General features: G+C 42.3%; 1 protein-coding gene and 1 long non-coding RNA gene across 2 annotated transcripts; both read left to right on the top strand.

Annotated features, from left to right (window-relative positions):
* The first annotated feature begins 3,848 nt into the window (after positions 1–3,848).
* On the top strand, positions 3,849–45,842 carry LOC311119460 (cytochrome P450 3A27-like). Its single transcript, XM_084194148.1, has 13 exons — positions 3,849–4,105; positions 5,026–5,188; positions 20,543–20,595; positions 20,794–20,893; positions 21,274–21,387; positions 23,694–23,782; positions 28,115–28,263; positions 28,385–28,512; positions 30,119–30,197; positions 32,741–32,901; positions 35,849–36,075; positions 40,255–40,417; positions 43,964–45,842. Exons 1-13 carry the CDS (start codon positions 3,903–3,905, stop codon positions 44,087–44,089), a joined length of 1,755 nt encoding a protein of 584 aa, XP_084050274.1. The 5' UTR covers positions 3,849–3,902; the 3' UTR covers positions 44,090–45,842.
* On the top strand, positions 7,730–9,360 carry LOC311119461. The gene is made up of 3 exons (XR_014611974.1): positions 7,730–8,651; positions 8,701–8,970; positions 9,020–9,360. It is a non-coding gene; the product is annotated as an uncharacterized lncRNA (long non-coding RNA).
* Positions 45,843–52,725: the final 6,883 nt, after the last annotated feature.

Here is a 52,725-nt window from a genome sequence, read left to right on the forward strand (position 1 = left end):
CACACCATGACCAAACTACAGGAGGAGATAGATACTGTGTTCCCCAACAAGGTAACCCCCACACCATGACCAAACTGCAGGAGGAGATAGATACTGTGTTCCCCAACAAGGTAACCCCCACACCATGACCAAACTGCAGGAGGAGATAGATACTGTGTTCCCCAACAAGGTAACCCCCACACCATGACCAAACTGCAGGAGGAGATAGATACTGTGTTCCCCAACAAGGTAACCCCCACACCATGACCAAACTGCAGGAGGAGATAGATACTGTGTTCCCCAACAAGGTAACCCCCACACCATGACTAAACTGCAGGAGGAGATAGATACTGTGTTCCCCAACAAGGTAACCCCCACACCATGACCAAACTGCAGGAGGAGTTAGATACTGTGTTCCCCAACAAGGTAACCCCCACACCATGACCAAACTGCAGGAGGAGATAGATACTGTGTTCCCCAACAAGGTAACCCCCACACCATGACCAAACTGCAGGAGGAGATAGATACTGTGTTCCCCAACAAGGTAACCCCCACACCATGACCAAACTGCAGGAGGAGTTAGATACTGTGTTCCCCAACAAGGTAACCCCCACAACATGACCAAAATGCAGGAGGAGTTAGATACTGTGTTCCCCAACAAGGTAACCCCCACACCATGACCAAACTGCAGGAGGAGATAGATACTGTGTTCCCCAACAAGGTAACCCCCACACCATGACCAAACTGCAGGAGGACATAGATACTGTGTTCCCCAACAAGGTAACCCCCACACCATGACCAAACTGCAGGAGGAGATAGATACTGTGTTCCCCAACAAGGTAACCCCCACACCATGACCAAACTGCAGGAGGAGATAGATACTGTGTTCCCCAACAAGGTAACCCCCACACCATGACCAAACTGCAGGAGGAGATAGATACTGTGTTCCCCAACAAGGTAACCCCCACACCATGACCAAACTGCAGGAGGAGTTAGATACTGTGTTCCCCAACAAGGTAACCCCCACACCATGACCAAACTGCAGGAGGAGATAGATACTGTGTTCCCCAACAAGGTAACCCCCACACCATGACCAAACTGCAGGAGGAGATAGATACTGTGTTCCCCAACAAGGTAACCCCCACACCATGACCAAACTGCAGGAGGAGATAGATACTGTGTTCCCCAACAAGGTAACCCCCACACCATGACCAAACTGCAGGAGGAGATAGATACTGTGTTCCCCAACAAGGTAACCCCCACACCATGACCAAACTGCAGGAGGAGTTAGATACTGTGTTCCCCAACAAGGTAACCCCCACAACATGACCAAACTGCAGGAGGAGTTAGATACTGTGTTCCCCAACAAGGTAACCCCCAAACCATGACCAAACTGCAGGAGGAGATAGATACTGTGTTCCCCAACAAGGTAACCCCCACACCATGACCAAACTGCAGGAGGAGTTAGATACTGTGTTCCCCAACAAGGTAACCCCCACACCATGACCAAACTGCAGGAGGAGATAGATACTGTGTTCCCCAACAAGGTAACCCCCACACCATGACCAAACTGCAGGAGGAGATAGATACTGTGTTCCCCAACAAGGTAACCCCCACACCATGACCAAACTGCAGGAGGAGATAGATACTGTGTTCCCCATCAAAGTAACCCCGGTGTCAGATGTGGTGAGGTACTGATGTACACTACCGGTCAAAAGTTTTAGAATACCTACTCATTCAAGGGTTTTTCTTTATTTTTACTATTTTCTACACTGTAAAATAATGGTGAAGACATCAAAACTATGAAATAACACATATGGAATCATGTAGTAACCAAAAAAGTGTTAAACAAATCCAAATATATTTTATATTTGAGATTCTTCAAATAGCCACCCTTTGCCTTGATGACAGCTTTGCACACTCTTGGCATTCTCTCAACCAGCTTCACCTGGAATGCTTTTCCAACAGTCTTGAAGGAGTTCCCACATATGCTGAGCACTTGTTGGCTGCTTGTCCTTCACTCTGCGGTCTGACTCATCCCAAACCATCTCAATTTGGTTGAAGTTGGGGGATTGTGGAGGCCAGGTCATCTGATGCAGCACTCCATCACTCTCCTTCTTGGAAAAATAGTCCTTACACAGCCTGGAGGTGTGTTGGGTCATTGTCCTATTGAGAAAACAAATGATAGTCCCACTAAGCACAAACCAGATGGGATGGCGTATCGCTGCAGAATGCTGAGGTAGCCATGCTGGTAAAGTGTTCCTTGAATTCTAAATAAATCACAGACAGTGTCACCAGCAAAGCACCCCCACACATCACACCTCCTCCTCCATGCTTTACGGTGGGAAATACACATCGCGTATCACAAAGACACAGCGTTTGGATCCAAAAATCTCCAATTTGGACTCCAGACCAAAGGACAAATTTCCTCCGGTCTAATGTCCATTGCTCGTGTTTCTTGGCCCATGCAAGTCTCTTCTTCTTATTGGTGTCCTTTAGTAGTGGTTTGAAGGCCTGATTCACACAGTCTCCTCTGAACTGTTGATGTTGAGATGTGTCTGTTACTTGAACTCTGTGAAGCATTTATTTAGGTTGCAATTTCTGAGGCTGGTAACTCTAATGAACTTATCCTCTGCAGCAGAGGTAACTCTGGGTCTTCCATTCCTGTGGCGGTCCTCATGAGAGCCAGTTTCATCATAGCGCTTGATGGGTTTTTGCAACTGCACTTAAAGAAACTTTCAATGTTCTTGAAATGTTCCATATTGACTGACCTTCATGTCTTAAAGTAATGATGGACTGTCATTTCTTTTTGCTTATTTGAGCTGTTCTTGCCATAATAGGGACTTGGTATTTTAGCAAACAGGGCTATCTTCTGTATACCCCCCTATCTTGTCACAACACAACTGATTGGCTTAAGAAGGAAAGAAATTCCACAAATTAACTTTTAAGAAGGCACACCTGTTAATTGAAATGCATTCCAGGTGACTACCTCATGAAGATGGTTGAGAGAATGCCAAGAGTGTGCAGTGCTGTCATCAAGGCAAAGGGTGGCTATTTGAAGAATCTCAAATATAAAATATATTTTGATTTGTTTAACACTTTTTTGGTTACTACATGATTCCATATGAGTTATTTCATAGTTTTGATGTCTTCACTATTATTCTACAATGTAGAAAATAGTAAAAAATAAACAAAAACCCTTGAATGAGTGGATGTTCTAAAACTTGTGACCGGTAGTGTAAGTATTCACATGTGTGTGTAACCCCGGTCCGGTGTCAGATGTGTTGAGGTACTGATGTGTTGAGGTACTGATGTGTGTGTAACCCCGGTGTCAGATGTGTTGAGGTACTGATGTGTGTGTAACCCCGGTGCCAGATGAGGTGAGGTACTGACGTGTGTGTAACCCCGGTGTCAGATGTGTTGAGGTACTGATGTGTGTGTAACCCCGGTGCCAGATGTGTTGAGGTACTGATGTGTGTGTAACCCCGGGGTCAGATGTGTTGAGGTACTGATGTGTGTGTAACCCCGGTGCCAGATGTGGTGAGGTACTGATGTATGTGTAACCCCGGTGCCAGATGTGTTGAGGTACTGATGTATGTGTAACCCCGGTGCCAGATGTGTTGAGGTACTGATGTGTGTGTAACCCCGGTGCCAGATGAGGTGAGGTACTGACGTGTGTGTAACCCCGGTGTCAGATGTGTTGAGGTACTGATGTGTGTGTAACCCCGGTGCCAGATGTGTTGAGGTACTGATGTGTGTGTAACCCCGGTCCGGTGTCAGATGTGGTGAGGTACTGATATATGTGTAACCCCGATGTCAGATGTGTTGAGGTACTGATGTGTGTGTAACCCCGGTGCCAGATGTGGTAAGGTACTGATGTGTGTGTAACCCCGGTTCAGGCTCCTATCCAGTACGAAGCTCTGATGCAGATGGACTATCTGGACAGTGTGTTGAACGAGTCTCTGAGACTGTATCCCATCTTCGGCCGACTGGAGAGGGTCGCCAAGAAGACGGTGGAGATCAACGGCATCGTCATCCCCAAAGACTGCGTTGTCATGGTTCCCACGTGGACCCTCCACCGCGACCCAGAGATCTGGTCCGACCCTGAGGAGTTCAAACCAGAGAGGTACTGGACCGCACCGTAACCACGGCACAACCACAATACAACCACATCACAACCACAATACAACCACATCACAACCACAGCACAACCACAATACAACCACATCACAACCACATCACAACCACAGCACAACCACATCACAACCACATCACAACCACAGCACAACCACAATACAACCACAATTCAACCACATCACAACCACAGCACAACCACAGCACAACCACAATACAATTTCAAAAGCACTACTTTACTACAACACAAGGATAAACACACTGCTGCAATGTAACCACAACCACAAATCAACTACAATACAATGTGTAATGTGACTCAACCACAACCACAAATCAACTACAATACAATGTGTAATGTGACTGAACCACAACCACAAATCAACTACAATACAATGTGTAATGTGACTGAACCACAACCACAAATCAACTACAATACAATGTGTAATGTGACTGAACCACAACCACAAATCAACTACAATGTAATGCGACAGAACCACAACCACAAATCAACTACAATACAATGTGTAATGTGACTGAACCACAACCACAAATCAACTACAATACAATGTGTAATGTGTTTGAACCACAACCACAAATCAACTACAATACAATGTGTAATGTGACAGAAATACAACCACAAATCAACTACAATACAATGTGTAATGTGACTGAACCACAACCACAAATCAACTACAATACAATGTGTAATGTGACTGAACCACAACCACAAATCAACTACAATACAATGTGTAATGTGACTGAACCACAACCACAAATCAACTACAATACAATGTGTAATGTGACTGAACCACAACCACAAATCAACTCCAATCCAATGTGTAATGTGACTGAACCCCAACCCCAAATCAACTCCAATCCAATGTGTAATGTGTCTGCCCTCTCCCTGTCCAGGTTCAGTAAGGAGAACAAGGAGTCTATTGACCCGTACACGTACATGCCGTTCGGGGCGGGGCCCAGGAACTGTATCGGGATGCGTTTCGCCCTGATCATGATCAAACTGGCCATGGTCGAGATCCTCCAGAGTTTCACATTCTCCGTCTGCGACGAGACCGAGGTGAGATGCTCACCTGAGCAGATGGAATATGACATCATCAAATATCAGTATCATTCATAGAGTTGGATAGAGGCTGCACTTACCGCAGCACTTGTTTTAACATGGTCAGCACCTGTTTTAACATGGACCTGTTTTAACATGGTAACCACCTGTTTTAACATGGACCTGTTTTAGCATGGTCACTATCTGTTCTAACATGGTCACTACCTGTTTTAACATGGTCACCACCTGTTTTAACATGGACCTGTTTTAGCATGGTCACCACCTGTTTTAACATGGACCTGTTTTAACATGGCCACCACCTGTTTTAACATGGTCACCACCTGTTTTAACATGTTCACCACCTGTTTTAGCATGGTCACCTCCTGTTTTAATATGGCCACCACCTCTTTTAAAAAGGTCACCACCTTTTTTTATCATGTACCTGTTTTAGCATGGTCACCACCTGTTTTAACATGGACCTGTTTTAACATGGACCTGTTTTAACATGGACCTGTTTTAAAATGGTCACCACCTGCTTTACATTGATAACCACTTGTTTTAGCATGGTCAACACTTGTTTCAGCATGGTCACTGCCTGTTTTAACATGGTCACTGCCTGTTTTAACATGGTACCACGTGTTTTAACATGGTCACCACCTGTTTTAACATGGACCTGTTTTAACATGATCACCACCTGTTTTGAAGAGAATAACATGACATGACAAAACATGATTGTGTCTCCCGAGTGGCACAGTGGTCTAAGGCACTGCGCCAACATTTTAAAACATGTTCACCACCTGTTTTAACATGGTCAGCGCCTGTTTTAGCATGGTCAGCGCCATCGTTGCAAATAAGGAAGAATCTCAATTGTCTTTCCTTGATTCCTCGCGGTTCTCTATCCACGCCTCCTCCTCAAAACCCATTGGATGAGAAGGAATGCGAGGAATCAAGGAAATGCAATTGATATTCTCCCTAGTCCTCTATTCAACTCTATGTTGACACTTCACACATAAAGACACTGGGGGGCGCTCTAGATCTGTGGTTAGGTTACTGTCTAATGGTTCAGGTTAGGACTATTCTTAGATCAGTGGTTAGGTTAGTGTCTAATGGTTCAGGTTAGTACTGGGTCAGGGGAATCTGGTCCTAGATCAGTGGTTAGGTTAGTGTCTAATGGTTCAGGTTAGTACTGGGGGCTCTGGGATCTATTTCTAGAATTGTGGTTAAGGCTGGGGAGGGTTATGTAACAGGAGTTATCAAGACGTCCAAAGATCACCCCAACACAACACACACAACGCCCACGCCCACACACACACACACACAGCATTGTCCAACCAGTGAGTTGGAGATCATGGACACATAATTATAAGATAATATAAATAACAATAATATATATCCCTTTAGCAGGATGCTTTTATCCAAAGTGACATATAGTCATGCATACATTTTAGGTATGGGTGGTCCCCGTTAACCTGGCGTTACAAGGCCCATGCTCTACCAACTGAGCTACAAAGGACCACAGTATTAAACCTTGTCCTGGACTAAAACACACTTTCAATGGACATTATCCCATAATGCAAGTTGTTGAATCCAAGGGCCCGTATTCACAAAGTGTCTCATAGTTGGAGATTGACGTACAGGGTTAAATAATTTATTACGTTTCTTTGGACAGGGACAAGGTGAAACAAAAGTCTCAGAAGTGATGCGTTGCACCAGATTTAGCTAACAGCTCATTTACATCTGCAGTCCCTGAAATAAATAGATATATGCTATGTTCTGTCATGTCATATCATGTTTTGTCATGTTCTGTTATATACCGGCTATTTGAGGTAGTTGAAGTAATATGTACATGTGGGTAGAGTTAAAGTGACTATGCATAAATAATTAACAGAGTAGCAGCAGTGTAAAAAGGATGGGGTGGGGGGGCAGTGCAAATAGTCCGGGTAGCCATGATTAGCTGTTCAGGAGTCTTATGGCTTGGGGGTAGAAGCTGTTGAGAAGTCTTTTGGACCTAGACTTGGCACTCCGGTACCGCTTGCCGTGCGGTAGCAGAGAGAACAGTCTATGACTAGGGTGGCTGGAGTCTTTGACAATTTTGAGGGCCTTCCTCTGACACCGCCTGGTATAGAGGTCCTGGATGGCAGGAAGCTTGGCCCCAGTGATGTACTGGGCCGTACTCACTACCCTCTGTAGTGCCTTGCGGTCGGAGGCCAAGCAGTTGCCATACCAGGCGGTGATGCAACCAGTCAGTATGCTCTCGATGGTGCAGCTGTATAATTTTTTGAGGATCTGAGGACCCATGCCAAATCTTTTCAGTCTCCTGAGGGGGAATAGGCTTTGTCGTGCCCTCTTCACGACTGTCTTGGTGTGTTTGGACCATGATAGTTTGTTGGTGATGTGGACACCAAGGAACTTGAAGCTCTCAACCTGTTCCACTACAGCCCCGTCGATGAGAATGGGGGTGTGCTCAGTCCTCTTTTTTTTCCTGTAGTCCACAATCATCTCCTTTGTCTTGGTCACGTTGAGGGAGAGGTTGTTGTCCTGGCACCACACGGCCAGGTCTCTGACCTCCTCCCTATAGGCTGTCTCATCGTTGTCGGTTATCAGGCCTACCACTGTTGTGTCGTCGGCAAACTTATTGATGGTGTTGGAGTCGTGCCTGGCCATGCAGTCATGGGTGAACAGAGAGTACAGGAGGGGACTGAGCACGCACCCCTGAGGAGCCCCCGTGTTGAGGATCAGTGTGGCAGATGTGTTGTTACCTACCCTTACCACCTGGGGGCGGCCCGTCAGGAAGTCCAGGATCCAGTTGCAGAGGGAGGTGTTTAGTCCCAGGATCCTTAGCTTAGTGATGACCTTAGAGGGCCCTAGGGTGTTGATAACCAGGGTTTGTTCTGTTCTGTTCTGTTATTCTCTATAGATCCTGTTGGAGATGGACAACCAGGGTTATGTTCTGTTCTGTTATTCTCTATAGACCCTGTTGGAGATGGACAACCAGGTTATGTTATGTTCTGTTATTCTCTATAGATCCTGTTGGAGATGGACAACCAAGGTTATGTTCTGTTCTGTTATTCTCTATAGATCCTGTTGGAGATGAACAACCAGGGTTCTGTTCTGTTATTCTCTATAGATGCTGTTGGAGATGGACAACCTGGGTTCTGTTCTGTTCTGTTATTCTCTATAGATCCTGTTGGATATGGACAACCAGGGTTATGTTATGTTCTGTTATTCTCTATAGATGCTGTTGGAGATGGACAACCAGGGTTATGTTCTGTTCTGTTATTCTCTATAGATCCTGTTGGAGATGGACAACCAGGGTTATGTTATGTTCTGTTATTCTCTATAGATCCTGTTGGAGATGGACAACCAGGGTTATGTTCTGTTCTGCTATTCTCTATAGATCCTGTTGGAGATGGACAACCAGGGTTATGTTCTGTTCTGTTATTCTCTATAGATCCTGTTGGAGATGGACAACCAGGGTTATGTTATGTTCTGTTATTCTCTATAGATCCTGTTGGAGATGGACAACCAAGGTTATGTTCTGTTCTGTTATTCTCTATAGATCCTGTTGGAGATGGACAACCAGGATTATGTTCTGTTCTGTTATTCTCTATAGATCCTGTTGGAGATGAACAACCAGGGTTCTGTTCTGTTATTCTCTATAGATGCTGTTGGAGATGGACAACCAGGGTTCTGTTCTGTTCTGTTATTCTCTATAGATCCTGTTGGATATGGACAACCAGGGTTATGTTATGTTCTGTTATTCTCTATAGATCCTGTTGGAGATGGACAACCAGGGTTATGTTCTGTTCTGTTATTCTCTATAGATCCTGTTGGAGATGGACAACCAAGGTTCTGTTATGTTCTGTTATTCTCTATAGATCCTGTTGGAGATGGACAACCAGGGTTATGTTCTGTTCTGTTATTCTCTATAGATCCTGTTGGAGATGGACAACCAGGGTTATGTTATGTTCTGTTATTCTCTATAGATCCTGTTGGAGATGGACAACCAGGGTTATGTTCTGTTCTGTTATTCTCTATAGATCCTGTTGGAGATGGACAACCAGGGTTATGTTCTGTTCTGTTATTCTCTATAGATCCTGTTGGAGATGGACAACCAGGGTTATGTTCTGTTATTCTCTATAGATCCTGTTGGTGATGGATAACCAGGGTTATGTTCTGTTATGTTATTCTCTGTAGATCCCGTTGGAGATGGACAACCAGGGTTATATTCTGTTCTGTTCTGTTATTCTCTATAGATCCTGTTGGAGATGCACAACCAGGGTTATGTTCTGTTCTGTTCTGTTATTCTCTATAGATCCTGTTGGAGATGGACAACCAGGGTTATGTTCTGTTCTGTTATTCTCTATAGATCCTGTTGGAGATGGACAACCAGGGTTATGTTCTGTTCTGTTATTCTCTATAGATCCTGTTGGATATGGACAACCAGGGTTATGTTCTGTTCTGTTATTCTCTATAGATCCTGTTGGAGATGGACAACCAGGGTTATGTTCTGTTATGTTATTCTCTGTAGATCCCGTTGGAGATGGACAACCAGGGTTATATTCTGTTCTGTTCTGTTATTCTCTATAGATCCTGTTGGAGATGCACTACCAGGGTTATGTTCTGTTCTGTTATTCTCTATAGATCCTGTTGGAGATGGACAACCAGGGTTATGTTCTGTTCTGTTCTGTTATTCTCTACAGATCCTGTTGGAGATGGACAACCAGGGTTATGTTCTGTTCTGTTATTCTCTATAGATCCTGTTGGAGATGGACAACCAGGGTTATGTTCTGTTCTGTTATTCTCTATAGATCCCGTTGGAGATGGACAACCAGGGTTATGTTCTGTTCTGTTATTCTCTATAGATCCTGTTGGAGATGGACAACCAGGGTTATGTTCTGTTCTGTTCTGTTATTCTCTATAGATCCTGTTGGAGATGGACAACCAGGGTTCTGTTCTGTTCTGTCATGTTATTCTCTATAGATCCTGTTGGATATAGACATCCAGGGTTATAGTCTGTTCTGTTTTTCTCTATAGATCCCGTTGGAGATGGATATCCAGGGTCTGCTGATGCCCAAAAGACCAATCAAACTGAGGCTGGAGCCTCGTAGCAACATCCCCTCCACCTCTCTGAAGAGTCCAAACACATGACCAAATGCAGGAGTACCCTACCAAACCCTACCATATATCTATCTATCTGTCTAACATATGAGTCTATCTATCTATCTAACATATGAGTATATCTATCTATCTATCTATCTATCTATCTATCTATCTATCTATCTATCTATCTATCTATCTATCTATCTATCTATCTATCTATCTATCTATCTATCTACAGTTGAAATACACCTTAGCCAAATACATTTAAACTCAGTTTTTCAAAATTCCTGACATTTAATCCTTGTAACAAATGCCCTGTCTTAGGTCAGTTAGGATCACCACATAATTTTAAGAATGTGAAATGTCAGATTGTTATTTTTTATTTTATTTTATTTAACCTTTATTTAACTAGACAAGTCAGTTAAGAACAAATTCTTACTTACAATGACGGCCTACACCGGCCAAAGCCGGACGAAGCTGGGCCAATTGTGCGCCGCCCTATGGGACTCCCAATCACGGCCGGTTGTGATACAGACTGGAATCGAACCAGGGGGTCTGTAGTGACACGTCAAGCACTGAGATGCAGTGCCTTAGACCGCTGCACCACTCGGGAGAATGATTTATTTCAGCTTTTATTTCTTTCATCACATTCCCAGTGAGACAGAAGTTTACATACACTCAATTTGTATTTGGTAGCATTGCCTTTCAATTGTTTAACTTGGGTCAAACGTTTCAGGTAGCCTTCCACAAGCTTCCCACAATAAGTTGGGTTTTGGCCCATTCCTCCTGACAGAGCAGGTGTAACTGAGTCAGGTTTGTAGGCCTCCTTGCTCGCAAACACTTTTTCAGTTCTGCCCACACATTTTCTATAGGCTTGAGGTCAGGGCTTTGTGATGGCCACTCCAATTCCTTGACTTTGTTGTCCTTAAGCCATTTTGCCACAACTTTGGAAGTATGCTTGGGGTCAATGTCCATTTGGAAGACCCATTTGCGACGAAGCTTTAACTTCCTTGCTGATGTCTTGAGATGTTGCTTCAATATATCCACATACTTTTCCTTCCTCATGATACCATCTATTTTGTGAAGTGCACAACTATCTATCTATCTATCTATCTATCTATCTATCTATCTATCTATCTATCTATCTATCTATCTATCTATCTATCTATCTATCTATCTATCTATCTATCTATCTATCTATCTATCTATCTATCTATCTATCTATCTATCTATCTATCTATCTATCTATCTATCTATCTATCTATCTATCTATCTATCTATCTATCTATCTATCTATCTATCTATCTATCTATCTATCTATCTATCTATCTATCTATCTATCTATCTATCTATCTATCTATCTATCTATCTATCTATCTATCTACTCTGAATATTCAGACCTTACCCTGCTATAGGCTAATGAATATTCAGGCTGGGATTCAATAGGCTACTGAATATAATATGACAATAAGACTGCATTCATGATAAATCTTGCATATGTCGGCTCAACCGGAAATTAACTTTAAATGGCGCATAGCTGACAAAGAGCTGGGATTGAATCCTGGTCTCAGTTTGAGTAGGGCTCAGAAACACATTTTCACCATATAAAAGAAAGATAGTAATACTATGGATGCATTAGGGGTACATGTCTTGTTAAAGTCAGACACCAGGGGTATTCAATCCATGGCAGATGTCATGTGTGGATCCTGTACACTACTGGCTGGAGGCTAGGATTCTCCTAGAATTTAGAACTCTAACTGGTGTTCTCTAGAACTCTACTCTCATTTTGTTCCTCTGGGTGTTCTGCTGTGCAGTCTTTCCAAAATAGAATCTTTACCGTCTGTTGAAATGATCGCTGCAGCTGCTTTGTTTTAAACTTTAATAATCACAAACCAATAAAAATCATTCCACTAAAGAACAAGGTCGTCTGTGTATTTATTAACCTTCATAAATCAAAACATAAGACACAAACACATAATCATGAGCACAATCAATATATATATTGGTTGATTGATGTTCTTTATCAATAAATATGTCTAATTTCACTCAGCTAGGCCTAATTGTAGTGTTTTGACTTGGTCATCCACACATTTTCTTTTCCGAACCCAATACTGCCGCCGTGTGGCCGTTGGATGTAAATACACAGCCCTGGTAGCTCGCCTGGTTCCATTCCGAACCCAATACTGCCGCCGTGTGGCCGTTGGATGTAAATACACAGCCCTGGTAGCTCGCCTGGTTCCATTCCGAACCCAATACTGCCGCCGTGTGGCCGTTGGATGTAAATACACAGCCCTGGTAGCTCGCCTGGTTCCATTCCATACTACTGATCCCCTCTCCACACTTTCCAGCTCTCTTGTACTTCCCGCATTTATAAACACAGTGCAGAGAATCTCTGGTCATGAAGTTCCCCTCCTTCACGCAGAGAACAGTTCACCTTCATTTCGCAATACAAAACAAACAGTCGGGGATAGCAGCGACCAAACAAGTGATCAGATCAATTTTTTTTTAAATTCTCAATTACGCCCAGAACCAATGCCATATGTCAAGCACTTGTTGTCGGTTCCTGGAACCGAGTATTAACCCTCTCCCTTACAAGGGCATACTCTGTTTAGTGTTTACCTTTAGGAAATAAAAAATTATGAAAAAAATCTAATTTTGAATCTGAAGATATTTTAGCTTATATTTAGTTGGAATCACATCTTAGATGATGCTTCCCTTTTTCACTACCGACAACCCTTCACGTTGCAGGGCCCTTTGTGTGTGAGAGTCGAGAGTGTGTTTTTATTTAGTTTGTTAGCTAAATTAGCAAGATACGAGCAAGCTAACTAGCTAGCTAACTGTCTGCTAAAGTGAACCCATTGCAAACATGACATAAGTATGTGGACACCCGCTCGTCGAACAAACATCTCACTCCAAAATCATGGGCATTAATATGGAGTTGTTCCCCCCTTTGCTGCTATAACAGCCTCCACTCTTCTGGGAAGGCTTTACACTAGATGTTGGAACATTGCTAAAGTCCTGCAGGAAGAGCTACGACGCTAATATTAGTGTAAATTCTTCACGTTTCATGGACCCAAGATCCAGAGGTAACACTGTACAGTGCAATAGAAGTTTGCCCCAATGCAATTCTGAAGTCTAATACAGCCACAGTGTGACTTTAACTATTATTTTTGGGTGTGTCAAATTAACTACTTATTGTCTTTTGTTTAATTAATATAACAACATTCCAACCTTGTTCAGCTTTACCTAGTCCAAATATGGCATTATTCCACTATTTGTATCCGTTTGCATCAGTTTCAATATGGGACTCTTATTCTGAAGGCGAACTGCAAATTCCATTGTGGCTAATCCTTATTGTGGCTAGCTTCACACAGGTGCTTTTCCGACGGGATACAACAATCACGCGCAAGTTGTACTGTCCCAAGCAGAATACTGAGAAGAGCAACAGTCGGTAGTCGATCCACACTAGAACCGGACAGAAAAAACAACTCAAAACCTGTCAGATCATTGGACAAGTGAACTCGAACCGAGCCTGAGAGAAAACGGGACCTTTGTTTTTAGAAGCAGCAGGGAGCCGAACCGGAGGAAAGATGAGTTTTCTGCCCTACTTCTCTGCTGAGACCTGGACACTCCTGGCCCTCCTCATCACCCTCATAGTGGTGTAAGAACTTCAAATGAAATTGTATTACATCAAATCAAATGTTATATGCCACATGCATGGTAGTTAACCGGTGTAGACTAACAGTGAAATGCTTACTTAGGGGTCATTTTCCAACAATGCAGAGTTAAAGATATGTTTTTATTTTTTGTAAATACTTCTCTAGAATATATTACTAGTTAATGTGTGTGTGTGTGTGTATAGGTATGGATACTGGCCCTATGGTGTATTCACTAAGATGGGGATCCCTGGACCCAAACCCCTACCTTACCTTGGCACAATGATGGAGTATAAAAAGGTTTGTAATAATATAATTATAATAATAATAATAATAATAATAATAATAATAATAATAATAATAATAATAATAATATGCCATTTAGCAGACGCTTTTATCCAAAGCCACTTACAGTCATGCCTGCATACATTATTTTGTGTATGGGTGGTCCCGGGGATCGAATCCACTACCTTGGCGTTACAAGCGCCGTGCTCTACCAGCTGAGCTACAGAGGACCACGTTGTCCACATTCATAGTAAACATCTCTTACATGTTTTACACAATAGTGTTTTTTCCCCCCATGTAAAATAATACAGAACAAACCCTCCTCAACCCTGACCTGTTTCAGGTGTTCAACACTCCTCAACCCTGACCTGTTTCAGGTGTTCAACACTCCTCAACCCTGACCTGTTTCAGGTGTTCAACACTCCTCAACCCTGACCTGTTTCAGGTGTTCATCCCTCCTCAACCCTGACCTGTTTCAGGTGTTCAACACTCCTCAACCCTGACCTGTTTCAGGTGTTCATCCCTCCTGAACCCTGACCTGTTTCAGGTGTTCATCCCTCCTGAACCCTGACCTGTTTCAGGTGTTCAACACTCCTCAACCCTGACCTGTTTCAGGTGTTCATCCCTCCTCAACCCTGACCTGTTTCAGGTGTTCATCCCTCCTCAACCCTGACCTGTTTCAGGTGTTCATCCCTCCTCAACCCTGACCTGTTTCAGGTGTTCAACACTCCTCAACCCTGACCTGTTTCAGGTGTTCATCCCTCCTGAACCCTGACCTGTTTCAGGTGTTCATCCCTCCTGAACCCTGACCTGTTTCAGGTGTTCAACACTCCTCAACCCTGACCTGTTTCAGGTGTTCATCCCTCCTCAACCCTGACCTGTTTCAGGTGTTCAACACTCCTCAACCCTGACCTGTTTCAGGTGTTCATCAATCATGAACCCTGACCTGTTTCAGGTGTTCATCCCTCCTAAACCCTGACCTGTTTCAGGTGTTCAACACTCCTCAACCCTGACCTGTTTCAGGTGTTCAACACTCCTCAACCCTGACCTGTTTCAGGTGTTCATCCCTCCTCAACCCTGACCTGTTTCAGTTGTTCAACACTCCTCAACCCTGACCTGTTTCAGGTGTTCAACACTCCTCAACCCTGACCTGTTTCAGGTGTTCAACACTCCTCAACCCTGACCTGTTTCAGGTGTTCATACCTCTTGAACCCTGACCTGTTTCAGGTGTTCATCCCTCCTGAACCCTGACCTGTTTCAGGTGTTCAACACTCCTCAACTCTGACCTGTTTCAGGTGTTCATCCCTCCTGAACCCTGACCTGTTTCAGGTGTTCATCCCTCCTCAACCCTGACCTGTTTCAGTTGTTCAACACTCCTCAACCCTGACCTGTTACAGGTGTTCAACACTCCTCAACCCTGACCTGTTTCAGGTGTTCATCCCTCCTCAACCCTGACCTGTTTCAGGTGTTCAACACTCCTCAACCCTGACCTGTTTCAGGTGTTCATCCCTCCTGAACCCTGACCTGTTTCAGGTGTTCAACACTCCTCAACCCTGACCTGTTTCAGGTGTTCAACACTCCTCAACCCTGACCTGTTTCAGGTGTTCATCCCTCCTCAACCCTGACCTGTTTCAGGTGTTCAACACTCCTCAACCCTGACCTGTTTCAGGTGTTCATCCCTCCTGAACCCTGACCTGTTTCAGGTGTTCATCCCTCCTCAACCCTGACCTGTTTCAGTTGTTCAACACTCATCAACCCTGACCTGTTTCAGGTGTTCAACACTCCTCAACCCTGACCTGTTTCAGGTGTTCAACACTCCTCAACCCTGACCTGTTTCAGGTGTTCATCCCTCCTCAACCCTGACCTGTTTCAGGTGTTCAACACTCCTCAACCCTGACCTGTTTCAGTTGTTCATCCCTCCTCAACCCTGACCTGTTTCAGTTGTTCAACACTCCTCAACCCTGACCTGTTTCAGGTGTTCAACACTCCTCAACCCTGACCTGTTTCAGGTGTTCAACACTCCTCAACCCTGACCTGTTTCAGGTGTTCATCCCTCTTGAACCCTGACCTGTTTCAGGTGTTCATCCCTCCTGAACCCTGACCTGTTTCAGGTGTTCATCCCTCCTGAACCCTGACCTGTTTCAGGTGTTCAACACTCCTCAACTCTGACCTGTTTCAGGTGTTCATCCCTCCTGAACCCTGACCTGTTTCAGGTGTTCATCCCTCCTCAACCCTGACCTGTTTCAGTTGTTCAACACTCCTCAACCCTGACCTGTTACAGGTGTTCAACACTCCTCAACCCTGACCTGTTTCAGGTGTTCATCCCTCCTCAACCCTGACCTGTTTCAGGTGTTCAACACTCCTCAACCCTGACCTGTTTCAGGTGTTCATCCCTCCTGAACCCTGACCTGTTTCAGGTGTTCAACACTCCTCAACCCTGACCTGTTTCAGGTGTTCAACACTCCTCAACCCTGACCTGTTTCAGGTGTTCATCCCTCCTCAACCCTGACCTGTTTCAGGTGTTCATCCCTCCTGAACCCTGACCTGTTTCAGGTGTTCATCCCTCCTCAACCCTGACCTGTTTCAGTTGTTCAACACTCCTCAACCCTGACCTGTTTCAGGTGTTCAACACTCCTCAACCCTGACCTGTTTCAGGTGTTCAACACTCCTCAACCCTGACCTGTTTCAGGTGTTCATCCCTCCTCAACCCTGACCTGTTTCAGGTGTTCAACACTCCTCAACCCTGACCTGTTTCAGGTGTTCATCCCTCCTGAACCCTGACCTGTTTCAGGTGTTCAACACTCCTCAACCCTGACCTGTTTCAGGTGTTCAACACTCCTCAACCCTGACCTGTTTCAGGTGTTCATCCCTCCTCAACCCTGACCTGTTTCAGGTGTTCAACACTCCTCAACCCTGACCTGTTTCAGGTGTTCATCCCTCCTGAACCCTGACCTGTTTCAGGTGTTCATCCCTCCTCAACCCTGACCTGTTTCTGTTGTTCAACACTCATCAACCCTGACCTGTTTCAGGTGTTCAACACTCCTCAACCCTGACCTGTTTCAGGTGTTCAACACTCCTCAACCCTGACCTGTTTCAGGTGTTCATCCCTCCTCAACCCTGACCTGTTTCAGGTGTTCAACACTCCTCAACCCTGACCTGTTTCAGTTGTTCATCCCTCCTCAACCCTGACCTGTTTCAGTTGTTCAACACTCCTCAACCCTGACCTGTTTCAGGTGTTCAACACTCCTCATCCCTGACCTGTTTCAGGTGTTCAACACTCCTCAACCCTGACCTGTTTCAGGTGTTCATCCCTCTTGAACCCTGACCTGTTTCAGGTGTTCATCCCTCCTGAACCCTGACCTGTTTCAGGTGTTCAACACTCCTCAACTCTGACCTGTTTCAGGTGTTCATCCCTCCTGAACCCTGACCTGTTTCAGGTGTTCATCCCTCCTCAACCCTGACCTGTTTCAGTTGTTCAACACTCCTCAACCCTGACCTGTTACAGGTGTTCAACACTCCTCAACCCTGACCTGTTTCAGGTGTTCATCCCTCCTCAACCCTGACCTGTTTCAGGTGTTCAACACTCCTCAACCCTGACCTGTTTCAGGTGTTCATCCCTCCTGAACCCTGACCTGTTTCAGGTGTTCAACACTCCTCAACCCTGACCTGTTTCAGGTGTTCAACACTCCTCAACCCTGACCTGTTTCAGGTGTTCATCCCTCCTCAACCCTGACCTGTTTCAGGTGTTCATCCCTCCTGAACCCTGACCTGTTTCAGGTGTTCATCCCTCCTCAACCCTGACCTGTTTCAGTTGTTCAACACTCCTCAACCCTGACCTGTTTCAGGTGTTCAACACTCCTCAACCCTGACCTGTTTCAGGTGTTCAACACTCCTCAACCCTGACCTGTTTCAGGTGTTCATCCCTCCTCAACCCTGACCTGTTTCAGGTGTTCAACACTCCTCAACCCTGACCTGTTTCAGGTGTTCATCCCTCCTCAACCCTGACCTGTTTCAGTTGTTCAACACTCCTCAACCCTGTCCTGTTTCAGGTGTTCAACACTCCTCAACCCTGACCTGTTACCGGTGTGTTCTCTGTTCAGGCATGAATCAGCTGTTTTTTCTCTCTCTCTCTCTCTCTCTCTCTCTCTCTCTCTCTCTCTCTCTCTCTCTCAATTCAATTCAATTTCAATTCAATTTAAGGGCTTTATTTGCATGGGAAACGTATGTTAACATTGCCAAAGCAAGTGAAGTAGATATTAAAGAAAAGTGAAATAAACAATAAATATTAACAGTAAACATTACACTCAGAAGTTCCAAAAGAATAAAGACATTTCAAATGTCATATTATGTCTATATACAGTGTTGTAACAATGTGCAAATAATTAAAGTACAAATGGGAAAATAAATAAACTGGGTTATAAATATGGGTTGTATTTACAATGGTGTTTTTTCTTCACTGGTTGCCCTTTTCTTGTGGCAACAGGTCACAAATCTTTCAGCTGTGATGGCACACTGGTTTTTCAACCAGTAGATAAGGGAGTTTATCAAAATTGGATTTGTTTTCGAATTCTTTGTGGATCTCTGTAATCTGAGGGAAATATGTGTCTCTAATATGGTCATACATTTGGCAGGAGGTTAGGAAGTGCAGCTCAGTTTCCACCTCATTTTGTGGGCAGTGTGCACATAGCTTGTCTTCTCTTGAGAGCCAGGTCTGCCTACGGCGGCCTTTCTCAATAGCAAGGCTATGCTCACTGAGTCTGTACATAGTCAAAGCTTTCCTTAAGTTTGGGTCAGTCACAGTGGTCAGATATTCTGCCACTGTGTACTCTCTGTTTAGAGCCAAATAGCATTCTAGTTTGCTCTGTTTTTTTGTTTGTTCTTTCCAATGTGTCAAATAATTATCTTTGTTTTCTCATGATTTGGTTGGGTCTAATTGTGTTGTTGTTGTTGTCCTGGGGCTCTGTGGGGTCTGTTTGTGTTTGTGAACAGAGCCCCAGGACCAGCTTGCTTAGGGGACTCTTCTCCAAGTTCATCTCTCTTTAGGTGATGGCTTTGTTATGGAAGGTTTGGGAATCGCTTCCTGTGTGGATTGTAGAATTTAACAGCTCTTTTCTGGATTTTGATCATTAGCGGGTATCGGCCTAATTCTGCTCTGCATGCATTATTTGGTGTTTTCCATTGTACACAGATGATATTTTTTGCAGAATTCTGCATGCAGAGTCTCAATTTGGTGTTTGTCCCATTTTGTGAATTCTTGGTTGGTGAGCGGACCCAGACCTCACAACCATAAAGGGCAATGGGTTCTATAACTGATTCAAGTATTTTTAGCCAGATCCTAATTGGTATGTCAAATTTGATGTTCCTTTTGATGGCATAGAAGGCCCTTCTTGCCTTGTATCTCAGATCGTTCACAGCTTTGTGGAAGTTACCTGTGGCGCTGATGTTTAGGCCGAGGTATGTGTAGTTTTTTGTGTGCTCTAGGGCAACAGTGTCTAGATGGAATTTGTATTTGTGGTCCTGGCAACTGGACCTTTTTTGGAAGACCATTATTTTTGTCTTACTGAGATTTACTGTCAGGGCCCAGGTCTGACAGAATCTGTGCAGAAGATCTAGGTGCTGCTGTAGGCCCTCCTTGGTTGGGGAAAGAAGCACCAGATCATCAGCAAACAGTAGACATTTGACTTCAGATTCTAGTAGGGTGAGGCCGGGTGCTGCAGACTGTTCTAGTGCCCTCGCCAATTCGTTGATACATATGTTGAAGAGGGTGGGGCTTAAACTGCATCCCTGTCTCACCCCACGGCCCTGTGGAAAAAAATGTGTGTTTTTTAACCATTTTAACCGCATTTTTTAATTTTAACTGGATTTTATAATGTCGTATGTTTTCCCCCCAACACCACTTTCCATCAATTTGTATAGCAGACCCTCATGCCAAATTGAGTCAAAAGCTTTTTTGAAATCAACAAAGCATGAGAAGACTTTGCCTTTGTTTTGGTTTGTTTGTTTGTCAATTAGGGTGTGCAGGGTGAATACGTGGTCTGTGGTACGGTAATTTGGTAAAAAGCCAATTTGACATTTGCTCAGTACATTGTCTTCACTGTGGAAATGAACTAGTCTGCTGTTAATGATGATGCAGAGGATTTTCCCAAGGTTGCTGTTGACGCATATCCCACGGTAGTTATTGGGGTCAAATGTGTCTCTCTCTCTCTCTCTCTCTCTCTTTCTCTCTCTCTCTTTCTCTCTCTCTTTCTCTCTCTCTCTCTCTCTCTCTCTCTCTCTCTCTCTCTCTCTCTCTCTCTCTCTCTCTCTCTCTCTCTCTCTCTCTCTCCAGGGTTTCACTAACTTTGACACAGAGTGCTTTCAGAAGTACGGGAGAATCTGGGGGTGAGTTCAGTTGGCTGTACCGTAATAGGAAGACTCACAACTGTACTATGCTCTTTCCTTACAATTCATCACCTGCTCAAGCTATCATGTGACCATGAATAATACTATTAATAATAATATCAACAACAAGAATGTTTTATATGTAGTTTTATATGAGGTGGTTTAAGCCAGGTGTCTGTGTGTTTCTCCTCTGTGAAGGATCTATGATGGGAGGCAGCCTGTTCTGTGTATCATGGACAAAAGCATGATCAAGACCATCCTGATTAAAGAGTGTTACAACATCTTCACCAACCGCAGGGTGAGACACACACACACACACACACACACACACACACACACACACACACACACACACACACACATATCCCCCTAATAATAATAATCCTAACATCATTATTTATATTATTAATACATTATCTGTGGAATTCATGTAAATATGAAAGACTTCTGTCTGAAAGGTGAGCTGTTTGATAATTATTACAACTGTCCTCCATGTTTTAGAACTTCCATCTGAACGGAGAGCTGTTTGATAATTATTACAACTGTCCTCCATGTTTTAGAACCTCCATCTGAACGGAGAGCTGTTTGATAATTATTACAACTGTCCTCCATGTTTTAGAACCTCCATCTGAACGGCGAGCTGTTTGATAATTATTACAACTGTCCTCCATGTTTTAGAACCTCCATCTGAACGGAGAGCTGTTTGATGCGTTGACCGTTGCAGAGGACGATACATGGAGACGGATCCGCAGTGTCCTCTCTCCTTCCTTTACCTCCGGACGACTAAAAGAGGTAGAACCATCCCTCCATCTCCCTCATCCTTTTATCATCTGTCAGTTCTACTCCTGTTTTATTAATATATTATAAACTCATTATAGCTTGTTATAAACTTTTTATAAACCCATTTTGAACGTGTTATAAACCTATTATCTGGACCCTTTCTTTCTAAAACTAGCCGCCGAAATTGTCGCAACCCCTATTACTAGCCTGTTCAACCTCTCTTTCGTAACGTCTGAGATCCCCAGAGATTGGAAAGCTGCCACGGTCATCCCCCTCTTCAAAGGGGGTGACACTCTAGATCCAAACTGTTACAGACCTATATCCATCCTGCCCTGCCTTTCGAAAGTTTTTGAAAGCCAAGTTAACAAACAGATCACTGACCATTTCGAATCCCACCGTATCTTCTCCGCTATGAAATCCGGTTTCCGAGCTGGTCATGGGTGCACTTAACCGTGATCGATAATAGACAGTACTGTGCAGCCGTCTTCATCGACCTGGCCAAGGCTTTCGACTCTGTCAACCACTGCATTCTTATTGGCAGACTAAATAGCCTTGGTTTCTCAAATGACTGCCTCGCCTGGTTCACCAACTACTTCTCAGATAGAGTTCAATGTGTCAAATCGGAGAGCCTGTTGTCTGGACCTATGGCAGTCTCTATGGGGGTGCCACAGGGTTCAATTCTTGGGCCGACACTTTTCTCCGTGTATATCAATGATGTCGCTCTTGCTGCTGGTGACTCTCAGATCCACCTCTACGCAGACGACACCATTTTGTATACATCTGGCCCTTCATTGGACACTGTGTTAACAAACCTCCAAACGAGCTTCAATGCCATACAACACTCCTTCCATGGCCTCCAACTGCTCTTAAACGCTAGTAAAACTAAATGCATGCTCTTCAATCGAACACTGCTGGCACCCGCCCACCCGACTAGAATCACTACTCTCGACGGGTCTGACCTAGAGTATGTGGACAACTACAAATACCTATGTGTCTGGTTAGACTGTAAACTCTCCTTCCAGACTCACATTAAGCATCTCCAATCCAAAGTTAAATCTAGAATCGGCTTCCTATTTCGCAACAAAGCCTCCTTCACTCATGCTGCCAAACATGCCCTCGTAAAACTGACTATCCTACCGATCCTTGACTTTGGCGATGTCATTTACAAAATAGCCTCCAACACTCTACTCAGCAAATTGGATGTAGTCTATCACAGTGCCATCCGTTTTGTCTCCAAAGCCCCATACACTACCCACCACTGTGACCTGTACGCTCTTGTTGGCTGGTCCTCACTACATATTCGTCGCCAAACCCACTGGCTCCAGGCCATCTATAAATCACTGCTAGGCAAATCCCCGCCTTATCTTAGCTCATTGGTCACCATAGCAACACCACCCGTAGTATGCGCTCCAGCAGGTATATCTCACTGGTCATCCCCAAAGCCAACACCTCCTTTGGCCGCCATTCCTTCCAGTTCTCTGCTGCCAATGACTGGAACGAATTGCAAAAATCTCTGAAGCTGGAGACTCTTAACTCCCTCACTAACTTTAAGCATCAGTTGTCAGAGCACCTTACCGATCACTGCACCTGTACACAGCCCATCTGAAATTAGCCCGCCCAACTACCTCATCCCTATATTGTTATTTATTTTGCTCATTTGAACCCCAGTATCTCTATTTGCACATCATCTCTTGCACATCTATCACTCCAGTGTTAATACTAAATTGTAATTATTTTGCACTATAGCCTATTTATTGCCTTATCTCCATAACTTGCTATATTTGCACACACTGTATATATATTTTCTGTTGTATTTTTGACTTTATGTTTTGTTTTATCCCATATGTAACTCTGTGTTGTTGTTTTTATCGCACTGCTTTGCTTTATCTTGGCCAGGTCGCAGTTGTAAATGAGAACTTGTTTTCAACTGGCTTACCTGGTTAAATAAAGGTGAAAAAAAAAATATATCAACGTGTTAATCTCTCTCTCTGCTAACCTGCTGCCCTCTCTCTCTCTCTCTCCACCCCTCTCTCTCTCTCTCATTCTCTCTCTCTCTCTCTCTCTCCCTCTCTCTCTCTCTCTCTCTCTCTCTCTCTCTCTCTCTCTCTCTCTCTCTCTCTCTCTCCCCCCCCTCTCTCTCTCTCTCATTCTCTCTCTCTCTCTCTCTGTCTCTCTCTCTCTCTCTCTCTCTCTCTCTCTCTCTCTCTCTCTCTCTCTCTCTCTCTCTCTCTCTCTCTCTCCCTCTCTCTCTCTGTCTCTGTCTCTCTCTCTCTCTCTCTCTCTCTCTCTCTCTCTCTCTCTCTCTCTCTCTCCTCTAGATGTTTGGTATCATGAAGCAGCACTCCTCTACCCTGCTGAATGGAATGAAGAAGCAGGCAGATAAAGACCAGGCCATCGAACTGAAGGAGTGAGTCCTGACCTCTGACCCCTAACCTCTGACTTTTCACCTTACACCTCTGTGTCTTTGATTGTAATACACACACACAGTACCTTCAGAAAGTATTCACACCCCTTGATTTATTCCACATTTTGTGTTACAGCCTGAATTCAAAATGGATAAAAAATAATAATAATCTCACCCGTCTACACACAATACCCCATTACCTTGGTAATGTAGTATACAGAGTAACGGTTACCTAGGTGATGTAGTATACAGAGTAACGGTTACCTTGGTGATGTAGTATAGAGAGTAACGGTTACCTAGGTGATGTAGTATACAGAGTAACGGATACCTAGGTGATGTAGTATACAGAGTAACGGTTACCTTGGTGATGTAGTATACAGAGTAACGGTTACCTTGGTAATGTAGTATACAGAGTAACGGTTACCTAGGTGATGTAGTATACAGAGTAACGGTTACCTTGGTGATGTAGTAAAGAGAGTAACGGTTACCTTGGTGATGTAGTATAGAGAGTAACGGTTACCTAGGTGATGTAGTATAGAGAGTAACGGTTACCTAGGTGATGTAGTATAGAGAGTAACGGTTACCTAGGTGATGTAGTATAGAGAGTAATGGTTACCTAAGTGATGTAGTATAGAGAGTAACTGTTACCTAGGTGATGTAGTATACAGAGTAACGGTTACCTAGGTGATGTAGTATACAGAGTAACGGTTACCTAGGTGATGTAGTATACAGAGTAACGGTTACCTAGGTGATGTAGTATAGAGAGTAACATTACCTAGGTAATGTAGTATACAGAGTAACGGTTACCTTGGTGATGTAGTATAGAGAGTAACAGTTACCTTGGTGATGTAGTATAGAGAGTAACGGTTACCTTGGTAATGTAGTATACAGAGTAACGATTACCTTGGTGATGTAGTATACAGAGTAACGGTTACCTTGGTAATGTAGTATACAGAGTAACGGTTACCTTGGTAATGTAGTATAGAGAGTAACGGTTACCTTGGTGATTTAGTATAGAGTAATGTTACCTAGGTGATATAGTATAGAGAGTAACGGTTACCTAGGTGATGTAGTATAGAGAGTAACGGTTACCTAGGTGATGTAGTATAGAGAGTAACGGTTACCTAGGTGATGTAGTATACAGAGTAACGGTTACCTAGGTGATGTAGTATACAGAGTAACGGTTACCTAGGTGATGTAGTATACAGAGTAACGGTTACCTTGGTGATGTAGTATAGAGAGTAACGGTTACCTAGGTGATGTAGTATACAGAGTAACGGTTACCTTGGTGATGTAGTATAGAGAGTAACGGTTACCTTGGTGATGTAGTATACAGAATAATGGTTACTTAGGTTATGTAGTATAGAGAGTAATGGTTACCTAGGTGATGTAGTATAGAGAGTAACGGTTACCTAGGTGATGAGTATACAGAGTAACGGTTACCTTGGTGATGTAGTATACAGAGTAACGGTTACCTTGGTGATGTAGTATAGAGAGTAATGTTACCTAGGTGATGTAGTATAGAGAGTAACGGTTACCTAGGTGATGTAGTATAGAGAGTAACGGTTACCTAGGTGATGTAGTATAGAGAGTAACGGTTACCTTGGTGATGTAGTATAGAAAGTAACGGTTACCTTGGTGATGTAGTATAGAGAGTAACGGTTACCTAGGTGATGTAGTATAGAGAGTAACGTTACCTAGGTGATGTAGTATAGAGAGTAACGGTTACCTAGGTGATGTAGTATAGAGAGTAACGGTTACCTAGGTGATGTAGTATAGAGAGTAACGGTTACCTAGGTGATGTAGTATAGAGAGTAACGGTTACCTAGGTGATGTAGTATAGAGAGTAACGGTTACCTAGGTGATGTATTATAGAGAGTAACGGTTACCTTGGTGATGTAGCATAGAGAGTAACGGTTACCTAGGTGATGTAGTATAGAGAGTAACGGTTACCTAGGTTATGTAGTATACAGAGTAACGGTTACCTAGGTGATGTAGTATACATAGTAACGGTTACCTTGTTGATGTAGTATAGAGAGTAACGGTTACCTAGGTGATGTAGTATAGAGAGTAACGGTTACCTAGGTGATGTAGTATACAGAGTAACGGTTACCTAGGTGATGTAGTATACATAGTAACGGTTACCTAGGTGATGTAGTATAGAGAGTAACGGTTACCTAGGTGATGTAGTATAGAGAGTAACGGTTACCTAGGTGATGTAGTATACAGAGTAACGGTTACCTAGGTGATGTAGTATACATAGTAACGGTTACCTAGGTGATGTAGTATAGAGAGTAATGGTTACCTTGGTAATGTAGTATACAGAGTAACAGTTACCTTGGTGATGTAGTATAGAGAGTAACGGTTACCTAGGTGATGTAGTATAGAGAGTAACGGTTACCTAGGTAATGTAGTATAGAGAATACAATACCCCATAATGACAAAGTGAAAACATGTTTTTAGGACATATATACAGAAATATCTCATTTACATAAGTATTTACACCCCTGAGTGAATACATGTTAGAATCACATTTGGCAGTGATTACAGCGGTGAGTCTTTCTGGGTAAGTCTCTAAGAGCTTTGTACACCTGGTTTGTACAATATTCGCACATTATTATTTTTAAAATTCGTTGTTGATCATTGCTAGACAGCCATTTCAAGTCTTGCCGTGGATTTTCAAGCCGATTTAAGTCAATACTGTAACTAGGCCACTCAGGAAACATTCAATGTCGTCTAAGTAAGCAACTCCTGTGTATATTTGGCCTTGTGTTTTAGGTTATTGTCCTGCTGAAAGGTGAATCTGTCTGGTTGAAAGCAGACTGAACCAGGTTTTTGTCTAGGATTTTGCCTGTGCTTAGCTCTATTCGTTTTATTTTTATCCTAAAAAACTCTCTAGTCCTTGCCGATGACAAGCATACCCATAACATGATGCAGCCACCACCATGCTTGAAAATAGGAAGAGTGGTACTCAGTGATGTGTTGCGCTGGATTTGCCCCAAACGTAACACTTTGTATTCAGGGCATAAAGTTAATTTCTTTGCCACATTTTTGGCAGTTTTATTTTAGTGCCTTATTGCAAACAGGATGCATGTTTTGGAATATTTTTTATTCTGTACAGGCTTCCTTCTTTTCTTATAACTGTTTTAAAGTCACCATTGGCTTCATGGTGAAATTCCTGAGCGGTTTCCTTCCTCTCCGGCAACTGTGTTAGGAAGGACGCCTGTATCTTTGTAGTGACTGGGTGTATTGATACACCATCCAAAGTGTAATTAATAACTTCACCATGCTCAAAGGGATATTCAATGTCTGCTTTGCGAGGCATTAGAAAACCTCCCTGGTCTTTGTGGTTGAATCTGTGTTTGAAATTCACTGCTCGACTGAGGGACCTGACAGATAATTGTATGTGTGGGGTACAGAGATGAGGTAGTCATAAAAATAATCATGCTAAACACTATCATTGCACACAGAGTGACTCCATGCAACTCATTATGTGACTTGTTGAGCACATTTTTACTCCTGACCTTATTTAGACTTTCCAGAACAAAGGGGTTGAAGACTTATTGACTCAAGATATTTCAGCTTTTCATTTTTAATTCCTTTGTAAAAGTTTCTAAAAACATAATTCCACTTTGACACACTTCACTTTGTGTGAAGGCCAGTGACACTAAATCTCTATTTAATCCATTTTAAATTCAGGCTGTAAAACAAGAAAATTTTGAAAAAGTCAAAGGGTGTGAATACTTTCTGAAGGGACTGTATATAATATGACACTTAACAGACGTTTGATGTTTTTGGGGGAAATACCTGTATGGTTGTGGTCATAGTTGTGGTCAGTAGTTGTTTTCAGTAGTTGTGTGGTCAGTATTTGTGGTCAGTAGTTGTGTGGTTGTGGTCAGCAGTTGTGTGGTTGTGGTCAGTATTTGTGTGGTTGTGGTCAGTAGTTGTGGTCAGTAGTTGTGTGGATGTAGTCAGTAGTTGTGGTCAGTCGTTGTGTGGTTGTGGTCAGTAGTTGTGTGGATGTGGTCAGTAGTTGTGGTCAGTAGTTGTGGTCAGTAGTTGTGGTCAGTAGTTGTGGTCAGTAGTTGTGGTCAGTAGTTGTGTGGTTGTGGTCAGTAGTTGTGGTCAGTAGTTGTGGTCAGTAGTTGTGTGGATATGGTCAGTAGTTGTGGTCAGTCGTTGTGTAATTGTGGTCAGTAGTTGTGTGGATTTGGTCAGTAGTTGTGGTCAGTAGTTGTGTAATTGTGGTCAGTAGTTGTGTGGTTGTGGTCAGTAGTTGTGTGGATGTGGTCAGTAGTTGTGGTCAGTCGTTGTGTAATTGTGGTTGTGTTGCAGGTTCTTTGGGCCCTACAGTATGGACGTGGTCACCAGCACAGCCTTCAGTGTGGACATTGACTCTCTGAACAACCCTTCAGACCCCTTCGTCTCCAACGTCAAGAAGATGCTCAAGTTTGACCTGTTCAACCCACTGTTCCTTCTAGTCTGTGAGACCACACACACACACACACACACACACACACACACACACACACACACAGAGGCAAAGTTGTACTTTGTAATCATATAAAGTGAAATACCTTTTTATGAAAGGTTTCTCTGTTCCAGTGTTGTTCCCCTTCACGGGTCCTATCTTGGAGAAGATGAAGTTTTCTTTCTTCCCGACTGCGGTGACGGACTTCTTTTACGCCTCGCTGGCTAAGATCAAATCTGGACGCGGCACTGGGAACACAACTGTAAATGTTTTATATTTGTATTTGTATTATAATATTCTGAATGTATATATTCAACAAAAATATAAACGCAACATGCAAAAATGTCAACGATTTACTGAGTTACAGTTCATATAAGGAAATCAGTCAATTGAAATAAATTAATTAGGCCCTAATCTATGGATTTCACATGACTGGGCAGGGGCGCAGCTATGGGTGGGCCTGGGAGGGCATAGGCCCACCCACTGGGGAGCCAGGCCCAGCCAATGAGAACGAGTTTTTCCCCACAAAAGGGCTTTATTACAGACAGAAATACTCCTCAGTTTCATCAGCTGTCCGGGTGGCTGGTCTCAGACGATCCCGCAGGTGGAGATCCTGGGCTTGTGTGGTTACATGTGGTCTGCGGTTGTAAGGCCAGTTGGACGTACTGTCAATGTCTCTAAAACAACGTTGGATGCGGTTTATGATAGAGAAATTAAAATTCAATTATCTGGCAACATCCCTGGTGGACATTCCTGCAGTCAGCATGCCAATTGCACGCTCCCTCAAAACTTGAGACATCTGTGGCATTGTGAGGTGTGACAAAACTGCAAAACTGCACATTTTAGAGTGGCCTTTTATTGTCCCCAGCACAAGGTGCACCTGTGTAATGATCATGCTGTTTAATCAGCTTATTGATATGCCACACATGTCATGTGGATGGATTATATTGGCAAAGGACAAATGCTCACTAACAGGGATGTAAACAATATTGTCAGCTTTTTGTGAGTATGGAACATTTCTGGGATCTTTTATTTCAGCTCATGAAACATGGGACCAACACTTCACATGTTGCATTTATATCTTTGTTTTGTATATATTATGTTTAGGAAACCTATGTCACTATTAGTAATGGGCACCAATAAGTCCATATCGATAGCAGTTGCATTATATTTTATTTGGTATACTTATTATATCGCAATGTAAAAACACTATTATTGGGACCCAAATATCTACATTCAGGACCAGGGGGAGAGTTGACAACATAGTGCACTACTTTCTCTAAGGACCAGGGGGAGAGTCGACAACATAGTGCACTACTTTCTCTAAGGACCAGGGGGAGAGTTGACAACATAGTGCACTACTTTCTCTAAGGACCAGGGGGAGAGTTGACAACATAGTGCACTACTTTCTCTAAGGACCAGGGGGAGAGTTGACAACATAGTGCACTACTTTCTCTGATGTTAGAAAATGATGGAGACCCCTGCAGTAGAATCTGTTTGTGTTTGTTGTGATTGGACCAGATCCAGTAGAATCTGTGTGTGTTGGCTGTGATTGGACCAGATCCAGTAGAATCTGGTTGTGTTGGTAGTGATTGGACCAGCTCCAGTAGAATCTGTTTGTGTTGGTTGTGATTGGACCAGTTCCAGTAGAATCTGTTTGTGTTGGCTGTGATTGGACCAGATCCAGTAGAATCTGTTTGTGTTGGCTGTGATTGGACCAGATGCAGTAGAATCTGTTTGTGTTGGTTGTGATTGGGCCAGATCCAGTAGAATCTGTTTGTGTTGGCTGTGATTGGACCAGATCCAGTAGAATATGTTTGTGTTGATTGTGATTGGATGGATTTTACATCATTTCTTTCTGCTTCCAGAGTCGGGTGGATTTCTTACAGCTGATGATCGACTCTCAGAAAGGCAGCGACACAAAGACAGGAGAGGAACAGACTAAAGGTACCTGCCAAACACACACATGTAAACTACTGTTACAAACACACACCTGGAAACTACTGTTACAAACACACACCTGGAAACTACTGCTACAAACACACACCTGGAAACTACTGTTACAAACACACACCTGTAAACTACTGTTACAAACACACACCTGTTAACTACTGTTACAAACACACACCTGTTAACTACTGTTACAAACACACACCTGTTAACTACTGTTACAAACACACACCTGTTAACTACTGTTACAAACACACACCTGGAAACTACTGTTACAAACACACACCTGTTAACTACTGCTACAAACACACACCTGTAAACTACTGTTACAAACACACAGCTGTAAAAAACTGTTACAAACACACACCTGTAAACTACTGTTACAAACACACACCTGGAAACTACTGTTACAAACACACACCTGTTAACTACTGTTACAAACACACACCTGTTAACTACTGTTACAAACACACACCTGTAAATTACTTTTACAAACACACACCTGTTAACTACTGTTACAAACACACACCTGTTAACTACTGTTACAAACACACACCTGTTAACTACTGTTACAAACACACACCTGTTAACTACTGTTACAAACACACACCTGTTAACTACTGTTACAAACACACACCTGTTAACTACTGTTACAAACACACACCTGTAAACTACTGTTACAAACACACACCTGTTAACTACTGTTACAAACACACACCTGTTAACTACTGTTACAAACACACACCTGTAAACTACTGTTACAAACACACACCTGTTAACTACTGTTACAAACACACACCTGTTAACTACTGTTACAAAAACACACACCTGTAAACTACTGTTACAAACACACACCTGTAAACTACTGTTACAAACACACCTGTAAACTACTGCTACAAACACACACCTGTAAACTACTGTTACAAACACACACCTGGAAACTACTGCTACAAACACACACCTGGAAACTACTGTTACAAACACACACCTGTAAACTACTGTTACAAACACACAGCTGTAAACTACTGCTAGAAACACACACCTGTAAACTACTGTTACAAACACACAGCTGTAAACTACTGCTAGAAACACACACCTGTAAACTACTGTTACAAACACACACCTGTAAACTACTGTTACAAACACACACCTGTTAACTACTGTTACAAACACACACCTGTTAACTACTGTTACAAACACACCTGTAAACTACTGTTACAAACACACACCTGTAAACTACTGCTACAAACACACACCTGGAAACTACTGCTACAAACACACACCTGGAAACTACTGTTACAAACACACACATGTTAACTACTGTTACAAACACACACCTGTAAACTACTGCTACAAACACACACCTGTTAACTACTGCTACAAACACACACCTGTTAACTACTGTTACAAACACACACCTGGAAACTACTGTTACAAACACACACATGTTAACTACTGCTACAAACACACACCTGTAAACTACTGTTACAAACACACACCTGTATACTACTGTTACAAACACACACCTGTAAACTACTTTTACAAACACACACCTGTAAACTACTGTTACAAACACACCTGTAAATTACCTTTACAAACACACACCTGTAAACTACTGTTACAAACACACACCTGTAAACTACTGTTACAAACACACACCTGTATACTACTGTTACAAACACACACCTGTAAACTACTGTTACAAACACACACCTCTATACTACTGTTACAAACACACAGCTGTAACACACTGTTACAAACACACACCTGTTAACTACTGTTACAAACACACACCTGTTAACTACTGTTACAAACACACACCTGTTAACTACTGTTACAAACACACACCTGTTAACTACTGTTACAAACACACACCTGTAAACTACTGCTACAAACACACACCTGTTAACTACTGTTACAAACACACACCTATAAACTACTGCTAGAAACACACACCTGTAAACTACTGCTACAAACACACACCTGTTAACTACTGTTACAAACACACACCTGTAAACTACTGTTACAAACACACACCTGTAAACTACTGTTACAAACACACACCTGTAAACTACTGTTACAAACACACACCTGTATACTACTGTTACAAACACACACCTGTAAACTACTGTTACAAACACACACCTGTATACTACTTTTACAAACACACAGCTGTAACACACTGTTACAAACACACACCTGGAAACTACTGTTACAAACACACACCTGTTAACTACTGTTACAAACACACACCTGTAAACTACTGTTACAAACACACACCTGTAAACAATTCTCTCTCTCTCTCTCTCTCTCTCTCTCTCTCTCTCTCTCTTTCTCTCCCCCTCTCTCTCTCTTCCCCCCTCTCTATCTCCCCCTTTCTATTTCTCTCTCTCTCCCCTCTCTCTTCCCCCTCTCTCTCTCTCTCTCTCTCTCTCTCTCTCTCTCTCTCTCTCTCTCTCTCTCTCTCTCTCTCTCTCTCTCTCTCTCTCTCTCTCTCTCTCTCTCTCTCTCTCTCTCTCTCTCTCTCCCCCTCCCCACAGGACTGACTGATCATGAGATCTTGTCTCAGGCCATGATCTTTATCTTTGCCGGCTACGAGACCAGCAGCAGTACTCTGAGTTTCCTGGCCTATAACATAGCTACCAACCCACATGTCATGACCAAACTGCAGGAGGAGATAGATACTGTGTTCCCCAACAAGGTAACCCCCACACCATGACCAAACTGCAGGAGGAAATAGATACTGTGTTCCCCAACAAGGTAACCCCCACACCATGACCAAACTGCAGGAGGAAATAGATACTGTGTTCCCCAACAAGGTAACCCCCACACCATGACCAAACTGCAGGAGAAGTTAGATACTGTGTTCCCCAACAAGGTAACCCCCACACCATGACCAAACTGCAGGAGGAGATAGATACTGTGTTCCCCAACAAGGTAACCCCCACACCATGACCAAACTGCAGGAGAAGTTAGATACTGTGTTCCCCAACAAGGTAACCCCCACAACATGACCAAACTGCAGGAGGAGATAGATACTGTGTTCCCCAACAAGGTAACCCCCACACCATGACCAAACTGCAGGAGGAGATAGATACTGTGTTCCCCAACAAGGTAACCCCCACACCATGACCAAACTGCAGGAGGATTTAGATACTGTGTTCCCCAACAAGGTAACCCCCACACCATGACCAAACTGCAGGAGGAGATAGATACTGTGTTCCCCAACAAGGTAACCCCCACACCATGACCAAACTGCAGGAGGAAATAGATACTGTGTTCCCCAACAAGGTAACCCCCACACCATGACCAAACTGCAGGAGGAGATAGATACTGTGTTCCCCATCAAAGTAACCCCGATGTCAGATGTGGTGAGGTACTGATGTAAACTACCGGTCAAAAGTTTTAGAACACCTACTCATTCAAGGGTTTTTCTTTATTTTTACAATTTTCTACATTGTAGAATAGTAGTGAAGACATCAAAACTATGAATTAACACATATGGAATCTTGTAGTAACCAAGAAAGTGTTAAACAAATCCAAATATATTTTATATTTGAGATTCTTCAAATAGCCACCCTTTGCCTTGATGACAGCTTTGCACACTCTTGGCATTCTCTCAACCAGCTTCATGAGGTAGTAACCTGGAATGCATTTCAATTAACAGGTGTGCCTTCTTAAAAGTTCATTTGTGGAATTTCTTTCCTTCTTAAGCCAATCAGTTGTGTTGTGACAAGATAGAGGGGTATACAGAAGATAGCCCTATTTGGTAAAAGACCAAGTCCCTATTATGGCAAGAACAGCTCAAATAAGCAAAAAGAAACTACAGTCCATCATTACTTTAAGACATGAAGGTCAGTCAATACGGAACATTTCAAGAACTTTGAAAAGTTTCTTCAAGTGCAGTCGCAAAAACCATCAAGCGCTATTTGAAATTCTTCAAATAGCCACACTTTGCCTTTATGGCAGCTTTGCACACTCTTGGCATTCTCTCAACCGGCGTCACCTGGAATGCTTTTCCAACAGTCTTGAAGGAGTTCCCACATATGCTGAGCACTTGTTGGCTGCTTTTCCTTCACTCTGCGGTATGACTCATCCCAAACCATCTCAATTTGGTTGAGGTCCGGGGATTGTGGAGGCCAGGTCATCTGATGCAGCACTCCATCACTCTCCTTCTTGGTCAAATAGCCCTTACACAGCCTGGAGGTGTGTTGGGTCATTGTCCTGTTGAAAAACAAATGATAGTCCCACCAAGCCCAAAACAGATGGGATGGCGTATCGCTGCAGAATGCTGCGGTAGCCATGCTGGTTATGTGTTCCTTGAATTCTAAATAAATCACAGACAGTGTCAACAGCAAAGCACCATCACACCTCCTCCTCCATGCTTTATGGTGGGAAATACACATCGCGTCTCACAAAGAGACGCCGTTTGGATCCAAAAATCTCAAATTTGGACTCGAGACCAAAGGACAAATTTACACCGGTCTAATGTCCATTGCTCGTGTTTCTTGGCCCAAGCAAGTCTCTTCTTCTTATTGGTGTCCTTTAGTAGTGGTTTCTTTGCAGCAATTCGACCATGAAGGCCTGATTTACACAGTCTCCTCTGAACAGTTGATGTTGAGATGTGTCTGTTACTTGAAATCTGTGAGGCATTTATTTAGGTTGCAATTTCTGAGGCTAGTAACTCTAATGAACTTATCCTCTGCAGCAGAGGTAACTCTGGGTCTTCCATTCCTGTGGCGGTCCTCATGAGAGCCAGTTTCATCATAGCGCTTGATGGGTTTCTGCAACTGCACTTGAAGAAACTTTCAAAGTTCTTGAAATGTTCCGTATTGACTGACCTTCATGTCTTAAAGTAATGATGGACTGTAGTTTCTTTTTGCTTATTTGAGCTGTTCTTGCCATAATAGGGACTTGGTCTTTTACCAAATAGGGCTATCTTCTGTATACCCCCCTATCTTGTCACAACACAACTGATTGGCTTAAGAAGGAAAGAAATTCCACAAATGAACTTTTAAGAAGGCACACCTGTTAATTGAAATGCATTCCAGGTGACTACCACATGAAGATGAATGAGAGAATGCCAAGACTGTGCAGTGCTGTCATCAAGACAAAGGGTGGCTATTTGAAGAATCTCAAATATAAAATATATTTGGATTTGTTTAACACTTTTTTGGTTACTACATGATTCCATATGTGTTATTTCATAGTTTTGATGTCTTCACTATTATTCTACAATGTAGAAAATAGTAAAAATAAAGAAACACCCTTGAATGAGTAGGTGTTCTAAAACTTTTGACCGGTACTGTATGTGTAACCCCGGTGCCAGATGTGGTGAGGTACTGACGTGTGTGTAACCCCGGTGCCAGATGTGGTGAGGTACTGATGTATGTGTAACCCCGGTGCCAGATGTGGTGAGGTACTGACGTGTGTGTAACCCCGGTGCCAGATGTGTTGAGGTACTGACGTGTGTGTAACCCCGGTGCCAGATGTGTTGAGGTACTGATGTGTTTGTAACCCCGGTGCCAGATGTGTTGAGGTACTGATGTGTGTGTAACCCCGGTGTCAGATGTGTTGAGGTACTGATGTGTGTGTAACCCCGGTGCCAGATGTGGTAAGGTACTGATGTATGTGTAACCCCGGTTCAGGCTCCTATCCAGTACGAAGCTCTGATGCAGATGGACTATCTGGACAGTGTGTTGAACGAGTCTCTGAGACTGTATCCCATCGCCGCCCGACTGGAGAGGGTCGCCAAGAAGACGGTGGAGATCAACGGCATCGTCATCCCCAAAGACTGCGTTATCCTGGTTCCCACATGGACACTCCACCGCGACCCAGAGATCTGGTCCGACCCTGAGGAGTTCAAACCAGAGAGGTACTGGACCACACTGTAACCACAGCACAACCACAGCACAACCACAATACAACCACAGCACTACCACAATTCAACAATAACACAACCACAGCACAACCACAATTCAACCATATCACAACCACAGCACAACCACAGCACAAGCACTACTTTACCACAACACAAGGATAAACACACTGCTGCAATGTAACCACAACTACAGTGCATCATTATACTGCAATGCAATGTGTTTTGTCTGAACCACAACCAGAAATCAACTACAATACAATGTGTAATGTGACTGAATCACAACCACAAATCAACTACAATACAATGTGTAATGTGACTGAACCACAACCACAAATCAATTACAATACAATGTGTAATGTGACTGAACCACAACCACAAATCAACTACAATACAATGTGTAATGTGTCTGAGCCACAACCACAAATCAACTACAATACAATGTGTAATGTGACTGAACCACAACCACAAATCAACTACAATACAATGTGTAATGTGGCTGAACCACAACCACAAATCAACTACAATACAATGTGTAATGTGACTGAACCACAACCACAAATCAACTACAATACAATGTGACTGAACCACAACCACAAATCAACTACAATACAATGTGTAATGTGACTGAACCACAACCACAAATCAACTACAATGTAATGCGACAGAAACACAACCACAAATCAACTACAATACAATGTGTAATGTGACTGAACCACAACCACAAATCAACTACAATACAATGTGTAATGTGTTTGAACCACAACCACAAATCAACTACAATGTAATGTGACAGAAATACAACCACAAATCAACTACAATACAATGTGTAATGTGACTGAACAACAACCACAAATCAACTACAAAACAATGTGTAATGTGACTGAACCACAACCACAAATCAACTACAATACAATGTGTAATGTGACTGAACCACAACCACAAATCAACTACAATACCATGTGTAATGTGACTGAACCACAACCACAAATCAACTACAATACAATGTGTAATGTGTTTGAACCACAACCACAAATCAACTACAATATAATGTGTAATGTGACTGAACCACAACCACAAATCAACTACAATACAATGTGTAATGTGACTGAACCACAACCACAAATCAACTACAATACAATGTGACTGAACCACAACCACAAATCAACTACAATATAATGTGTAATGTGTCTGAACCACAACCACAAATCAACTACAATACAATGTGACTGAACCACAACCACAAATCAACTACAATATAATGTGTAATGTGTCTGAACCACAACCACAAATCAACTACAATATAATGTGTAATGTGTCTGAACCACAACCACAAATCAACTACAATACAATGTGTCTGAACCACAACCACAAATCAACTACAATACAATGTGACTGAACCACAACCACAAATCAACTACAATACAATGTGTAATGTGTCTGAACCACAACCACAAATCAACTACAATACAATGTGACTGAACCACAACCACAAATCAACTACAATATAATGTGTAATGTGTCTGAACCACAACCACAAATCAACTACAATACAATGTGTAATGTGTCTGAACCACAACCACAAATCAACTACAATACAATGTGACTGAACCACAACCACAAATCAACTACAATCCAATGTGTAATTTGACTGAACCACAACCACAAATCAACTACAATACAATGTGTAATGTGTTTGAACCACAACCACAAATCAACTACAATGTAATGTGACAGAAATACAACCACAAATCAACTACAATACAATGTGTAATGTGACTGAACCACAACCACAAATCAACTACAATACAATGTGTAATGTGACTGAACCACAACCACAAATCAACTACAATACAATGTGTAATGTGTTTGAACCACAACCACAAATCAACTACAATGTAATGTGACTGAAATACAACCACAAATCAACTACAATACAATGTGTAATGTGACTGAACCACAACCACAAATCAACTACAATACAATGTGTAATGTGACTGAACCACAACCACAAATCAACTACAATATAATGTGTAATGTGACTGAACCACAACCACAAATCAACTACAATGTAATGTGACTGAACCACCACCACAAATCAACTACAATACAATGTGTAATGTGACTGAACCACAACCACAAATCAACTACAATACAATGTGTAATGTGACTGAACCACAACCACAAATCAACTACAATACAATGTGTAATGTGACTGAACCACAACCACAAATCAACTACAATACAATGTGACTGAACCACAACCACAAATCAACTACAATACAATGTGTAATGTGACTGAACCACAACCACAAATCAACTACAATGTAATGCGACAGAAACACAACCACAAATCAACTACAATACAATGTGTAATATGACTGAACCACAACCACAAATCAACTACAATACAATGTGTAATGTGTTTGAACCACAACCACAAATCAACTACAATGTAATGTGACAGAAATACAACCACAAATCAACTACAATACAATGTGTAATGTGACTGAACCACAACCACAAATCAACTACAATACAATGTGTAATGTGACTGAACCACAACCACAAATCAACTACAATACAATGTGTAATGTGACTGAACCACAACCACAAATCAACTACAATACAATGTGACTGAACCACAACCACAAATCAACTACAATACAATGTGTAATGTGACTGAACCACAACCACAAATCAACTACAATGTAATGCGACAGAAACACAACCACAAATCAACTACAATACAATGTGTAATGTGACTGAACCACAACCACAAATCAACTACAATACAATGTGTAATGTGTTTGAACCACAACCACAAATCAACTACAATGTAATGTGACAGAAATACAACCACAAATCAACTACAATACAATGTGTAATGTGACTGAACCACAACCACAAATCAACTACAAAACAATGTGTAATGTGACTGAACCACAACCACAAATCAACTACAATACAATGTGTAATGTGACTGAACCACAACCACAAATCAACTACAATACAATGTGTAATGTGACTGAACCACAACCACAAATCAACTACAATACAATGTGTAATTTGACTGAACCACAACCACAAATCAACTACAATACAATGTGTAATGCGACAGAACCACAACCACAAATCAACTACAATACAATGTGTAATATGTCTGAACCACAACCACAAATCAACTACAATACAATGTGTAATGTGACTGAACCACAAATCAACTACAATACAATGTGTAATGTGACTGAACCACAACCACAAATCAACTACAATACAATGTGTAATGTGTTTGAACCACAACCACAAATCAACTACAATGTAATGTGACTGAAATACAACCACAAATCAACTACAATACAATGTGTAATGTGACTGAACCACAACCACAAATCAACTACTATACAATGTGTAATGTGACTGAACCACAACCACAAATCAACTACAATATAATGTGTAATGTGACTGAACCACAACCACAAATCAACTACAATATAATGTGTAATGTGACTGAACCACAACCACAAATCAACTACAATGTAATGTGACTGAACCACAACCACAAATCAACTACAATATAATGTGTAATGTGACTGAACCACAACCACAAATCAACTACAATATAATGTGTAATGTGACTGAACCACAACCACAAATCAACTACAATACAATGTGACTGAACCACAACCACAAATCAACTACAATATAATGTGTAATGTGTCTGAACCACAACCACAAATCAACTACAATACAATGTGTCTGAACCACAACCACAAATCAACTCCAATCCAATGTGTAATGTGACTGAACCACAACCACAAATCAACTCCAATCCAATGTGTAATGTGTCTTAACCACAACCACAAATCAACTACAATACAATGTGTCTGAACCACAACCACAAATCAACTCCAATCCAATGTGTAATGTGACTGAACCACAACCACAAATCAACTCCAATCCAATGTGTAATGTGACTGAACCACAACCACAAATCAACTCCAATCCAATGTGTAATGTGACTGAACCACAACCACAAATCAACTACAATCCAATGTGTAATGTGACTGAACCACAACCCCAAATCAACTCCAATCCAATGTGTAATGTGACTGAACCACAACCCCAAATCAACTCCAATCCAATGTGTAATGTGTCTGCCCTCTCCCTGTCCAGGTTCAGTAAGGAGAACAAGGAGTCTATTGACCCGTACACGTACATGCCGTTCGGGGCGGGGCCCAGGAACTGTATCGGGATGCGTTTCGCCCTGATCATGATCAAACTGGCCATGGTCGAGATCCTCCAGAGTTTCACATTCTCCGTCTGCGACGAGACCGAGGTGAGACGCTCACCTGAGCAGACGGAATATGACATCATCAAATATCAGTATCATTCATAGAGTTGGATAGAGGCTGTAACTTGCCGCAGCACTTGTTTTAACATGGAGCTGATTTAACTTGGTTAACTTGGTAGCGGCAGATAGCTTAGTGGTTAAGAGCGTTGTGCCAGTAACCGAAAGGTCGCTGGTTCTAATTTCCGAGCCGACTAGGTGAAAAATCTGTTGATGTGCCCTTGAGCAAGGCACTTAACGTAATTGCTCATGTAAGTCACTCTGGATAAGAGCGTCTGCTAAATGACTAAAATGTAAAAATGTTAGCATCTGTTTTAACATAGACCTGTTTTAGCATGGTCACCACCTGTTTTAACATGGACCTGTTTTAGCATGGTCACCACCTGTTTTAACATGTTCACCACCTGTTTTAGCATGGTCACCTCTTGTTTTAACATGGTCACCACCTATTTTAACATGGTCACGACCTGTTTAACATGGTCACCACCTGTTTTAACATGGACCTGTTTTAACATGGACCTGTTTTAACATGGCCACCACCTGTTTTAACATGGCCACCACCTGTTTTAACATGGTCACTGCCTGTTTTAACATGGTCACCACCTGTTTAACATGGTCACCACCTGTTTTAACATTGACCTGTTTTAACATGGTCACCGCCTGTTTTAACATGGTCACCACCTGTTTTTAACATGGTCACCACCTGTTTTAACATGGACCTGTTTTAACATGGTCACCACCTGTTTTAACATGGACCTGTTTTAACATGGTCACCACCTGTTTTAACATGGTCACCGCCTGTTTTAACATGGTCACCACCTGTTTTAACATGGTCACCGCCTGTTTTAACATGGTCACCACCTGTTTTAACATGGTCACCACCTGTTTTAACATGGTCACCACCTGTTATAACATGGTCACCACCTGTTTTAACATGGTCACCACCTGTTTTAACATGGACCTGTTTTAACATGGTCACCACCTGTTTTAACATGGACCTGTTTTAACATGGTCACCGCCTGTTTTAACATGGTCACCGCTTGTTTTAACATGGTCACCGCCTGTTTAACATGGTCACCACCTGTTTTAACATTGACCTGTTTTAACATGGTCACCGCCTGTTTTAACATGGTCACCACCTGTTTTAACATGGTCACCACCTGTTTTAACATGGTCACCGCCTGTTTTAACATGGTCACCACCTGTTTTAACATGGTCACCACCTGTTTTAACATGGTCACCACCTGTTTTAACATGGTCACCACCTGTTTTAACATGGACCTGTTTTAACATGGTCACCACCTGTTTTAACATGGACCTGTTTTAACATGGTCACCGCCTGTTTTAACATGGTCACCGCCTGTTTTAACATGGTCACCACCTGTTTAACATGGTCACCACCTGTTTTAACATTGACCTGTTTTAACATGGTCACCGCCTGTTTTAACATGGTCACCACCTGTTTTAACATGGTCACCACCTGTTTTAACATGGTCACCACCTGTTTTAACATGGACCTTTTTTAACATGGTCACCACCTGTTTTAACATGGACCTGTTTTAACATGGTCACCACCTGTTTTAACATGGACCTGTTTTAACATGGTCACCACCTGTTTTAACATGGTCACCGCCTGTTTTAACATGGTCACCACCTGTTTTAACATGGTCACCGCCTGTTTTAACATGGTCACCACCTGTTTTAACATGGTCACCACCTGTTTTAACATGGCACCACCTGTTTTAACATGGTCACCACCTGTTTTAACATGGTCACCACCTGTTTTAACATGGACCTGTTTTAACATGGTCACCACCTGTTTTAACATGGACCTGTTTTAACATGGTCACCGCCTGTTTTAACATGGTCACCGCCTGTTTTAACATGGTCACCGCCTGTTTAACATGGTCACCACCTGTTTTAACATGGTCACCACCTGTTTTAACATGGACCTGTTTTAGCATGGTCACCAGCTGTTTTAACATGGTCACCACCTGTTTTCACATGGTCAGGGGAATCAGGTCCTAGATCAGTGGTTAGATTAGTACCTAATGGTTCCTGTTAGTACTGGGGGCTCTGGGATCTAATCCTAGAATTGTGGTTAATGCTGGGGAGGGTTATGTAACAGGAGTTATCAGACGTCCAAAGATCACCCCAACACACACAACGCCCACACACACACACACATAAACAGTAGTGTCCAACCAGTGAGTTGGAGATCATGGACACATAATTATAAGATCATGTAAATAACAATAATATATATCCCTTTAGCAGGATGCTTTTATCCAAAGTGACATATAGTCATGCATACATTTTAGGTATGGGTGGTCCCCGTTAACCTGGCGTTACAAGGCCCATGCTCTACCAGGATCTCTAGTGGCAGAGATAGCACTGCAATGCAGTGCCTTAGACAACTGCGCCACTCGGGAGACACAATCATGTTTTCAACACAACACACACAGCGCACACGCCCACACACACGCCCACAGACACGCCCACAGCAGTGTCCAACCAGCGAGTTGGAGATCATTTTACTTATAGGTGGTCCCCGTTAACCCGGCGTTACAAGGCCCATGCTCTACCAACTGAGCTACAAAGGACCACAGTATTAAACCTTGTCCTGGACTAAAACACACTTCCAATGGACATTATCCCATAATGCAAGTTGTTGAATCCAGGGCCGTATTCACAAAGCGTCTCATAGTTGGAGATTGGCATCCAGGGTTAAATAATTTATTACGTTTCTTTGGACAGGGACAAGGTGAAACAAAAGTCTCAGAAGTGAGAAGTTGCACCAGATTTAGCTAACAGCTCATTTACATCTGCAGTCCCCTGAAATAAATAGATATATGCTATGTTCTGTCACGTCATGTTATTCTCTATAGATCCCATTGGAGATGGACAACCAGGGTTATATTCTGTTCTGTTATTCTCTATAGATCCTGTTGGATATGGACAACCAGGGTTATGTTCTGTTCTGTTATTCTCTATAGATCCTGTTGGAGATGGACAACCAGGGTTATGTTCTGTTCTGTTCTGTTATTCTCTATAGATCATGTTGGAGATGGACAACCAGGGTTACGTTCTGTTCTGTTATTCTCTATAGATCCTGTTGGAGATGGACAACCAGGGTTATAGTCTGTTCTGTTATTCTCTATAGATCCTGTTGGAGATGGACAACCAGGGTTACGTTCTGTTCTGTTATTCTCTATAGATCCTGTTGGAGATGGACAACCAGGGTTATATTCTGTTCTGTTATTCTATATAGATCCTGTTGGAGATGGACAACCAGGGTTATGTTCTGTTATTCTCTATAGATCCTGTTGGAGATGGACAACCAGGTTCTGTTCTGTTATTCTCTATAGATCCTGTTGGAGATGGATAACCAGGGTTATGTTCTGTTCTGTTCTGTTATTCTCTATAGATCCTGTTGGAGATGGACAACCAGGTTCTGTTCTGTTATTCTCTATATATCCTGTTGGAGATGGACAACCAGGGTTATGTTCTGTTCTGTTCTGTTATTCTCTATAGATCCCTTTGGAGATGGATATCCAGGGTCTGCTGATGCCCAAAAGACCAATCAAACTGAGGCTGGAGCCCCGTAGCAACACCCCTAACAACACCACCTCCACCTCTCTCAAGAGTCCAAACACATGACCAAATGCAGGAGTACCCTACCCAACCCAACCCTACCATCTATCTATCGATCTATCTGTCTAACATATGAGTCTATCTATCTATCTAACATATGAGTATATCTATCACTCTATCTATCTATCTACAGTTGAAGTTGGAAGTTTACATACACCTTAGCCAAATACATTTAAACTCAGTTTTTCACAATTCCTGAAATGTAATCCTAGTAACAAATGCCCTGTCTTAGGTCAGTTAGGATCACTACATTATTTTAAGAATGTGAAATGTCAGATTGTTATTTTTTTATTTTATTTTATTTTATTTTACCTTTATTTAACTAGGCAAGTCAGTTAAGAACAAATTCTTACTTACAATGACGGCCTACACCGGCCAAAGCCGGACGAAGCTGGGCCAATTGTGCGCCGCCCTATGGGACTCCCAATCACGGCCGGTTGTGATACAGCCTGGAATCGAACCAGGGGGTCTGTAGTGACAGGTCAAGCACTGAGATGCAGTGCCTTAGACCGCTGCACCACTCGGGAGAATGATTTATTTCAGCTTTTATTTCTTTCATCACATTCCCAGTGAGACAGAAGTTTACATACACTCAATTAGTATTTGGTAGCATTGCCTTTAAATTGTTTAACTTGGGTCAAACGTTTCAGGTAGCCTTCCACAAGCTTCCCACAATAAGTTGGGTTTTGGCCCATTCCTCCTGACAGAGCAGGTGTAACTGAGCCAGGTTTGTAGGCCTCCTTGCTCGCACACGCCTTTTCAGTTCTGCCCACACATTTTCTATAGGATTGAGGTCAGGGCTTTGTGATGGCCACTCTAATTCCTTGACTTTGTTGTCCTTAAGCCATTTTGCCACAACTTTGGAAGTATGCGTGGGGTCAATGTCCATTTGGAAGACCCATTTTCGACGAAGCTTTAACTTCCTGGCTGATGTCTTGAGATGTTGCTTCAATATATCCACATACTTTTCCTTCCTCATGATACCATCTATTTTGTGAAGTGCACCACAAAAGTATATAACTTTCTATCTCTCTCTCTCTCGCTCTCTCTTTCTCTCTCTCTTTCTCTCTCTCTCTCTCTCTCTCTCTCTCTCTCTCTCTTTCTCTCTCTCTTTCTCTCTCTCTCTCTCTCTCTCTCTCTCTCTCTCTCTCTCTCTCTCTCTCTCTCTCTCTCTCTCTCTCTCTCTCTCTCTCTCTCTCTCTCTCTCTCTCTCTCTCTCTCTCTCTGAATATTCAGACCTTACCCTGCTATAGGCTAATGAATATTCAGGCTGGGATTCAATAGGCTACTGAATATAATATGACAATAAGACTGCATTCATGATAAATGTTGCATATGTTGGCTCAACCGGAAATTACCTTTAAATGGCACATAGCTGACAAAGAGCTGGGATTGAATCCTGGTCTCAGTTTGAGTAGGGCTCAGAAACACATTTTCACCAGATAAAAGAAAGATAGTAATACTATGGATGCATTAGGGGTACATGTCTTGTTAAATTCAGACACCAGGGGTATTCAATCCATGGCAGATGTCATGTGTGGATCCTGCACACTACTGGCTGGAGGCTAGGATTCTCCTAGAATTTAGAACTCTAACTGGTGTTCTCTAGAACTCTACTCTCATTTTGTTCCTCTGGGTGTTCTGCTGTGCAATCTTTCCAAAATAGAATCTTTACCGTCTGTTGAAATGATCGCTGCAGCTGCTTTGTTTTAAACTTTAATAATCACAAATCAATAAAAATCATTCCACTAAAGAACAAGGTCGTCTGTGTATTTATTAACCTTCATAAATCAAAACATAAGACACAAACACATAATCATGAGCACAATCAATATATATATTGGTTGATTGATGTTATTTATCAAGAAATATTTCTAATTTCACTCAGCTAGGCCTAATTGTAGTGTTTTGACTTGGTCATCCACACATTTTCTTTTCCGAACCCAATACTGCCGCCGTGTGGCCGTTGGATGTAAATACACAGCCTTGGTAGCTCGCCTGGTCCCATTACAAACTACTGATCCACTCTCCACACTTTCCAGCTCTCTTGTACTTCCCGCATTTATAAACACAGTGCAGAGAATCTCTGGTCATGAAGTTCACCTCCTTCACACAGAGAAAAGTTCACCTTCATTTCGCAATACAAAACAAACAGTCGGGGATAGCAGCGACCAAACAAGTGATCAGATCAATTTTTTTAAAATTCTCAATTACGCCGAGAACCAATGCCATATGTCAAGCACTTGTTGTCGGTTCCTGGAACCGAGTATTAACCCTCTCCCTTACAAGGGCATACTCTGTTTAGTGTTTACCTTTAGGAAATAAAAAATTATGAAAAAAATCTAATTTTGAATCTGAAGATATTTTAGCTTATAATTAGTTGGAATCACATCTTAGATGATGCTTCCCTTTTTCACTACCGACAACCCTTCACGTTGCAGGGCCCTTTGTGTGTGAGAGTCGAGAGTGTGTTTTTATTTAGTTTTTTTTAGCTAAATTAGCAAGATACGAGCAAGCTAACTAGCTAGCTAACTGTTAGCTAAAGTGAACCCCATTGCAATCATGACATGAGTATGTGGACACCCGCTCGTCGAACAAACATCTCACTCCAAAATCATGTTCATTACAGTTTTTCTCCATTGGTTTGGCTCATTTCTTGAAACAGAAATTACATTCTCAAAACTCTAAGATCATTTGGCAAAACAGTCTTACAGTTCAGCACAACACTATAGCTCACTTGCAAAAGCTCATATCTCTCCTAAAACTGTTCACTCATGCTTCAAAACTAAATTCCTTTTCCATATAAGGAGTCAGTGCCACGAAAATGGCAAAGATCCTTCTCAATTGCTTTGGCTCATTTCTTGAAACAGACCGGACGTTCTCAACACTCTTGGTGCTTTAGCCAAAATAACGTGGATGGTTCGGCACAACACCATGGTTCACCTGCAAAAGCTCATACCTCTCCCAAAACAGTTCACGCATGTGTCAAAACTAAATTTCCTTCTCATTTAAACAGTCAGTGCCCCCAAAATGCTTCGTCCCTTTGGCATTGTGTAAGCACTGCAAGTCAAAATGTTTAGATGTTTTGTCACTATGGCAGAGGACCATTGAAATATCCCTCATGTCCACCTTTCAGTCTTAGCCCAGTCCTTCATTGACAATGGTTACTGTACTGTTTTTTGTCTAGCTAACAGAATACAATTGTGTATAAAACTGAAAAAAATAAATAGGATTTTAGGGTAAGAGTAGCCTCCAAGGTTTGACATCACACATTGCACTCATACTGCCAAGGAAATTGTAACCATTATCATTCACACACATAAAGTAACTTCCATACATCAGAGTAAAAAGAAAATGTATACAGCATAATATACTGTAATATAAACACACAAACAAAAAACAATGAAAATTATATGCAGCCTACAGTGCTGTAAATAAAGCTGGAGTTTCACAACTAACAGTTCTTCACTGGTCGCTGTCCTCACCCTCCTGGCCATCCACACGCTGCTGTCTGTCTGGCCACAGATTCTCGTCCACATCACAGCGTATATTCTCCCTTGCGATGCAACGAGGGAAGAAACGGCGTGCATGTCGCAACCATCCCCTACACTGATCTCCTGTAATATCCTCACACGCAGCGTCCATTGCATGGAGCAGGGACCTCTGATCTTGAGCCCGATGCTCATACACTCTCCACCTCCAAGCGGAGAAATACTCCTCAATAGGATTGAGGAAAGGAGAGTAAGGTGGTAGGAACACCATGACCATCCTTGGATGAGTAGTGAACCAGGCCCTGATGAGCGGGCCACGGTGGAAATTCACATTGTCCCATACAATGACATATTGTGGTAGGTGAGGCCCTACGAGACCGCTCTCATTTTCAGGGATCAAATCAACATGAAGGCGGTCCAAGAAGATGAGGAGCTTCTGTGTATTGTATGGGCCAAGACTGGGGATGTGAGTGGCCACACCATTCTCCGATATGGCAGCACACATAGTTATATTGCCCCCTCGCTGGCCTGGGACATCCACCATGGCCCGGTGGCCAATAATATTACGGCCACGTCTTCGGCCCTTGGCCAGGTTGAAGCCAGCTTCATCCACAAACACGAGGATGTGATGGGTCTCGTTTCCTTCCAATGCCATTATTCTCTACAATAGCGTAAAAAAAGAAAACATCAAATCAGTCATACAGAAGAGTCATACACTACAGTTACAGACAATTACATAGGAATGTTCTATGTTCTCCACAAGTTCAATATACTACTGGCCACTACTCCAGTGGTTCCAAACCTGGGGTACATGTACCCCTATGCAGAGGTACTACAGGGGGTATTTGACAGAAAGGGGAGGGGGGAAATCATCAATGACTAGACTTACTGAAATGTTACAGTAAAACCCACAGTATTAGATAGATTTACATGGGAGGCACTAATTGCAGCTCTTTGACCCCTTTTCTTATTGTATGTTATATTCTTCAAAATAAGGATTATAATGATAATTGCATCATACAGTAAGCTGCAGTTTTTAGGCGAAATGTTGAAGTCAGATAAATCAAATACTTCCATACCTGGATTACCTGGATACACAAATCAGGTAAAGTGGGTACTGAAGCCAAAAAAGTTTGGGAACCACTGCTTAATTGTAAAAATGTTATAATGATGGACAACCAGTAACTGACTTACATGTACATAATGGTACCGCAGCTCTTTCACTCTATCAGAGTTCCTCTCAAATGGTACCCTGTAAATTTGCTTCATTGTCATCTGATGCTTCTTCAATATCCGGTCTATTGTGGAGATGCTTATAGAGTTGACATTTTGGAATATGGCATTGTCTTGTAGGATTGCAGCGCGGATCTGTCTCAATGTGATGGCATTATTTGCCATCACCATGTTACAGATCTCTTGTTCTTGTTGTTCATTGAGAAGTTTTCCTCTGCCACCTGTGCAAGGTTGTCGTCCAATCCTAGATATAGAAGTCAAAGGACAACACTCCATTCGTAATGTATACCTTATGTATTCCTTACAGAATGAGTTACCTATGTAATTGTATTGTTGTTTTACTTACAGTAACTTTACCACAATTCTAATGCATCACTGCACAGTGACTGGAATACTACTGTAAACTGTATCATCAATACTGTAGAAAATAAACTATTCCATAGTTTATTTTCTCCAATGTTTTTCTTGTCATTTTTAGTATCATAACATCCCATTGAGGTAAGATATTACTGTAGGCCTATCACACACACACACTAAATGAATAGGTAAATATGTAAATAAATATATTTCTTGCTCTATGCACAGTGTCCTGTCCTATACAACATATAATTCCATCATTGACTGACTACATACCTGTTTTCCCAGCGAAAGTTTTGTATGATGGAGGAGACTGTTGAGCGAGGCACATTAGGCTGCACTCGGCGACCTGCCTCCGCCATTGTGAGGCCATGGTTGATGACATGGTCTATAATTGTGGCCCGAATTTCATCCGGGACAGCATGGTGTCTTCGTGCTCCTCGGCCTCTTCCCCCTATTCCACCACCACGCACCCTTACTCCTCCTCCTCCTCTTCTTCTTCCTCTTCCTCGAGCAGGCAGTTGCCCTTGTTCATTTACTTGGCCAGGTGCCTCCATGTTCAGAAATTGTACTGGTCCTGCATGGTCAAGCTCTTTACATACATGTTTGGCAGCATTCACAGTCATGGACAGCACCTGTCAGGTAACTAAACATACTGTTTGATTGGTCATCTGAGATGTGTGAAACTCCTCCTTCGTTAGTCAAGTTCTAGTTTCACCTGACTGTCAATTGCTGTAATAAATTTATCAAATGTTCCAAGGGATTCATATATGGTATTCATGGTATTATGTTCTTGACTAATTTTGACAATTGAACAGACTATTGTGCATGTGATGACTTATACAATGAAATGACGCTGACACGTTTTGGAGCGAACAACCATTAGACTGAGAATCAACAATCAGTTTAGATCAACAAGATCTATTCACTTGGAAATTGTGCTAAATGTAGGCTACCTGTACTTAATCATTTGCAAAGATGTACTGAGACATTGAGACATGTACTTAGACATTTGCAATTTGATGAAATGAATGAGAAATTCAATTCTGTTGTGAACAATTGCCAAGTGGTTTGGAGGTTTGTCCATGTAGTTTTGAGAATGTAATTTCTGTTTCAAGAAATGAGCCAAACCAATGGAGAAAAACTGTAATATGGAGTTGTTCCCCCCTTTGCTGCTATAACAGCCTCCACTCTTCTGGGAAGGCTTTACACTAGATGTTGGAACATTGCTGCGGGCACTGATGTTGGGCGATTAGGCCTGGCTCGCAGTCAGCGTTCCAATTCATCCCAAAGGTGTTCGATGGTGTTGAGGTCAGGGCTTTGTGCAGGCCAGTCAAGTTCTTCCACAAAGTTGGAAGCAAGGAAACGTCTAGACTGTCATTGTATGCTGTAGCTGTCACGCCCTGGCTCTGGGGACTCTCGTATGTTGAGCCAGGGTGTTTATTTCTAGGTTTTGTATATCTATGTTAGCCAGGGTGGCTCCCAATCTGAGACGGCTGTAGCTCGTTGTCTCTGATTGGGAGCCATACTTAGGTAGCCGTTTGGCATTCATTTGTTGTGGTTTCTTGTTCCGTATTGGTTATACAGTACAGTATGGTTTATCTTAGTGTAGCCTAAGTGGTTTATCACACTTAGTTTATAACAGCTCAACATTAACAACGTTGCATCATGCAACACTTTACATCAAATAAACAACACACTGGCAGCGTTACGATTCGCTACCCTTTTTTCAGAAGTGTTCACTCTTTCAATCCCCCTCGTGCATTTCCCAGCCCATGGGCCTGTTTCACTGGGACCTGTGAGCCACGCTCTCCCTCTCACCCGATGTGCTCTCTGGGAGGGAGAAGAAAAGCTTTCTGATTGGATAATATTTCTAAATCTAATTGTGGGAATACATAGCTTTGGAAGCAGCTGCTGTTGTTCTCAGATTTCTGTGGGTATATATTTGATTTTGTCATCTCTTAATATTGAGCTCAACAGCAACTATTTAACAACCGAGATATTTAATATGTCTTTAAAATACGAAGCGTGCATCGGCCATTGCGAGTGCATAGGGGACACTCTAAAATACGAAGCGTGCATCGGCCATTGCGAGTGCATAGGGGACACTCTAAAATACGAAGCGTGCATCGGCCATTGCGAGTGCATAAGGGACACTCTAAAATACGAAGCGTGCATCGGCCATTGCGAGTGCATAGGGGACACTCTAAAATACGAAGCGCGCATCGGCCATTGCGAGTGCACAGGGGACACTCTAAAATACGAAGCGTGCATCGGCCATTGCGAGTGCATAGGGGACACTCTAAAATACGAAGCGTGCATCGGCCATTGCGAGTGCATAGGGGACACTCTAAAATACGGAGCGTGCATCGGCCATTGCGAGTGCATAGGGGACACTCTAAAATACGAAGCGTGCATCGGCCATTGCGAGTGCATAGGGGACACTCTAAAATACGAAGCGTGCATCGGCCATTGCGAGTGCATAGGGGACACTCTAAAAAGAAAAGGTTGCTGGAGTATCCTTTAAGGGTTCTTCAAATTAAAACCGTGAGAGAACCCTGATAAGTTCTTCGGATAACCCTTTAAAATGGTTATTCAAAGAACCCCTTTTAATGGATCCTTTTGAAGAACCTTTTGGGGTTAGTTTTTGAACACCCCCGCCACCTGTGGGTATTATTATTAATAATAATAATAATAATAATATGAATAATAATAATAATAATAATAATATAATAATAATAATAATAATAATAATAATAATATGAATAATAAGAATAATAATAATAATATAATATTAATAATAATAATATAGTAATTTAATAATATTAATAATAATAATAATAATAATAATAATAATAATACACATAATAATAATACACATAACAACAATAACACAATATTTTAGTTGTCAGTGTTTATTATGATTTTAGTGGCAAAGCAGAATAAAGCAGAATAAAGCAGAATAAAATATTTTTGTGGCAGAATACAAAAATCTAAATATGAGGTAAACTCCCAGCAGAGCCCCAAGTCCAATGGGTATATCCTCTGGCGTGTTGATGTTAATGTGTTGATGTTCTCCGTATCCATAGTCAGAATGATTTTGCAGTGCATGGTGATCGAACAGGTTTCCTGTTATATTCATCAGAGGTGTAGGGAGGGTGAAGTCTGTTTTTTTTAGGACATAAAATGTGCTGTTAGATTAATACAAGATACTAGCAGTGGATGTTATATTTAGTGTTAGCGATCAGTGGATGTTATATTTAGTGTTGGTTGTGATTGGACCAGATCCAGTAGAATATGTTTGTGTTGATTGTGATTGGATGGATTTTACATCATTTCTTTTTGCTTCCAGAGTCGGGTGGATTTCTTACAGCTGATGATCGACTCTCAGAAAGGCAGCGACACAAAGACAGGAGAGGAACAGACTAAAGGTACCTGCCAAACACACACCTGTTAACTACTGTTACAAACACACACCTGTTAACTACTGTTACAAACACACACCTGTTAACTACTGTTACAAACACACACCTGTAAACAATTATCTCTCGCTCTCTCTCC

The sequence above is a fragment of the Coregonus lavaretus genome, assembly GCF_964263955.1.
Source record: "Coregonus lavaretus genome assembly, contig: HAP1_SCAFFOLD_4216, whole genome shotgun sequence".
Classification (NCBI taxonomy): Eukaryota; Metazoa; Chordata; class Actinopteri; order Salmoniformes; family Salmonidae; genus Coregonus; species Coregonus lavaretus.

Coding starts and splice junctions, on each gene's coding strand:
- LOC311119460 (XM_084194148.1), top strand. CDS start 3,903: ATGCAGATGGACTATCTGGACAGTGTGTTGAACGAGTCTCTGAGACTG. Junction 20,596..20,793: donor AAGTACGGGAGAATCTGGGG/GTGAGTTCAGTT, acceptor TCCTCTGTGAAG/GATCTATGATGGGAGGCAGC. Junction 28,513..30,118: donor GCGGCACTGGGAACACAACT/GTAAATGTTTTA, acceptor TTCTGCTTCCAG/AGTCGGGTGGATTTCTTACA.